General features: G+C 44.2%; 1 protein-coding gene across 1 annotated transcript; it reads right to left on the bottom strand.

Moving 5' to 3' along the window:
* Nucleotides 1–37,368: 37,368 nt before the first annotated feature.
* Nucleotides 37,369–60,566, bottom strand: UTP25 (UTP25 small subunit processome component). The gene is made up of 12 exons (XM_045787826.2): nt 60,360–60,566; nt 59,582–59,621; nt 57,964–58,213; nt 56,025–56,195; nt 54,027–54,115; nt 51,911–52,321; nt 49,887–50,106; nt 48,051–48,253; nt 46,683–46,865; nt 46,434–46,546; nt 45,404–45,649; nt 37,369–38,425 (listed from the first exon to the last, which is right to left on the bottom strand). The coding sequence occupies exons 1-12, from the start codon at nt 60,464–60,466 to the stop codon at nt 38,182–38,184; spliced, it is 2,277 nt and encodes a 758-aa protein (XP_045643782.2). The 5' UTR covers nt 60,467–60,566; the 3' UTR covers nt 37,369–38,181.
* Between the last annotated feature and the right edge of the window lie 3,251 nt (nt 60,567–63,817).

Genomic DNA, 63,817 nt, shown 5'->3' with positions numbered 1-63,817 from the left:
TATCTGTTCTGTTTGGGGTGAAAAAAGGTCTATGGGAAAGTATTAAGCTATTGTGCTAAAAGCAAAAGAAATTAATGAGGATCCATAAGCCATATCTACTCTCATTTGTGTAAAATATTTAGTATCGTCTTTATCACACGTTATGAAGATAAGTGATAATATGGTCAAACTCCTGGTGTTAAATACCCCAAGGACTAACAAACTTATGAAGGAAATGAATAATTTGTTAATGCTTTGGAAATGAGGGCTTTAGGCAAGCAGAGATGAGTTTCCTGTTCTTAATAAATGCAGATGGATGTGTTTCATGATAATTAAATATGCCTGAAATAAACTCCCACTTTGCATCTGGCAAGTTTCTCCCTTTTTATTTATTAGATTTTTCCTCTAGACTAACTCATTTCCCAAAATCTCTCAGAACCCATAACACACCTTGAAGACAACCCAGGCCCAAAAACTAACTTCTAACTATAAGTAGAACGTGGGAAAAGGAAGGATATCAGAAATGGTCTGGATCAGAACACCCACTATTCAGATGAGGATACTGAGGCCAAGAAGACTTTTTTCAAGTTGCAGGACTTTGGTGGTAGGGTTGGGGCTAAAACTTTATTTTTAAGATGGTAAGTAGAAATATAAGGAAAGGCGCCTAGACTGACTTTTGGCAGAATTAATTTGGTTAATGTGTAGGAGCTATTTCTGACAAAATTAGAATAAGCAGTTTTTAGTTTTGAATTCTGTGCCCTTAAGCAAATATTACCATCTCTTACTCTTTGTCAACTGTAAAATGAATAAGCTTTCAGTGACAGGCCATCTTTTGTAGGTTGTTCAACAGCATTTGTGTATGTGGCTTAAAATCAGAGTCCTGCAGGTTAGCTGATCTATGAAAATAAGGTTAGCTTTGATGTAGAACAAAGAAGCAGAAAGCAATGCAGAAAGCCCCTGACCTAGTAATGGAGCCAGTGGTTCTGCCCCTAAAATGACCCTCTTTCTCCTTCTGGATTCTGACCGTTAGATAATATATATATATATACATACATATAATGAACCACTAGGAAAAAGGGAACAAAAATATCAACCTTATTAGTGGCTTGGCAAGGGTACAGATCTATGGTACAACTTAGGAAAGAGAAATCTGCTGAGAACTGATGCCAAAGTGGGGGCCTCTCACTTCCGTGCTGGAATCTGTCCCTTGGATAAGCGGTCCCAGGGGGTGGGGGTGGGGTGCTTGGGTCTGAAGAGCACCCTCTCAATAAACTGCTACAGGGTTGAAAATTGTAGTTCACACACACCATCATGAGCAAGATAAACCCAGTTCTCTGTATCACGTGGACAAGGGAAATGCAATGCGCTCTCCTTCACCCGGAAGGGAGAAAGATGTGGAAGCCTACGCCAGATGACCTGCTGGGCCTATTCCTATTTTTGAGGCCAGTAACCCTGCTCCCTCTGAAAAGTCAGGAATTAATCCTTTTTTCCTCACTGGGGAGGAACTAGTAGAGAGTAAAGACTCAAACAGGGGGTGAACGGCACCTCTTGTAGGAGCAGGTGAGAATGTAGGGAGAGTAATATGAACTCTCCCTCCAACAGAAAAGGTTGTTTTCTCTTTGGACAGGATTTGAAACCGATGTTGTTTCAAAATTTCTGAGCACTCAGAGCCCAGAAGGAGTAATGATAGAATTTCTGGGAAGTTGATACTGCCAATCATGGGTCCTCACCCTGGCCTAGTATTTAGGACACCTCACCAGCAGAACCCTGAGCAGGAGGAAAGTGTGGTATTTGGAGGAGGACTCCACTCTTCACAGGCTGTGTCCCCCTTGGAAGCTACTACCCTCTTTGTTTCTTCACTCATAAAGTGCAAATCGGCGGTCTTCCTTAGAGAGTTGTTGGAAGAGTGATAACAAATATGGGCACCTAGGTGGCTCAGTTGGTTAAGCGCCTAACTCTTGATGTCAGCTCAGGTCTTGATCTCAGCGTTGTGAATTCAAGCCCCGTGTTGCATTCCAAGTTGGACGTGGAGCTTACTTAAAAAAAAAAAAAATGATAGCAAATAGTAGGCACTTGACAAATGGCATTACTAATGGCTCTTGAATTTTCTATAGGTATGGATACTAAGAGAATAAAGGGGAAAAACATATTCAAACTAACTGGGGAAGAAAAAATTCTGGCTAAAGAATGAAACTGTCCACCCCTCTGTCCAGATTTTAAAACAAAGATTCTTAGTTGGGACCTATAGATTTCTCCATCCATATGCACACATATGTGCAAGCCTGTAGCTGCTCTGGTATCCCTCTAATTGCTCTACTGCTGAATACCACACATACTGCAGTATTTAATGTGCCAGGCCCTCTGGTAAATAGAGTATGGATATTATTTTGTTTCTCCCAGGAACCTGGCACATAGGGAAGACTCAGTAAAATGCCCGTTGATGAAATGAAGAAATGATCCTCTTGATAACATTATAAGGTATGTTTTATCTCTATTTTGCAAGTAAGGAAGTGAAGTTAGATATGCAAAACAAGTTGTCCAAGGTCCCATAGCTGTCAAGTGTTAGAACCAGGGTTGGAAACACCAGTCCTGTATGATGTCAAAACCCTCCTGTGCACACATGCACGTGCACACACATGCCCGCGCCCACACACACGTGAAGCTATTCATATGACACACACTCCTGATTTACACGTGCTTCTTTTACGAATCTCTGTTGTCATAGAGACTCCCTCTGTGCTGCTATGGTATGCTAGGCTTTTTTTTTTTTTAACCACTGTCAAATTTAGTTTGATAAATAAATAGATAGAGGTCCTACAAAGGATAAATAAGTAGACAGTTAATGTCATTTATAGGGCCTCTCTATGCCAGAGAAATATTTATAGTACTAGGCCCCATGGAAGATACAAAGATAAATCCGTCTGCCCATATTGGGTCTTTAAGGACCAGTTTAGTGGGGGAAATAAATTAAGTACACAGATATTTATGATGCAAGGTGGAAAGATATAAATGCCATACACCGATGTAAATAAAGTGCTATAGGAGTTCAGGGGAGAGAGAGAGAGAGATTGAATACACATTAACCAAGAAGATGAGATTTGACTTCGTGAAGGAAGTAAGGTGAAACAGTTCTTGAAGGACGGGTAGAAATAGGATTTAGGAAGGGAATCCCGAGAAGAGGAAGAGCTGGAGCAAAGGGCAGAGATGGGAAAGCACAGGGGTTATACACGAAACTGCATTTCAGTTTGATAAGGGATAAGAAGCAAAATGTAGAGTGAAGATTAGGAAGATAGGCAGTGGGGGTGGGGTGGCTAGGTAGTGGGCAGGAGGGAGAGAGGCTGACATTTAGTGGTAGGCCAAGAAGTTTAGATTCTGTGGTGGGGAATGCTGAGGGATTTAAAAGTGACTTGATCCCTGTGTCGAGCGCTGTTTTAGGACAGGAATTTGACAGCGATGTGTACAATAAGGGGCCTGGGGAGAGCCTGGAGCCAGCTGGTCCAAGGAGAAGGCTCTCCCAGCATACTAGGTGGGCAGTGCTGAGTGCTGGCCAGGAATGGGGCAGTAGCAAGAGGGTCAGGGTGGTGGGGTCAAATGGACAGGAACACCGGATGCAGGTGAGGGACAGGACCATGATCCAGGAGGCGGTGTGGCGAAGGAGGAAGAGTGCTGAGTTCCCACCCAGTAACTGAGACATGAGACAAGGGGAACACAGGTGAAATCGGTCAGCTCTGTGCCAGCTCACAACCCTGTGAGGCCTGTGCTATTATCCCCATTTTACAATCAAGGAAACTAGACTCTGAGTAATCTGTCCAAGGTCACGCCCTTGACCACTTTGGGCCAGTTTCCTCATCCTTGAAATCAGAGTGGCGGCTGGTTCTGAGGTCTCTCTCGGTGCTCAGTGCTCACATCAGGTGAAGGGAATATGTGACTCCTTGACCCTGAGAGAGCTAACAGACATAGAATCAGCAAACCTGAGAACCAATCCAGTGTTGGGGAAGGGGGAGGGTTGGTAGGAGGCATCTTTTTAAGAGGACACACATTTCTAGACTGGGGTGATTGGGTGGCTGGTGAGGTCACTAACAGAAAGTAGAACAAGAAAGGCGGCACATGTTTGGGGGGAGACCTGCTGAGTTCAGATCTGAACATGCTGAGTTTGAGGAGCTGGCAGGACATGCAGATGTAGATGCCCTAGTGGGAGCCCCCCCACACACTCACACACACACACACACACACACACACACACACGTGCACACACACACAAACGCATACGCACAAACACATGCACACACAAACACACGTGCACACACACAAACACAATGCACAAACACACACGCACACATGCACACATGCGTACAAACACACACACACACACACATGTCCAGCCTTCCCTTCATTTTCTGAGCCCTGCCCTTTCTTCTTTTCCTTGTGCTCTGTGCTTTCCCTCCCTCCATCCCTTCCTTCCTTCCTTCCTTCTTTCCTTCCTTCCTTCCTCCCTCCCTCCCTCCCTTTCCTTCCTTCCTTCCTTCCTTCCTTCCTTCCTTCCTTCCTTCCTTCCTTCCTTCCTTCCTTCCTCTTTCTCTTTCTCTCTTCTCCTTTTCTAATCTTTTCATCTTTTTCTTTTTCACTGAGTTAAAAACATTTTAAACTGAAAAGCTATAAAAAATACGGGACTATTATGTTTTTTTAAAGATGTTATTTATTTGAGAGAAAGAGAGTACACACAGCAGGAAGAGGGACAGAGGGAGAGTCTCAAGGAGACTCCTCGCTGAGCACAGAGTCTGACTTGGGGCTCCATCCCACAACAGGGAGATCATGACCTGAGCCAAAATCAAGAGTCGGACCCTTAACCCACTGAGGAACCCAGGCGCCCCTATACAGGACTATTATTAATATTCTCTTTCCTTTGTACCAGTGGTTCTCAAATTGGGGCAATTTTTCCTCCCAGGGGACATTTGGCAATGGCTGAAGACATTTTTGGTTGTCGCAACTGGAAGGAGGTGACACGGGCATCTAGTGGCTAGAGGCCAGGAATGCTGCTAGCCTACAGCGCATACAACTGCCCCCACAAACGTCAGTAGCGCCACAGGAGAGAAACCCCGCTCTGTGCCTTAGGTTTGGCAGTGACCACCGCAGCACCGTCGGGTTCGACAGGAGCTCTGGTTTAAGGCAGGGATGACTGACTTGTTCAGTTCGAAGTCAGGCCGTTGTAGATTGAGGCATTCAGAGAGTCCAGAGTTTTTTCAGTGGGTTGTTTTTCAAAAGCAAAAATAATAGCTAACATTTACTGAGCACTTACTAGGTGCTAAGTATTTCTTTAAGTACTTTATATATATTAACATAGTTATTCTTCCCAACCATCCTTTTAGGTAGGAACTAAGAAGTTTACACAGCAAGTACGCAGGCAAGCCAGGAAACAAACAGAGGCAGCCTCGCTCCTAAGCCCACTCTTAAACACTCCACCGTATTGCTCAATATAGCACAGATGACCCTCCTACGATGTTTGGCCTATTTCCTGAACAGTTTTCCCAACAGAGGGCTAGATTATAAAATTCCATACTTTCTCATTAGGCCTGGCTTTTCTTAAGCTACTCATGATTTTTCCAGGACTAAATAGGCTATACTTCTACGGTCCTAAGATAGAGATGTTTCTGTTTGCAAAGCTAATTGGCTGCTAAAGGATCTCATTTGGCCTCATTAGTAAGACAACTGCTTTGTGCCTCAGTTTCCTTATCTGCAGAATGGAGGCATTAACTGCATCATAGGATTTTTATGAGTGCTAAATGAGGTAATACAACTCCTCAATATATGGTCTGTAGATGGATGCCAGGCTGTGAAGGTTTGTTATTGGCCCATGGGGAGACAAGTATAGCAATTAAGAATAAGCATTTAGAAACTTTTATAGCCATTTGCTAGAGTCATTTTAAATCTGTTAAATCTAACAGTAAAAACAAAACAAACCAAAAAAAAAAAAAAAAACCAAACACCTGACCTGGAATTTTGCATTTTTTAAAAATTTAACTTTTCTAGTAATTATTTTTTATTGACTTTTGCAAAAGCATTTGTCCATGACAGATAGGAAATCAAAAGACATACTGACTCGTCATCACAGACAGAAGGGAAGCATTGAGTTAACGTGTATAAAACACTTAAAATAGTACCTGGCACTTAGTAAATGCTTAATAAATGTTAGCTAATAGCAATAATAGCGCTATAGTCTAACAAAATGAGCTATCTATCCCAAAGATGTATGTTCCTGAGATTTATCTTCCATGTCATTTTAAAGTTCATCCTCAATTCTATTAATTCTTTCCTACAGTGTGAGCCATTAAGGGAAGTGCTGCTATACTCCTTACTCATTCATCATATATTGTCCAACACTAAATATTTTAACAGCCAGTGTCTGCCATTGGTCCCAACGGGAGTATAACCAGCAAAGTTCACGGCCATTTGATAGTGATTCTGCCACAAAAGGTGACATAGTCTTATATCAGGCCCCAGCTGCCGAGGGACCAGCCCCCCTGACTCATCATCAGGCATCGAAGAAAACCAGAGCTGAACAGTAGTTAAAGCGGTCCAGACTTCAGGATCTGGAGTTTATTCAGGATCGTTACAAAAAGGGAAAAAGAGACCTCAGCATAGAACCAGGCTCAATTCCAAATACAGCAGAGGCAAGTGGGAATTTCGGCGCAGGGTTGGGGTGGGTGGATGGAAAATTACTAACGGAAACATCAGGGGCCGGGGGATTCTGGCCAAATGACCTAACAGGATTCCTGCTGAAGAAAGGCCGTGGTGATCAGACATCACCTGGGGGTGCTGGAGGATGAGGAACCCGATCAGATATCAAGGGTCAGGGGTTCTTGCTAAAACTGAATGTTACCAGGAAGTGCACAGATGGGCCTAGGAAGAAGGTCCAGGAGCCTGACTAAAGTTTGATCAGAAAAGAATCTTTGTGAGAGGGAGACCCCTACTCACCCTTCCTTCACCATCCTTCTACGCGCCAGTGGCTCTTTCCTAAGGAACGGCGCTATTTAATAGTCCAGGCATCATTCCATCACTCCGTCTGTTCCTCGGTTTCCTTCAGGATCCGTGACCCCTCTCCCTGATATTCCTGACTGTCTGTAAGTTTGAATTTAGTGGATAAATGAAGTAAAAAGAAAGTGAGTAGTAAAACAGAAAAATCCGCTCCATGCCTGAGGTCCAGCGCACCTGAGCACATGGACTTCCCAGAATTGCACTTTTCCCTCCCTCTGCCCTACTCCGTGTACCCTCTTTTCTCTTTCCTCTCTTGAACCATGAGACTTAGAGCGCCTTCTCTTCTGAAACCCCCTTGGTTCTACAAGGTCCGACTCTAGCCCGCCTCATTGTTCCTCCAAATGAACCCTCTATTCCCTCTGACTTAAGAAGCTCTGGAGAACGTCGTGATGCCCTTGAGGATAACCAAAGGCACAGTGAAGTACTGGAATCACAACACACAGGCCTAGAACGATTTTCCTAAAAAGACTCGCTTGGCTCACCAGGCCAGGGACCAAACTGAAACTTCCTGTGGAACAGAATGTCACGTGGGTCCTTTTCTCCAAGAGCTTTTCATCTGAATGGGAGTCGGAGCCCTTGGAGAGCCAGGACACAGGGCTCGCACATTCCCTCTTTCCCGAAGCTCCGAGGGAGGGCCCCTCCCCGGCTTCATCATTCACATCATAATAAAATCTCTTTGCCCCAGAGGAACACGGCTAGATTTCTTTTGTTAAAATCTCATTAAAGACTGCCTCAGCCGATAATAATTTGTTAATAGACGGCAGCACTGTTGGGGCAGCACTGATGGCTGCTGTTGGGTTTTCATTCATTTCTTCTCCGGTCTCCTCATTGTTGCCTGATCTCCAAGGCCTTCGGTGGTCACTGAAGTGTGAAAGACGCTGTGGAGCCACAGCAGACTTGGGGAGCAGCCCACGTTATCCATGAGCAAAGAGAGGTCTCATTAGTCCCCTTCCTTTCTTTTTCTACTTTTTACGATTGTTTCCACTCAGCTGAAAACTATGGCTCTTCTTATAAAGCCAGGCCAGATTCCCAGGTACAGTTCCTGTCACTGGTTTGAGTTAAGCGTCTCTGCCCATGGTCTCTCCCTCCAGTTGCGTCTACCCAAAATCACCAAAGCAATTATTTTCAGTTAAAAAAAGCTGTTTAGGGGCGCCTGGGTGGCTTAGTCATTGGGCGTCTGCCTTTGGCCCAGGGCGTGATCCCAGCGTTCTGGGATCGAGTCCCACATCGGGCTCCTCTGCTGGGAGCCTGCTTCTTCCTCTCCCACTCCCCCTGCTTATGTTCCCTCTCTTGCTCGCTGTCTCTCTCTGTCAAATTAATAAATAAAATCTTAAAAAAAAAAAAAGCTGTTTAATGAGTGTCCATCCAAATGGCAACTAAATGCCTTTCCAGAGGTGTGCGACAGAGTCTGTCTCTGGGTGGGGATGGGTCACTGTGAGAAGCACATGAGATCGTGGAGGTGGGAGTGCTTTAGAAACTGTAGCCCCCAGGGGCGCCTGGGTGGCTCAGTCGGTTGAGCGTCCAACTCTTGGTTTTGGCTCAAGTCGTGATCTCAGGGTGATGAGATCGAGCCCCTTCTTGGGCTCCGTGCTCAGTGCAGTCTGTTTGAGGTCCTTTCTCCCTCTGCCCGCCCCCCCCCAATAAATAAATAAATCTTAGAAAAACAAAAAAAGAAAGAAAGAAACTGTAGCCCACAGGGATGGAGGGCCATGGAGTGATTGGCAGTACCATGGACTCTGGCTGAATTGTGGAAGGCTCTGGTGGCTTAAGCCTAAACAGAGGCAGGAAGCGCTTTTACCCAGTATCAGATTCACCAGGCCATGATTTCCCTTTACCAAATACAGAGCAGGGTGGGGTGAGGAGGAATACGTTGTGTGTTTTCATTGGCACTGTGGTACCTGTCAGTCAGTTTCTGCCACCAATTGGAAAGCAAACATAACTGCTGAGTCACAGACTCTTCCCACACTCTTTCCAACGGTGATGGCGGTAAAATCCTTCTGATACTTCGATAAGGAAAATGGAATTCTCTAAGTATTACTGCTGCTACTGCTAGTAACATCAACAGCTAAGATTTAGCAAACACTTTCTCTCTGCCAGGGGCTGTTCTAAGATCTAAGATCTTTCTTTGTATTAACTTCTTCACTCTTACAACAACCTTCTGAGGTAAGTATTATTACTTTTCCCGTGTTAAAGACGAGGAAACTAGGGGTTAAGGGATGAACATTAGAACCCAAGCATTCTGACTCCAGAGATTGCTTCCTTATCTACTTAAGCTCTTCATATCAGCTAAGTTACAGTAGATTACTACTTATACCAGAAATGCAGAGTCAGTCCACCTTCGTGATGTCAAGCCACCAGAATGGACCTTAGATGGAGAAGGTAGTTGAATCGCCCTGAGTTACTGGCCAGCTACATCACAATTATTGTTCTGCCCTAAGTGACTTAGTAACATTGAGGTCAATAACTGGCAGAGAGCCCACCATGAATAAGGCACAGAATCATGAAGAAGTGTGGTTGGCCTGGAACATGGCAAGGGGGAAGCAGGATGAGGCAAGGAGGGGTCTTTAGCAGAGATAAAGTTGGCGTGTTAAGCAGAGACACTTCGTGGGCTACCTCACAGGCCATGCTAAGAAGCCTGAATTGTGGGCAGAGGATTTTATTTTTACTTTTTAAGTTTGTTTGTTTGTTCATTCATTTATTTATTTAAGTAATCTCTACACCCACCGTGGGGCTTGAACTCAGGACTCCAAGATCAAGAGTTGCATGCTCTTCCAACTGAGCCAGCCAGGCACCCCTGTATGCTGAGGATTTTAATTAGGAGGATAACATGATCATATCTGCCTCCTGGGAACCATTCTGAGGTAACATTGGCCCCAAAAAATGGACCAAGGACAACCCTTACTATAGGAGCGATGCAAGAGAAAAATGATGAGGACCTAACTGGGGTGGGAATGGGGAGCAATAGTAGAGAAGAAGGGAGGAGTCAGGAACAGAGATGGTAAGAAGGTATAAGATTTTCTGGGTAGATATGGGGGCACAGCGAAGAAGGAGAAGAAGTTTCCCAGGTTTGTTGTTTACGTGATGGGGTGGCTGCTGAAGCCAATACAAAATAGTTGAGCCTCTTGGGGAAGTCTTAATGAATTCTGTTTGGGACATGCTGAGTGGGACCCGGATGGACAACACTGAAGTGAGTTGGATGTGGGGATTTCATGCTCAGAGAAAGAGTTGATTCCAGAGACGGAGATTTGGGAGGTCCAGCTAAAGATGGCTGATGAAGTGGCATCATGTGGTTGTCCAGATCTAAGAAGAAAAGAGGGCCAAGGACTGAGCAGTAGAGGGAGGATAAGCTGGGGCCTGAGATGTGGGACAGTGACCTTCTAGAAGCATGGAGTAAAATTCTGGGGAATTCGTATTCACCCCGTGTTCGTAACATCTTTGTATCCTGGATGTTTCTTCCTAGCGGCAACTGGTTAAAAAAAACAAAAGGCCTCTGAGAGCAGCAAAGGAGAGGGAAACTGATGAGCTACTAACCTACTCAGAACTTAGTCTTGAGGGGAAAAGAGGTATGAGAAGTTGAATAGGCACAAGGGACATCGGTGAAGGCGGAGGAGGGCAAACTGGTCCCTGAAGGAGCATCTGGGAAATGACAGAAGGGGAACCAGTGCTACTGGAGCTGGGCCGAGGGAAGTGCTTGCCTGGCAGTAGACTCCTGTGTTTTCTGAGCTCATGAGAACACACAAAACTGACTGCTACACATGCCCAGTTGCTGCGAAGGGGGCTTCCTCCTATGGTAGATATGGCTTGATAGGCTCATGGAGGAACAGGGAATCATTTAATATCCCCTCCCCCAGGACTGCCTCAGGACCTCTGTGTTGGGAAAGAAGAAGCGGGTTTGTCTCACCTGAGAATCTTCCCTTCATTTCTCCTTTTTCCTTCCCAACTGGAGAAAAATATACCATGAAGACACTTTGAAACCTATCACATTGGCTCTGTGGAGATCTGATGTCTAGGCTACATGAGATGTACTTTACAAAGTGTCCTAGACTTGTAAGCTCCCTAATGAGAGGGACTGGGACTTCTACTTACTAAATTTTCCTTTCCAAGGCTACAAAATAGGCAAAACTTGTCTTCACATCTACATTTTTTTTTTTAACCTTTCTGGAACTACTACTTATCCTCTCTTTACCTTGCCTATAATCTCTTTCCTCTCCACCAGGTCCACCCAAAGCCTTCCAGTTTTGCACTGTACAATTCCAAGAGGCCTAACGAGTGGCATTTCCTAGTGATATCTTTGACTGGGCAAGGGCAAAGCTCAAGCCAAGGAATGAAGCTGAAGCGGCAGGATTTTAGTCATCAGTGAAGCGAAAGAGAGACGTCTGAGGAGGACTGAAGGAACCTTGCCCCGGTCCCTGCAATCCAGTAGGCAGCTACTTCTCCCAATGGCCGAGATGACTCTTCTTGCTCCCAGTGTAACCTTACAGGCAATTAAAGTCGACCCTAGGTCACCGTTAAAAAAAGCCAATTGGCATTATGTTGAAAGACAGCATGTCAGCCATCTGCCCTGGGTTGCCCTCTCCACAGACCTACAGCTTTTCCCCTCGACTAAGGTTAACTTTCCCATAGAGACTTTTATATAAGACAGAGTCATTTGTGCTCATCGTGCTTGTGGGATTTTTCTACTTCTCAAGGAAATACTTTTGGTGAAATAGGTCCAGCTCTTTGGAATACAAATCCTTAGCTCGAGGTTGCTTGAGTGGAAATTTTTAACAAGCAGCTCCCTCAGCTACAGAGCCATGCAAAATGTGATTTCCTTAATGCGTGTGTTCCCACAGAAGCTAATAAATGGACATTACTCTGGTATGGACACATCCTATTACTCAGCTTGATCCTAATATCACTGGCAAAAAACCCATTTGCTGCTCTAGCAAACAGCTGAATTCATTATGTCCAGCTACATGAATAATCCCCAGACAAATTCTTGTTGACACAGACAGAACGCCGGTCTCTGCGGGACGACACGGCTGCCAGGCAGAGCAGCCAGTGTTGCCATGGTCCCTCCTGCTGCTCCTGTAGTATCCCACTAATCAGAAGTCACCACTCGCTACTGATAGGTTGATGTATGGCAGACTCATGACATCTCGTTATTTCCGAGACAAAGAAAAAGAAAGGACACCGGGATGGAAGGAATAATCTCCAGGTTTAGCTGGGGGTGGAGGGGACGGAGATAGACAGCAGAAGACGAAAGACTGCTGCATTAACCACACCTGCCATCGCTCAGGGAGCTGAAAAATAGGTCGTCATTATGCAGCCACTTGCCCTTGATAATCTAGGATTCTCAGGCTAAATGGGCTCCCTGAAGGACATTTGGCCTCCTCCCTGCCTTGGGGCTGAATCATCCCCACTCACACCCATGCCCTCCTGGGTTGGGAAGACTTTCCTGAAAGAAGAATTGCATGGTCACCCTGTCCCTCATTCTGGGTAGGCACAACCCCATAGAACAAATTTAGGGAGGCTTCCTGGGTTCAAGGAATGACAACCTTTCAGAAAGATAGTACCTGTCATCCTCAGTGAGAGTTCCAGCGACCAATGGAGACTTCGGTGAGTGGCTTTGTCCTGTGGAGCATGATGGGACCTACCAGTCTGGCGCCCTGGCAATCTTTTCTTGCCCTGAAGCTACCTCCATTTTCCTGACAATTCCCAGACTGGTCAGAAAGTAGGTAAAATCATCCTACCAACCCACGTATGCACCCGTCTGATTGTACTTTCCACTGTGTTCAAGAAAGGGTTAATTGTGAGAGTGTTCATTCTTACAAAGTGTTATTGTTCCAGCTGGTTACGTTCCCTATGGTTCTCAGCAAAGTTCTTCCCCCCCCAGTTCTCCTTGAGGTCCAGGCAAACAGTCCACTAACTCTTTGTTGAAACCTTCTCTATGAAGCTCTTTCTAAACCAAATCTTTCAACCTAATGTAATTTTCTCCTCCTTTGTACCCCTATAGCATTGGTATCCTACTGCCACTCCACTCATTCATTCATTCATTCATTCATTCAAGAAGTATCTATTGAGCACCTACTATTTGTAGACTAGGCATTGTTTTGGGCAGTGAGGACAGTTAGGGACAAGACAGGTAATGTCCTAATCTCGTGGAACTTACAATCTAGCAGGAGAAGCCAACCAGTAAACAAGTTCCACTATCATTGCTCAGAGTAGGCTCAAAGATTTTTACAGCAGAAGAAATAAAAGTTATAATCCCTCCAACTTCTCTGATTCGGCCTTTGCTTAAACTATAACTATGGGTCACAGAGACGTCTGACAAACCTTGGGTGAAAAGAATCTCCATCTTGATGGACAGCATCCTTACACTTTTCAAAGTGCTTTCCTGAAGCTGCCCACCTCCAAAATTGTTTTATGATCCCAAATTCCCTACTTCTACTTTTCCAACCAGAATCTTTATTCTTACAGGGCAGCTGCTCAACAGCTGCTTAATGTAGGAGAAAGAAAGCAATTCTATTGAGTTAATTCATACTAAGTGTGAGCGATTAGTCCACACACAATCCTCATGGTATTTTTGACTTCTTGTAAGAGAATATTTACTAACCCTAAATAATATTTAGATTTTTCAGTCCTCGATATAAATTGGAAAAAAGACAATACAGGAAGTTTCTACTAGTTTGTGAGCTGTAGGTTCCTTGAGGGCAGAGACCATCTTTCTCGGGTACTCAGTTACCTAGCCCAATCAGTTGGGTACCTAAACAACATATATTTAATTGAGAAGAATTCAACACAGAGAGAGAGGATAGGAGGAGGGTGGACAGGTGGAGGAAGGCTCGGAGGTGGGAGGTTGGAGGGAGAAGATAGGAGAGCAAGGGAAGTGAAGACTAGAGAAAAGATAAGAGGGAAAGAAGGAGGAAAGGGAGGAGGCAAGAAGAGAGCAAGGAAAGTGGAATGAGAGAGAAAGAGAACTAAACACAGCCCAAACTGTGGTACAGTTTCTGATTTCTCTTGCAGCCAAGGCCCTCAGAGAAACAGTGGCAAGGAGGAATTTACTCCAGTAGAAAGGGGGAAAATGCTACTGCTTCCGAGTGCCAAAAAGAGAACGGAGCCAGGAGATGCTGAGCCCTAAGGAAAGATATTGATCAAAGCCATAAATTTCTATTTTCCAGCACGATAGAAATGACTCATGACAGATGACTGGCCTCCATCAATTAGCCTCCCTGAGGGACCCCTGGGCCCAGAGGAATGGGGCCATGATCATCTAACAATCACAGGAACTCAGGGACTAACCCTGTTAGAGTTATAAAAATTGATCTCTGTAGAATCAATATAATTAACAAGGCTGCATTCATCCATAGAAGGCTGCAGTGGAATTTTCCACTGAAACCAAACTAAAATGGAAACTTGAGAGAGAAATGGAGGTCAGAAGGCAGGGAGCCAGGACCACCAATTTTCTTTTGGGTCTCAGGAAATAAGAGAAGCTAAAGCAGCAGAGGCTGGTTACAGGAAACCCAAGAGACCAAATGTTCCGGAATTCAGAGAGAAAGGGACTCAGGCACTCTGAGCAATGGAATCCTTGAGCAAGATCGGCCCAAGAACCAAAGGAAATTGGATCATTTTTACCAAGATACACCTTAGAGAGTATAATCTGTATACTCTGTGATTGGCCTGCCCTAGACAAGTATACCAGAAATGGTTCTGCTCAGTCCACAGCCATTAAAATTGTATGCATTCATTTTTTTAAAAAAGATTTTACTTATTTATTTGACACACACAGAGAGAGAGCACAAGCAGGGGGAGCAGCAGGCAGAGGGAGAGGGAGAAGCAGGGTCCCTGCTGAGCAGAGAGCCTGACATGGGGCTCAATCTCAGGACCCTGGGATCATGACCTGAGCTGAAGACAGACACTTAACTGACTGAGCCACCCAGGAGCCCCTGCATTTATTTTTTTTTTAAAGATTTATTTATATATTTGAGAAAGAGAGAGCACGCGTGGGAGCAGGGGGAGGGGCGGAGGGGGACGGAGAGCGAGAATCTCTGCTGAGTGCAGAGCCTGAAATGAGGCTTGACCCCAAGACCCTGAGACCATGACCCAAGCTGAAATCAAGGGTCGGACGCTTAACCGACTGAGCCACCTAGGTGCCCCCAAATTGTATGCATTTAAATGCATGCTTCCATCTGTTCCAACAATGGAACTGTGTTGCTGGATTTAGGGTCAAACAGAATCCTGACCTTACCATTCACTGGTTTGATGACCTTGGTCAGGCTACTTAATCTCTCCAATCCTCCGTTTCCTCATCTGTCAAGTAGAAAACACTTTCTCTCTACTGTTACATGAGTGTTTTCTATAGCCAGACACGATGCACTCTACACATATGATCTTCTTTACTCTTCACCAGCACCCCAAGAGGTAGGTATTATTATTGTCTTTTGACAGGTGAGAAAAATGAGGCTTGGACATATTGCCACAGTTTGTCCAAGGTCACTCAGCTGGGAAGTGTTAGAGCTGGAACGGACACTTGGTCTACCTTCAGAGCCCACAGTCTCAAATTGGGCACCATTGCCCCTCCCACTGTCCTAAACCATGGAGCTGAATGAAGGTGGAGAACTTCCATGCTTCTGTCCAAATAGGTTGGAAGGAGCACCCTCCTTCCCCATCACAGCCCGATCTGCAAAGAGGAAGCCCTCTCCTGCTTATTTTTCAGTTGCCAAATGGCAAAGGAGCTTTTTCTGCTTTTTGTTTTTGTTTTGTCTTGGTGGCACCGAATGATCCTAAACCTACAGACTGGGAAACACAAATCTCAGCCCCCAGGTCTCCAGTGAGCAGCCTTCTCACAAGGAACTGTCATTTATCAGTTTGCTTCGGTACCCTCCCCAGGGTAAGGGCATTGCCAAAACATGGTCCCTGTTTCTTTGGACTATCAGTGGCTGCACCCTTGGAATTCAACCTCTCTGGCTTATTAGAACAACAAATTACCCAACATGAGAACTGCGGAGTGCATTCAGATGGAAAACGGTCTCTTTTTTTTGAAGTGATTTAATTAGGAGCCATTTTCCCATCAGCTTAGTTGTCAGAGCATGGCTGGGGCAGCCACTGAGAAGAGCATTTGGCCTCTGCCTTCCTGGCTCCCTTCTTTCTGCGGCTGCCTCTTGGACAAGGAGGAAACTGAAACCGCACTAGGAAAGAGCAGTTGAAGCGGGGAAAAGAGATAGATCAGGCCCGAAGGCCATTTTTTACGGTCTTCTGTGAGTCCACCCACGATCTCAGGCTGTGATTCTTCAATTTGTAGCCTGAGTCTCCAGTACAAGGATTTTAAAAACCTTTTGCTTCTTGTGCTTCTCCCTTCTGCTCCTTGCCCCTAGCCATGACCTCCTGCAGCCCCAGCGGCTGAGAAAACAAAATGAATTTCAAAGGTATCCCTGCTGGGAGTGTAGGATTCTGAAGGATGCTTGCAGTGGGGGGCTAGCGGGAGGTTGAATCCAGCTGGGGCTGTGCTGTTTAGAGGCTGAAAAGTTTCTAAAATCGCACTGGAAATCCAATTACGTATATTTTTTAAAAGCCTGGGTCCCATTCTGAAGCAGCTTGATTTTGACGTTTTTGTTGCATTCCTATTTTTAGCACTCAGACAGAATTTTGATCTGTATGGATGACATGTCATTCTGCACCATACTGATGAGTTTCCATCCCCACTCCTAGATTTGGGACTAACACGGCAAGAGTCCCCCAGGCACCAATGGGAATTTTTTTCCAATTTTCCTAGAAGGAAAGGGGTAGAGATGAGGTTTAGGATTAAGTGACAGAATATATTGCAAAAACGCATATCAGCATTGAGAGGATCAGAGCTCAATGAGTTGAGACTGGAAAGAATTCATGGAGAAAGTGGGTTTTGAACATGGTTTGAAAATATTTGACAGATCTGTGATTCCCTTTATGCATCTTAAAAAAAATTTTTTTTTGCCCAAGAAAACCAAATAAATAGCTACAAATTCTTTCTACTCACTTATGAAAAGTGGCACAGAAATGTAATCTTTCAAAGGGAAATATTTGTTCACGCTGTTGTAAGAAACATTCCTTTCGATTTGGTGTATGGTTATGATGGCAGATGAGTAACGCTGTCCCCTAAAGCAGGGTTTATCGCAAACTGAGCTGAGCTGAAATCTTTTTGTGGGTTGTGAAGCCAACTGAGTGGGCCATGACCAGCGCTCTTGAAAAGGATGTAATTGACTAGAAGAGCGAAGAACAGAAACCGCCAGTTTATACTTGCAGGTGCGCTCTCAGGGCTCTACACACACTGAGTCAGGGCATAAAATGTAGTCCTGGGTTCTAATTTGGATTCTCCCATGAACTATGTGATCGTAAGGAGTTCTTAATGTCCCATCTCTAAACTTTCCTTTCACAGCCTCTGTGAAACGAAGAAGTCTGGTAAAATTCTAAGCTTCCGTGATTCCCCAAAACATGAAAAATATAAATTTACTCTTGCAAAAGTGGACTACGTTCCAAAGTCAACTAGAAATGGGTTGCGAGTGTTTCAAATTAGCTGCACTGTTGCTCCCATCCACGTAGCTACTCTAGATTTGACTGAGATAAGCCTCTCGATCAATCTAGCCACATTGTCAAAGGAACTTCGCGTTTACCGCGGGTTTGTCGGAAAGGATATATCAAGTCATGATGACATTTTAGAAATAAGTATGTCAAAGACCAGAATCCAGGCACAATGACTTGCTGGTGGTCAGAGCATCTCCTCTACCCATCTCCTCATCTTCCGGAAAAAAGAAATATAACAAGAAATACAAAGCTTTGTGGAGCTGGGGGTCATGCCATGTGAACGTTACAACACGGCTCTCCCTCATGTTTCCCGTTCACATGGAATGTCCCGTGCCACGTTCCAGAACCAATATTCTCTTCACCGGGTCTGCTCCATAAGCTACTCCTCACTTCTTTGCACTGGAACGAAGGTTTGACTTTTAGCACAGAGAGCCACCCCTCTGTCCTCAAGTGCGCTCCGTCGCGGCATCGCTCTGCGGGCCAGTGCCGGTCTGAGTCAGAACTTCTCTGAGAGGTCACGGCCATCACTCCTCACAGAAATGCACTTTCAGATGGCTCACCCAGTGTATATCCTGCACAGGCTACCCTGCAATGTCCTTGACCCTGGTGCTCTCCTGCACCTGGAATGGGGACGTAATGGAACTTAAGTCTCGATAATGGATTAGCACGATTATAGCAGTTACTGTAATGTTTTGGTATTATTATATTGTTATATAATTTTGTAGTATATATTGTTATATAATCACTTGCATGCCTCTTTCATTACACTGTGAATAAATTGAGATGTATGATTTAGTCATGTGTATTGTTAGATTCCCCAACAGTATGGGCACCACCTGGCACATTCCAGGCTCTCAATAGATGCTGAAATTAAATGTATCCCTGGAGAAGAGAGAAGGAAAGGTGTTATCTAAAATAATGACTAAACTATCAGTGTTATTATATTTGGGATTTTATATTTAAATGTACTGTATGTGTGCTATCAAAGAAATTCCCTTCAAACCTAAGGGAATTATTGAGACTTTATGGGACTTTGGAGATCACCTAGACCTGGGGTTCACAAACTTCGGTTTGTGGGTCAAATCCAGGATACCACCTGTTTTTATAAATCAAGCTTTATTAGAACACAGCAACGTATTTTCCATGGCTGCTTGCATGCTACAACTGTGGAGCTGACTAGTTGTAACACAGACCATATGAACCACAGAGCCTGAAATATTTACACTCTGGCCCTTGACAGAACAGGTTTGCTGACCCCTGGTCTGGACAGAGTACCACTCTGATTTTATATGTAAGGAAAGTGAGGCCAGGAAGAGGAAGTGACTTGCCCAGACTCATTAATGATATAGCTGAGATGTATGCTACGTCTCCATGGTCCTTCTTCTCTTTTTGAATATCCCATTCTTTCTTCGCCTGAATAACAAAAGCTCAGTCTGAAGATCTGATTCAGAAGAGCCAGGAAACTGTCCCCTGTGACCCTCTGCTTTGCCAAGTCCATATTCGTGAGCTTCCTGTCAGAGCTGATGAGTATGTCCTGTTTTTCCGTGCATGTCCCTTTGAAGGAGTGACAGCGTCTCGGTCCAGACCTAAGCTTTGTTCCCCTTGCATTCAGGCATCCTTGGGCAAGTTTGGAGAATCATGGCATGGGCCTAAGGGGTCCTAAGGGGTCTTTCCTGTGAGCCTCCAGGAAAGAGTTCACTTAAGGAGCAAAGGGTAGAGTGGCACAGATCTGGGGTCATGGGAGAGGAGCAGAGAAATGCAGGGGGTCCTCCCTCCAGGCAGGAAGTGCCTGAGTCCTGGAGAGGAAGGGCTGCCATCAGGAAAGAGTGAAGAATCAGTGAGTTCTGGCAGGGACATGGAGGGTACAAGACAGCACAGCGGACTTGGGGCCCTGGTGCTGGTGGCTTTGGCACAATGCATGACAGTCTGTGGCTGTTCCAGGGGGCCGTACAGGCACATGGGACCTTTCTAATAGCCCAGCAAGCTGAGGCAGGACTGGAGATAAATGACAGAAGCTAGTGATAAGCCAGAAGACTACTCTACATACCCATGTGAAATGCTCGTTGGGGTCCCCTGGAACCAGCTTAGGGGACTCTGAGGGGGCTGGAGGGCTCATAGTAGCAAATAGAGCTCAACAATAGAAATGCCGTTTTTGTTTTGCTTTGCTTTGTTTACCCCCGGCTGGTATAGCAGGTAGCAATGACACTTACAAGTGCTAATCCTCTCCTCGCCTCTGCCAGTTTGAGAGTGCCATCGAGGTGAGTCTGGGCTCGTCCCCAGCCATACCCTCAGAGGTGGACGGATAAGCCTCCAAAGCTCTATTGCTGAGTTTATTAGCCCTGGTTCAATAGGGCAGGGATGTGCTCCAAGTCATTCAACAAGCAATTCCCTCCCCGTCAGACACCGCTGGCCTATAAATACAGCCGCCGTAGTGGATGGCTTTGGCACGGCCAACCTGAACTTGAGTGGGGTCCAGAGAAATGGCTTTTGGTCTGTGAGGGACAACACAAAAAGAAAACAAACACTTGCTTAACAACTGCAATTCACATTTGTACTAGGAAATACTGGCTTATAAATCTAGGGCTTAAAATAAGTCAGACAGAGAGAGGTAAGTCTATTCACTCCATGTAGGTGGTTATTGCCACGCAACTCAAGTACATGGAGGAAGGTTTAAAATGGCGAAAGAGTGCAGGGAGGAAAAGTAAGTGGGGCGTGCGATTTGGATGAGATAACCTCTTCTGACAACCGTTTGCTGGGCTTACACGTGATCCTGCAAGGCGACTTATTTACTGGCAAATGGTGTCTCACAAAGAGTGAAGCTGCGTCTTAAGAAAAATCATCCAAGGGGTACCTGGGTGGCTCAGTCGGTTGGGCATCTGCCTTCTGCTCAGGTCATGATCCTGGAGTCCCAGGATCAAGCCCCACATCGGGGGGTCCCTGCTCAGCAGGGAGTCTGCTTCTCCCTCTCCCTCTCCCTGCTGCTCCCCCTGCTTGTGCTGTCAAATAAATAAATGAAATCTTAAAAAAAAAAAAAAATCATACAAAACTTGGAAATAAGACCAAAATTATTGCGTGTGCCATCTGATGTCGTGCCATTCCATTGTCTCATGAGCCTACCTGAGAATCACCCAATGCTCCAGGGGAAGCAACTGGGATTTACTAATTACTAATGCTGAGCGCCTGGGCTCTGGGAACTTAGATGTTAACTTGAGAACACCCAAAGTTGCAGATGATGTTTATTCAGTAGAGATGGAAATGAATTCCATCCAATAGCAAGCATGATCCCCCAAGGGTCTGATCTTATCGCTGCTGAGGATGTTAACCAGTTTTATCTAACTTCCAGAACCTCCTTTTACATCCATTCTTTCAGCGATCATGTGAAATAGTCTCTTGTATTCTCCCTTGATTTGGCTTCGGCATCCTGCTGGTTCCCTCACTAATGAATTGAATAAATCTTTGACTATACATCCCTGTGAGAATCATGTTTCTCACAATTTACAGAAACCCCTCTTCTAAAATTCGCTGTGGGCTTCCCTGTCTGCAGTTAGCCATCGTATTTTCCATGCACCATACAAACTGGACTCATCTGGCTTTCATTTCTCGGCTGACAGATTAGACAAAGTCTCGGTTTTAAAAAATGAAAGTTCCTTTCATTTCTACTTCAAAGCCAATTCACTTGAGCAAGCTGCTTGGTGACCTTTTGGGCCCAGCGTTGTACTGGTTAGTCTATGAATGACAGAAGAAAGGCCACGGCCCCTGTCCTAACACGTCTTCCAGGCCCCCTGGGAGATGAATCCCATGCATTTTTTAATAATAGTCATCTGTGTTGAGACATTGCTATGGTATGCTCAGACTGGTTAGCTTACCTGATTTTATTCTAGGATCTAGAAGAAAAGGTAGCAAGAAAGATGACTGTGGCTGTAACAAGTTTCTGCCTCTCTTGGCGCTCACCCAAACTAATCGGCCTGGGAGATTGATTTCCCCTCCAGCCAGCATCTTGTTCAGCATTTCTGCTCCTCATGCTTCTGGCATTGCTTCCTCAGAGGACTGTCCATCATTCCTAAACTCTCGCTGCTCCTCTTGATAAATTAGCAGACAGATGTTGGGGATGCAGAATGGAAATTCAGAAAATATACCTGATGGCACAGACTCATTCCTTCCTTCTTGTTACCTTGTTCTCTCACATCCGGGAGAAGCGTCAGGCAGTATGGCTGTGAACCAAGGAGTGTGTAGGGGGGTAGGTGGGTGCGCGCATGCACGTGTGTATGTGTGTGCATGTGTGGGTGGGGGGAGCACCCAGAATAAAAGGAAGAAGATTCCTGGAATGAGTTTGAGGGGAGAAAGCTCCAAAACAGGCCCATCTTTGAGGAATATTTAGAATGATACTGATTTTACAGCCTCTTCAAGGTCACAGTAAAAGGCCAGGGGATATAGTGTTAATAGAAGGGGAGAAGGGGGAACGGCAGGGCTTTGGCACCATGTGTTTGTTTGGATAAGAGGCTAAGAACTGAGTGGGGTAGAGCGGAGAAGTCAGGCAGACGAGTCTAGCACATTTCTGTGAAACTACTTCCCAGATGAAACCCAGCTGGGGACTCTCAGTCCCTTCAGATCCAGATACGGTTTGTTTGAACTGTCTGGATTATTCAAAAGCTAGATCTCTCTTCCAGATTTCTGTGAATTATTAGGGGATCAACATGATCTTGTTCCACTCAGGCACCAACATTCTGCCCCTGCTGAGTTCTTGTTCTCTGCCCTATATCTTATGGCTGTTCCTTTCTTTTCACCCTGGCTTTAACCCAAGCGTGGAAGAAATTGATCCCCTTTCCACAAAATAACCGTTCAAACACGGAGATGAAGGAGATTTACATGTAGCAATATAAACAATTTAAAACTGAATAGCAGAAATGGTGTTGGGAAAACTGGACAGCTACATGCAAAAGATGAAACTGGATCATTGTCTTATACCACACACAAAAATAAACTCAAAATGGATTAAAGACCTAAATGGGAGACCTACAATCATAAAACTCCTAGAGGAGAGCACAGGCAGTAACTTCTGTCACATCAGCCATAGCAACTTCTTTCTAGATAGGGTCTCCTGAGGCAAGGGAAACAAAAGCAAAAATAAACAATTGGGACTACATCAAAATAAACAGCTTTTGCACAGCGAAGGAAACAACCAACAAAACTAAAAGACAACCTACAGAATGGGAGAAGATATTTCCAAATGACATATTCAATAAAGGGTTAGTATCCAAAATATATAAAGAACTTTTAAAACTCAACACCCAAAAAACAAATAGTCCAATCAAAAAATAGGCAGAAAACACGAACAGACATTTCTCCAAAGAAGACATACGGAGGACACATGAAAAGATGCTCATCATCACTTATCATCAGGGAAAAGCAAATCAAAACATTGTACAATGAGACATCACGTCACACCTGTCAGAATGGCTAAAATCAAAAACACAAGAAACACCAGGTGTTGATGAGGATGTGGAGAAAAAGGAACCTTCGTGCCCTGTTGGTAGGAATGCAAGCTGGCGCAGCCAGTGTGGAAAACAGTATGGAGTTCTTCAAAAGGCTAAAAATAGAACTACCTTATGATCTAGCAATTGCATGACTGGCTATTTGACCAAAGAATACAAGAATTCTAATTCGAAGAGATACATGCACCCTGATGTTTATAGCAGCATTATTTACAATTGCCAAGATACGGAAGCAGCCCAAGTGTCCATCAACTGATGAATGGATAAAGAAGATGTGGTAAAAATATACACAATGGACTATTACTCAGCCATAAAAAAGAATGAATTCTTGCCATTTGCTACAACATGGATGTACCTGGAGGGCATAAAGCTAAGCGGAATAAGTCAGTCAAAGACAAATACCACATGCTTTTACTCATATGTGGAATTTAAGAAATAAACAAGCAAAGGGAAAAAAATAAAAGAGAGAGAGAGACAAACTGAAAAACAGACCCTTAACTACAGAGAACGCACTGATGGTTCCCAGAACGGAGGTGGGTGGGGGGATGGGTGAAATAGGTGAGGGGATTAAGGAGCACACTTGCTATGATGAGCACAGGGTGATGTATGGAAGTGAGTCACTATATTGTACACCTGAAACTAATGTGACACTGTATGTTGACTAACTGAAATTAAAATAAAAACCTAAAATTTTAAAAATAATAAAATAAAAGCGAGTAGAAGATATTCCTTCTCTTGAAAGTCTTTTGACCACTCTGCCTCACTGCTCTGCTAGCCCCCAAATGCTCTTGCTGTTTTCTGCAAAGGCAGGTGGTACGGCATTTAGGAGCATGGAAACCAACCCTAGAGTTCATGTTCTCACCTAACCCTCCTCGGCTATAAACGTTAGGTAATCCACTTCACCTCTCTGTGTCTTATTCTTCTCATCTGTAAAATGGAGGTAATAACCCACCTAAGTCCCAAAGTAGCTGTGAGCATAAAAGAAGATATACAAGCCAAGAGGCGCATTGAAAGATGTCTGCCACCATTAGTCATCAAGGAAATGCAAATTATAACCCTGATGAGATACCCCTTCACACCCGCTAGGATGGCTAGCATAAAAAATTCAGATAATAACAAGTGTTGGTGAGGATGTAAAGAAATCAGAACCCTCCAATTATGTTACAGCAGAAATGCAAAATGGTGCAGCTGTTTTGGAAAACAGTCTGGCAGTTCCTCAAATGGCTAAATATAGCTTCCCTATGACTCAGCAGTTCCACTCCAGGAGAAAGGAAAACATAGATCCACACAAAAACTTGTACCTACATATTCACAGCAGTACTATTCCTAACAGCCAAAAGGTAGAATGGATCAACTGACGAATGGATAAGAAAAACTCTGAATGCCCATGCCCTAGAATATTGTTCAGCCACAAAAAGGAATGAAGTATTCATAATTGCTATAATGTGGACGAATCTTGTAAACATTATGCTACATGAAAGAAGCCAGTTCCAAAAGACCACATGCTACACGAATTTGTCCATGTGAAATGTCCAGAATAAGGCAATCAGTAGAAAATACATTAGTGGATAGGGGTGAGGGGCAGGGCAGGGGTAGGGCGTTGATAGCCAAAGGAAATGGGGTTTCCTTTTGAAGTGATGAAAATGTTCTAAATTTGACTGCGGTGACATTTGCATATAGCTGTGAATATTCTAAAAACAATTGAGTTGGGGCACCTGGGTGGCTCAGTCAATTAAGCAATTGCCTTCGGCTAGGGTCATGATCCTAGGGTCCTGGGATCAAGCACCACACCCGGGCTCCCTGCTCAGTGAGGAGTGTACTTCTCCCTCTCCCTCTGCCGCTCCCCCTGCTTGTGCTCACTCTCTCTCTGTCAAATAAATAAATACAATCTTAAAAAAAACACAACAATTGAATTGTATACTTTAAATGAGTGAATTGTATGATAGATACATTATATCTTAGTAAAGTTGTGTTTTTTTAAGAAAACAGATTTATAACAATGCCTAACACGTAGGAAAGTTCAGGGTCCTGAGAGGAACAGATGGCACATTTAAATGAGTTGTTAAGGAGAGATTAATTAAAGGTGTCTACTCACAAAGGTGTAGGCAGAGTTAGTGGAAACTAGCAGGGTGGAATGCCCCATGGGCAAGGGAAGAGAATCCAGAGAGTGGGGTGCAGTAGGAGAGGGTGCACGAGAGAATGCAGCCACTGTCCACCCGCACCGAGCAGGGAGAAACCAGGAGAATGAATGCCTCCTGGCGATCACTCCTCATCTACTGGGACGCCCCATCATCAGAGCCCACGGGAGCCTGTGCTGCCCTCTGCGGGACGTAGACGTGGTCCATACATAGATGTAGTTAGCCCCTGGGCAGACACAATTATTATTATGTGGACCAGCATCCCCACCCTATGGCCAACCTTCTAGGGCCAGCTTTTCCTACTAAATGGTCTAACGAGGTAGTTTCTTGAAGATTATTTGCTTACTAAGAGATTTGGGTGTTTTTATGTTGCAAAATATTTGCAGCCTTTGGCAAAGTTGCCCCACAAACATTTAGGAAAACTAAAGCATCAGAATGTTTTTCCCAGCCCTCCGGAGACAGTGGGAATGGGCGGGTGGAGACAAGCAGGGCTGCCTTATGAGGTGGCACCCTTGTCTTATGGCCCAGTGCGAGGAGTAACAACAGTGAATGTTGAAAAAAGATGGATTCTCAATCTCCTTTCTAGTAACCGTACCTGCAGCGGCCTGTTTTTATTCCTCCAGAAGTCAGTTCCTCCCGGAGGTGTGGCTCCCTCCTGATACACTGGTGAATCCATATTTGGATTAAGGTCTGAGCAAAAAGGGTGTATGGCTACCTGCTATGGGCTGAATTGTGGCTGCAATCCATATGGTGAAGTCCTAACCCCCAGTACTTCAGAATGTAGCTCATTTGGAGATAGGGCCTTTGAAGAAGTAATTAAAGCAAAATGAGGTCACTAGGGCGGGCCCTAACCGATTATGATTTATGTCTTTGTGAGAAGCGATGAGGACACAGACAGACATAGAGGAAAGACCACATGAAGACACAGAGGGAAGGCGGCCATCTGCAAGCCAAGGAGAGAGGCCTCAGAAGAAACCAACTCTGCTGACACCTTCATCTTGGACTTTTAGCTTCCAGAATTGAAAATAAATTTCTGGTCAAGTGACCTAGTCTATGATGCTTTGTTACGGCAACCCTAGCAAACTAATACACTCCTCATTCTAGAATGTGGTCCCGCTTTTTCCTCCAACTCATGCCTCCTTCCTTTTAGAAAGTTGAGAATAAAGCTACTCGAGTCCTGCTTGGGGTTTTGCTTCCCAGTTCTGCCCTATTGTTTATTCCTAGGACGAGTGTGTGGGGTGAGTGTATGGGATGTGTGGGGTGCTGTACCAATATTCTGATTCCGATACACATCCTGTTCCATAAAATTTAGGAGCATAAGCAACATATTTCATTTTATTTCTCTACAACAGATTTAATCTGCTCTGAACCTCATCCTTCCTCAGTTGAGTAGAAATCTCAGTCACAGGTAGGGCTCCCTTTCCAGATTTGTGCAAAGATCCTGGGGGTCTTATAGAGTCCACAAGGTTTAGGGAAAGGCCTTCTGATCTGGTCTTTGGCTACTCTGGTCTGTTGACCTGCTCATTTCCCAGACTCATGTGAATTCTTAAAGGGGCAGTTGCATTGCTCTCATACTTTGCTTGGCAAGGGGGTGGTTGCGGGGCCAGGGGGGCGGGTAGGGAGTGGGGGGGGGGGATCTTGGCAATACCCTTCCCAGTCTGGGAGAAACAAGCCCTCAGAATTCTTCCCCTTTGGCCGCCTCTGCCTCTTCTCCTCAACCCTGGCCTCAAAAATCCTCCACCTCCAGGAAAAGTCATCAAAGTTCTCTTCCTGGAAAAGGTTGCTTCACCCTCCCCCAAAAGCTCCCCAAGGAAGGAGAACACATAGGACGGGTTAATTTGGTGGGAATTTGCAGGAACATCTATGGCCATAAAAACAGAGCATAAATTAGCATCACCCGGCTTTGTTTTGATGAGCATAAGGAAACTACCACACTCCCTTCACTCCCAGAGCCTTATTTTTATCAGGGTACAGCTGGAATTCTGTCATGGAAGGAGCTAGGACAGGACTCGGCTGGCATTTCCTCTAAGTTCAAATTCCTGTGGGGGACAAAGGCAGCTATGAATGATGGCTGCTGGGTGACACTGCCTTCCACACCCAAGAGCCTCAAGCGGCTTTTCCCACCAGGGGAGCTGAATCAGCACAACTAGATTTAGTCTTTGCCTCAGGTTTCATAACAGATAGAACAAAACTGAGAACTCTCCCCGCCCACCCATAGTGGCTGGGAAGAACCCCCTGACGGCTTCTACACATCCATCCCCCTCCTGCCGACACCTCTGCACCCGTGTGGAGATGGATGGGAAAAGTCAGAAACTCCAGTTCCAGGGTGCGGAGTGGTTACTTTCTGGGAAATGAGTAGGACTCCAGGAAGAAGCTGCATTCAGACTCTGAGTATCTAACAAAAAAGCACGAACCTGCCATCGGGGTGCCGGAGCAGTGAGTGATGCAGGTGGCAGTGGGGCTCCCCAGGAGCAGGGAGGGCCGGCAGACTCGCTCAGCCACCGTGTGCCTCTGACGGACAATGCCTTCATTCCAGAGGCTCCTAGAAATCCAGCCTCCTGCAGGAAGCCTTCTTGGGCCTGCTAGAAAATGTAGGTTTTCCCCTCCTACCTGCCTTCATTGCTGGGATTAAAGCGTAGGCATCAGGTTAGAAGTCTGGACTCTACCAGGAAAAGGGTAATAAGGCCTGAATGAAGTAAAACTGTGGGAAAGGAATAGAGGGGAGAGCCGGTGCTCAGGAGGCAATGCACTGACAAACCTGACCAGACCTGGCCAGACGGAAATGGAGGGATCCCTGTGCAGATTCCTCTCCAGCCCAGCGGCTGGCCCTGACCTCTCTCCTGCCTGGAGCCAGTCACACGGGGATGACAGAAACAACACGTTGGCTTTGGCTGTTTCACTGCTGTTTAACTTTGGGAGAACTACCTAAATTCTCTGAGCATCTCTTCCCCCACCCCAAAGTGGTGATAGATACTAGCTTTAAGGTTGTATGAGATGGTGTGGATAAGGCACCCAGGTCAGTTCCTGGCCCATTGTAGGTGTTCAGTCAATAGTAATTCACTTAGCTTTTCCCATGGCCTCCTGATGTCATTTGACGTGGCAATACTGTTCCCGAGAAGACCAAAGAAGGAGGAGGAAGTGTTAAGACGACATCTGTTCTGGCGCAGGTGCCGTAATGGCCAGTGCCAGGAAGGAAGTGAGGGACAGGCTAAGCCTGGGAGAGGTGGCTGAACAACAGGCTCGGGAAGTACGCAGCAGGGAAAACTTCCCTCTCTGGGAGGCACACTCTGGCCCCTCTAAGATGAGGGTTCAGACAAGCACCCAGAATTCTAAGTCTGTGGCCAGTCTCTTCACTGCTGAAAAGGTGTTGCCAGAGTGTGGTAAAGGGGAGCCAGGGTCTTGGGATCGAGCCCCGCGTCAGACTCCCTGCTCAGCGGGGAGCCTGCTTCTCCCTCTCCCTCTGCCTGCTGCTCTGCCTACTTGTGCTACTTTCTCTATCTCTTTGTCAAATAAATAAATAAAATCTTTTAAAAAGAGAGAGAAAAAGACGGACAGACAGACCTGGGTCTCTGGGTCTCTGCAGCTCACAGCACAGGACAGCAGCCACCTAGAGGCAGCCAGAGGGAGGAGGAAGGGCCTGCTACTGCACTTGTTTACAGCGCCACCTGGTGTTCATCACTCCTAAACATTCAAGCTGCTTTATCCTTAAGATCTGAAAATTAGAGTGAAATGTCCACAGCTATCTTCTGAAGCATTCTCTCTCTCAAAATCTCTTCTTCCTTTACTTGAAAAGTATGATTCTTATAAGCAAGGATAATCTAAAATAACAGCTGATGCCCCATGATTTTCCTTTGTTTTTGTTTAGCTTTGTAATGTGGAAGGGAAGGTCTGTAATACAAGACTGAGCACCATGTGCCAGGCAGTGTTCTAAGTGCCCAGCATGAATTAAGTAGCTTAGTTATTATAACAACTAGAGAAAGGTATTACTATTATCATGCCCATTTTACAGATTGGCAACTGAGGCACAAGAATTTAAAGAATTTGCCAAAAATCACACAGCTATAAAGTAGCAAAGCATCAGCCATCTTCAAAAAGAACGATTTCTCAACATTTGCTGCAACATGGACGGGACTGGAGGAGATTATGCTAAGTGAAATAAGTCAAGCAGAGAAAGACAATTATCATATGGTTTCACTCATTTATGGAACATAAGAAATAGCAGGAAGATCGGTAGGAGAAGAAAGGGAAGAAGAAGGGGGGGTAAACAGAAGGGGGAATCAAGCATGAGAGACTATGGACTCTGGGAAACAAACTTAGGGCTTCAGAGGGGAGAAGGGTGGGGAATGGGATAGACTGGTGGTGGGTATTAAGGAGGGCACGTATTGCACGGTGCACTGGGTGTTATGTGCAAGTAATGAATCATGGAACTTTACATCAAAAACTAGGGATGTACTCTATGGTGACTAACATAATATAATTAAAAAATTATTTTAAAATAATATAATAAAAATATTATTAAAAAAATAAAAATAAAGTAGCAAAGCAGGGGCACCTGGGTGGCTCAGTCAGTTAAGCGTACACCTCTTGATCTCAGCACAGGTCTTGATCTCAGGGTTGTGAGTTCAAGCCCCACACTGGGCTCCATGTCCACTGTGGAGCCTACTTAAAAAAAAAAAAAAGTAAAGTAGCAAAGCAAAGATTTAAACCCAGGCAGCTTTGCTGCTGTGCCCATGATTTTAACCACTGCTATGCTGCTTTTCCATATAGGTGTGTGTTTCAAGAAAATATATCTTAATTTTTATTTGAGTTAATATTAAAAATTTAATTTCTCTGTGTAAAGCTCAGTGGACCAAAAAAACAGAGCAGCTAAGAAGTTAAAAATATGCCTTCAGTAATCCTCTGCTATATGAGACATTAAGCTATCCAGAAGCATAGATTCCCTTTTAGAATGTCATGTGATCCAGAAGGATGGCATACAAAATAACTTAGTGTTTGTCTATGGTAACCTCCCCCCAAGAAAATATTATATTCCCCTCAGTCTTTTTAAGAACTCAACAATTCACGAGATCGCTCCTTTAAGAAGAGTAATAGTAATTATAGCTACTGTTTACTGAGTGCTTGTTTTTCACTTTAGAGAAGCAATTATCTACAGACAGTCCCTGACCTACAATGGTCTGACTCATGATTTTTCAAATTTACTATGGGTGTGAAAGCCATACACGTTCAGTAAAAACCGGATTTTGAATTTCCATCTTTTCCTGAGCTACTGATCTATGGTATACCTGGTCGTGACGCTGGGCTGTGGCCAGCCAGCCACATGATCATGACGGTAAAAAACCACTACGCTTAGGACGATTCTGTACCCACACCACCACGCTGCTCTTCAGTATTCAGTTACATGAGACATCCAACACTTCATTAGAAAATCGGCCTTCTGGGGCGCCTGGGTGGCACAGCGGTTAAGCGTCTGCCTTCGGCTCAGGGCGTGATCCCGGAGTTCTGGGATCGAGCCCCACATCAGGCTCCTCCGCAGGGAGCCTGCTTCTTCCTCTCCCACTCCCCCTGCTTGTGTTCCCTCTCTCGCTGGCTGTCTCTACCTCTGTCAAATAAATAAATAAAATCTTTAAGAAAAAAAAGAAAACCGGCCTTCTGTTAGGTGATTTTGCCCAACTGTAGGCTAATATAAGTGTTCTGAGCACATTTAAGGGAGGCGGGGCTAAGCTGTGATATCTGGTAGGTTAGGTGTATTAAACACATTTTCAATTTATGGTATTTACAACTTATGATGGGTTCACTAGGACATAACCCCATTCTAAGTCAGGGAAGATCTGTAGTGAAAAACAACGTAAGTTTTGGGTTCAAATCCTAGCTGCGTTACTAAGCAAGTCACTTCACATCTCCAAACTCCAAATTCCTTTACAGAATAATAGGGAAGGGCGCCTGGGTGGCTCAGCCGGTTAAGCATCTGCCTTCGGCTCAGGTCATGATCCCAGGGTTCTGGGATTGAGCCCCACGTCGGGCTCTCTGCTCAGTGGGAACATGCCTCTCCCTCTCCCTGCCACTCCCCCTGCTTATACTCTTTCTCTCTCTCTCTCTCACTGTCAAATAAAAAAATAAACTCTTAAAAAAAAAAACAGGGAAAATGATGATGCCTACAATTCAAACAGGTGTATGAGAATTAACTGATTTAATACACAAAAAGAGCTTAGAAGAGTTTTGGCACATAATAAGTGCCCCAAAAAATGTCACCTTGTAGTATAATGTGCCAGGCACTGTTCTAAGCAGATTACAAATAAAACCCCTTTCAGTGCAAGGATCCCTCTATAGAAACTGCTGGCTATGATTATTCATGCAGAAAACAATCTAGGAGGAAACATACCAAGATATTGTCACCAAGTAGGTATAGTTGTTTTTTTTTTAAAGATTTTTTTTTTATTTATTTATTCGACAGAGATAGAGACAGCCAGCGAGAGAGGGAACACAAGCAGGGGGAGTGGGAGAGGAAGAAGCAGGTTCATAGCAGAGGAGCCTGATGTGGGGCTCGATCCCATAACGCCGGGATCACGCCCTGAGCCGAAGGCAGACGCTTAACTGCTGTGCTACCCAGGCGCCCCCAAGTAGGTATAGTTTTGATTTTGTATTGTTTTTCACTGTCTTACCTACTTTTGCTGAATGAACATGTCTTTTAGTAAGACCAAAAGTACTACACTTTTCAGAAGACAAAAAAAAGAAAAACCATTGAAGGAATGAAGAATGATTTGGAACTAGGAAGCCTCGGAGAGGACATGGTAGATGTCTTCTAACAGAGGATTAACAAGTGGAAGAAAGGCTTGTACTGTGTAACCACAGAACCTGAACTAGGACAGACAGATGGAAGCTTCACAGACTCTTCTGTTTTTTCACTGGAGCTGATTAGAAAAGCCACAGTGAGCAGTACCTCTTCCTTGAAAGCATTCACACAGAGGCTGCTGACCGCATCTCGGAGAAGATCGACAGACGACACACGGGTCAAGTGGCAGACTGGATCACAAGACCTCTGAGTTCCCACTGAACCGGGGATCCGGATTCATTACCTAATTGGCCTTGAAACACAGAACAGATAAAAGGCAGGTGGTCCCCAGCTTTCAGGGAGCTGAAGTCTGTTTTCTCGCCAATTATTTTTCTGCTGCTCTCGGTTTCCACTCAATGCTATGAGAAGACCCTTGTCCTCCCTCATTCTTATGGATCCAGTCCTGGACTGCAGGCGACGGCAGTGATAGCACACAGAAGCACCTCAGCGCTCACTCCCCACTGTCACCAATGGCCAGGCATCGACCCTGAAGCACAGTCACGATGTTGGACCCTGCAGGGAACAGAAGAAAGAAGGGGCAAAGTCTCTGGACTTCAGCACTCTGTGACCCCATTTTTGTCCTCTGTATCGGTTAGGAATTGCTAATAATTGAGGCCTGGCCTCAGAGGCTTAAACAAATGAGGGATTTAGGTTTCCACCTAAAAGTGCAAAGGGAGCCCATGTAGGACTGGTATGGCACCTTCAGAATACGATCAGAGCACTGGGCCGCTCTCTATCTGCTCCAGCATCTTCTGTGCAAAACGCCACCCTCGAGAGCTTCAGCCATCACCTCTGTGTTCCAGGTGGCAAAAGGGAAGAACAGGAGGCAAAGGGGTGTTCCTCTCACTCTTAAAGAGCTCTCCTCATGGGCACCTGCGTGGCTCAGTTGGTTAAGCGTCTGCCTTTGGCTCAGGTCATGATCCTGTGGCGGGCTTCCCTGCTCAGCGGGGAGCCCGCTTCTCCCTCCCCCTGCTCATGCTGTCCTCATGCTCTAACAAATAAGTAAAAATCTTAAAAAAAAAAAAAAAGGAGCTCTCCTCAAATGCGCAATGGTTAGTGCTCATCTCCCTGGCCACACCTGCAAGGGGGACTGGGAAATGTAGTTTCAGCTGGCCACTCTGTCACCCCAGTAAAATTCAGAGTCCTGTTACTAGGAAGCAGGAGGTGACTACAGGGCAAAGAGCAGCCTCTTCCACTTCCTCTCTTGCCCCTCTGTCAGGACAGTGGGATTCTTCCCTAGTTTTTATAAAGAGAAGGCGGCTGAAAAGGGGCAGAGGGACCCATGCAGAGTCCCAGTAGGTCAGTGGTGATGTCAGTCTCAGCACCCCGCTCAGGGCTGGCTTTGAAAAATGATGGAGAATGCAAAAAGCAGAAACCCACGCACATCTGTGGGCAAACACCAGCTGTGGGCCCAGGGCCATCTCTCTGCAGGGAGTCCCACTGGCAATAGGAGATGGGCTGCAGAGGGCAGGCAGGATAAGGGCTGCAGGACACTGGTCTACTGTCATTCCCTGGGTTGGCAAGAGGTAGACAGCTTTGGCCCTGGCTCAGTTGGGGGAACAGATGGGCAGGAATTCAGTGCAGCTTCCAAATCAGCCAAGCGGCAAGACTGCCTTCCTTCCCTGTCAGCCACAGCTAGGTCCCACCTGGTCACAGCCAGCTGCAGAGGCCCAAGACTGAAGACATGCTCGCATGGCCAGGAGTAGCCTGGGAATGCGTCATTCCTCGCCTGTGCGAGGGGCTGTCATGAGGACAAGCAAGTGCAGCTGTTTGTTCCAGCAGCGAGGGTGACACCTGGGGAGAGCTGCCCACCAGCAGTGGGGGCTAAGAAGCCCTGACTCCTTTGTGGAGCACAGGACCCTCACTCTTGAGAGGGCCAGCCTGGAGCTCTGTTCTTTCTCGTGTCCTCACCTCCCACAAAAATAATGGTGATGTGGCCAGAGGTAAAGGGAACCCAGGATTTACACTGAAATACATGTAAGGCGAGCAGAGGCGACTCCTTCTCACACCTGAAGAAAGCACAGTCCTCACAGAACGGAAACAGAAACAAAGCAAACTGGTTGAGGGCACAGAACCACGTGTTCAGTTTCAGAAACAGGACAGAAAATGCTGAGAATTTTATTGCAACTCTGATTAGAGCATATGGTATAGGAGCGAGAACTGTAAGTTTTTAGAAAGAAACACACTTTCCTCTGTCAGCCGAACATGGTGGGGTTCACCAGAGAGGGAGGGGACAGGCCCAGAGGAAAGGAGAGAGCTCTCCTCTCTTTCATCTTCCAAAGACTACATCAACTTCAGATTATCTGTGTACATACTCCCAACTCACTGACTTTAACTAAAAGCTGACTGAAATTTGTTTAGAATTCTATTTAGCTAGGCTTCCAGAAAAGCTTTTTTAAACGAGAAGTCTGGAGTAGAAAACTGATAATAAAGATCACTACCATAAGTCTTTACAGACAGAGAAATTGGGGAAGAGACTGGAAGGACAGGGGGTGGGAGGAGGGGCAGGCTAGCTGTGAAGGCTGCGGCCTTGGAGATGCCCCCTGAAAGGTGAAGTCGATGCATTTCCATTCCTCTCCTCCTTGGCAAGCTGCTGGCACCTCACAGCCACCTGCAGTTTCCACAATGAAGCTCTTCAGATGATTATAAAGAACTTCCAACTCCTGTTCTCTCACCCCGGGCCTTTTCTCATCTTGAGGCCCTCGACTCATCAAATCTAAACTCTGCAGCCCAGATCTGCTCATGCGGCCTTGGGAAGGCTGGGCAGAAGGCGGCCAGCAGGCTCCCACAGCACCTGCCTTCCCCCTCCACCCGCAGCAGCCTGGCTCCTTGTTCCCACGAGGGCGCAATCAGGGCCAAGAGCCTTCCTGAGCCCCCTCTGGCCCTCTGGGGTGCAAGGAGTCAGCAGGGACACACTCCCTATCCCGCCGGGGCCATCTGCACCAATTATAAGCCCTTTGGAAGCCAGTGGAGGGCTGTTTAGCTGCTGGTTCTCTATGATTAGCTAGTTCTTGTTTTTTGAATATTGCACATGGTGCAGCCAGCTGTACGAAGCATTCGTGATTCAAAGCTTTTTTTCCCCTCAAAAAAAAAAAAGTGCTAAGCTAGTTGTTATTACTATGGTGAAGGAAAACTTTTAAATCTTATTTTCGGGGTAAGTTCCTTTCCCTATCTTACAATTCCACCTCTTCTCAGGATTAAGACCATTCTTTTATCAATTTTCTATAGGTACCAGATAGGCACGTGCTTACTGCAAATGAGTCTTGCTAAGAAATACCAAGATAGGGACGCCTGGGTGGCTCAGTCGGTTAAGCGTCTGCCTTCAGCTCAGATCATGATCCCAGGGTCCTCGGATCGAGTCCCACATCAGGCTCCTTGCTCAGCAGGGAGTCTGCTTCTCCCTCTGCCTGCTGCTCCCCCTGCTTGTGCTTGCTTGCTCTCTCTGACAAATAAATAAAATCTTAAAAAAAAAAAAGGAATATCAAGATAGTAATAATGCCAGCTCAGGCATTATTATTCATAGTCCAATAGACTCTCTTCTTTCCCTTATTTTGTGTATATGAGAGGCCAGATGTTAAGGCATCCTTGTAATGAAACCATTCCAGAGAATCAACTTTTTGCAATCAACTCAGGAGCCAGGGCCAACTGCTGAGGCTTACCTTCTTTTTCGGGTGCTGAGCCAGGAACAAAAGCAGTACTTTGTTCACACTTGAAATCCTCAGCGTTCTTACAGGTGAGAAGCATTTGGCTGGCTACATGCCAGCACTAAAATCACTAGGGATGCTAAATACAATAGATTCCTGAGGCCACATCATAGACTTGAAATCCAGGTTCACATGTGTGTAGAGATCCAGAGGAGTTAGAAATCTGAGAGTCTTGTGAACAGTGATCATGAAAGCCATGAAATCAGCTACAATGCACAGGGTAATGAACATGGAAACAGAAGAGGGGGTCCCCTTCTTCCTCCTATCTTTGAACTAGGCAAGTGAACTCATTTTTCTCATTACATACAGGCTCTATGGTAAACAAGAGCACATGTGGCCGATAACCACGGGATACTCGATGAATATAAAAAGTCATTTGTAGCATGGGTTCGGCCAGCTTGACTGTCACCTCAATTTTCAGAACTTTAGGAACCCAGCTGTATATGGAATGAATAGTTCCATGTTGAGTAAAGAGAGAAATGAAAATACCTATTTAAATATTCAGCAGGAAGGGGCGCCTGGGTAGCGCAGTCGTTAAGTGTCTGCCTTCGGCTCAGGGCGTGATCCCGGCGTTCTGGGATCGAGCCCCACATCAGGCTCCTCTGCTAGGAGCCTGCTTCTTCCTCTCCCACTCCCCCTGCTTGTGTTCCCTCTCTCTCTGGCTGTCTCTAACTCTTCAAAAAAATTAAAAAATAAAAAATAAAAAAAAAATATTCAGCAGGAAGACTACCCCAAAAATGATTTTACTTTTTTGATAAGCAATTTTAAGTGTGTCCAAGTAAAAGAACATCTGTACCAATTATGGGTCGTTCCACTGAGGATAATGGGAGCCACATGTCTCGTTACAACTACAAAGAGGGAGAAAACTAGAAGGCATCCTGTGGTGTCAGACTGGAATCAGAGGTGTGGTGTGAATTCATGGTTTCAGTACATGGATACAGAAATAAAATTTAGATGGTATGTGTGTATACATGTCCACACTGACAGTAATGCCTTATAACCCACTAAACAGAAGGTGAAACTACAAGTCCATACTGACATAAATTAATAAAGAGGAAAAGAGGAACTCCATACTGGAAAAGCCTGGCAAACACTGTACGTTTAACAAGTGGCTGGCTCAGTCACTAGAGCACGCACCTCTTGATATGGGGGTTGTGAGTTCGAGCCCCACACTGGATGTAGAGATTACTTAAAAATAAAATCTTCAAAAAAAATTAAACAAAAACAAAAGAAAAACCAGTGGTCACTGAGCATCATCAGTGATGGGGCAAGTGGACAGTGTGTGCCCCCTGAGGAGATGCAGTGAGGACACAGTGGTGCCTCAGTGTTCCCGCCAACGACGCATAAACTAAACCTAATCAAAGGGAAACATTATCTAAAATAAACAGCCTGTTACCTTCAAAAGTGTCAAAGTTAAGAAAGCTGGCAAAAAGCTGGAGCACTCTTCCAGAATAAAGAATGCTACAAAGATGTGACAATTCAAGGCAGTATGTAATTCTGAATTGTATCCTTCTGCTATAGAAGACATTATTGGGACATTTGGAAAAAGGGGTCCGAGGATTAGATGGCAATAGATATTAACTGCAATGTTCGGATTTCCTATTTGGTTACACAGAAAAAGGTCCTTATCTATAGGCAATACACACTAAATTCAGGGGTAATCTTTCCGAGTGATAAGGCCCATCAAGTCAGCAATTTATTTTCAAATGGTTCAGGTTCGGTATTTTTAATTTTTCTGGGAATATTTCAAGATAAAAATGTTTTTAAAAGTGAAACTCCCCTGTCATTTTAGCTGTTACGTGACTTACAAAATTGACTAGAGTAATAAATGAAGACAATGATATTACGATGGCTATTACAACACAAAGGTTCACAAAACTCTTGAAACAGAGCAGAGATTAATGTTATTTTAAATAATGTGATTTTAAGTATGTACTCTTCTAGCTTGAATTAAAATAGAATGTTTAAGGTTTAAAAAAAGTTTGGCTGGAGAAAAATAATAGTTTTGCAAAACCTGCGTGATCCAATATTAAGATGATATTCAGCAGCAAGAAGTATTCCAATTTCTCATAACCAGTTCTCATGCAATGACACGTACGCCTTACTTTAAGAAAGCGTCACACGGAAATAGGTAAATCTGAAAGAATTTACCAAATGCAATAAATGAGAGAATAAAATAACAATAGAAGAATTTATGGCTTACAAAGAGTTTCAGGTAAAAGTTTTTCCTTGTATCAACCTCTTGGAATTCTAACAGCTCCCTCCTGATCTCTGAAAGATGTGACCAAAATTTGGTTTACATTTAACTTTTCAGGGACACACGACCTGAAAAGAATTATCCAGTATGCTGCTGCCTGGTGCTCCTTCCTTGTAGCAGTCCTTCTCTCGTACAAGTGATCAGAACTGGGTCCAAGTGGCACAGAAGAGAGCATAATGCATCCTGCCAACACCATGTCCTGTCCAACAAATTTTCATCTCTCTCCGGTGATAAAGAGGTGGACGTTCTTCTTGGACTGTAGCATCTGTGCAGCCCGTTCCACACCAACCACGGCAGCCAGCCTCTGGGCGTCATACTTGGAGTAGAGGACAGTGCAAGTCCACGTGGCTTCCTCTCCTCTGCTGGTGGCTTTCAGCATGTTACAGACTTCACTGTAGAAGTGGGGATACGTTGGCAGTTCATAGAAAATCAGGTTCCTGATCCCTTTAATGGTATACCTATTGGAAGGGGAAAGAGAGGCTATATCTACTTGAGAAAATGTATGGAAAAGCTACCTAAGAGTTGGACAGGGGCAGAAGCTCACTCTTGCTGCTCCATGCTCAAGGAAGACGATAGCGGCACACACAACCAACGGACCAAAGGTTATTTTAATTTGAGTTGGAAGGACTTATTTTGTGACAACACACGTGAATTCCTAAAGTTTGGCTTAAGATCATGATAAAATAAATTGTATCATTTCTTGAGCCTACTCTGGGTAGACTGAGGTAGACTAGGACTGAAGATCTGTTACAGAAAACTTAAAAAGCAAACACTTAACAACTTAACATGACCCTTAATATAATCAGGCAAAACAGAATGTTCTATACTGGAAAGGAGGTCAGACCCAGTATGCAAAATAAACTGCATAAACTGTAAATGCGCTCCCATCAGTCTTTTCCTGTCACTCTGCAGACATGTTAACTCCACGGCAGATGTCCCAAGTTCATCCATTTACAAAATCCTGCCTGAGGACCCATGAGGCATTATGGAAAAGCAATTAGTTTCAACAGCTTATGCACTTCTTTCCCTGCTGCAGTGCTGCACAGTGGTGGTGGGGGGTGGAGACCCTAGGGACTCGCCGTATGGTTCGGGTCGAGGTCAATTATTCCCTCTGGGGCCCCATAACAAAAGACGTTATAGTTGACAAGGCTCTGATTTTCCCTGTTAAAGCTCTCTCCTATACTGCTGATGTTAGACTCCCTCAGGAATTTGATTTCATTCACAGGGGATGAGCTTTCCTTGTCTTCTTATCTCTTGGATCACCCTGACTTCTGACGAACCTCGTCTTCCAAACTATAATTGCAATCCACCACTTGGTTCACCTTTAATATTATCATAAAGAAGAAATTCTAATGGCTAATGACTTGAATAAACTGTTCTATCTCACTAGTTAACAAAAATAAACATACAGTTCTACTTCTGCTTAGTATACAGTAAACTCAAAAGCATATTGCTTCCACACTAACAAGAAAAAGCCAGATAACCTACAAAAGCATTGCTTTTCTTGAGTCCAGACAGCTGATGTCACAAGGCAACCAAGAGAATTGATTCAAGGGCGCACCAGTTTATGTTTAATAACTGGTTCTCAGTGGGGAAGAGAGGGTGCTGATTTGAAGCGACTGCCCATTTCTGTGGTGTAAATACTCCCACCGTGGCCAATTTCAAGCTACCAATATCATGTTGCTGAGCTCAGGAGCGTGGAAGAGACGTGTAACCAGATCTCAAGAGCCAGCCTACCACTCACTGAACTCCGAAGAGTAACAAAGCCCTCTGCAGACAGACAGGGCACACGAACGACTTCACTCGTGAAGGAGCACAGGAGGAAGAGGGCAGCTGCCAAGAAAGTGGGTAGCAGGAAAACCGCTACACTTCTAACAAATTCTTAAAGGGCAAGTGTGGGCCTACGTGACAGTTCAGAATCCCTGGGATTTGTGGACACTCCTTTAGCTCACACTCACTCATGGGTTCTTTTCCACAAGCCTCCACTGAGAGTCCTGGAGAAAGATGGGAGGCAAGGCAGAAGACCTGAGAGAGACCGGTCTGCTTTGGTGAAACCTCTCACTTCCCAGATCCATATCTATACGAAGCAAAACCCTGAATTGATGAGAGAGGGGCAAAGGTCAACTGTTGGGGGGGGGGAGTTGTAGAGCCATCTGGGGCAGTAAAGCCCCACCCCATCCTTCCCCATCGTAAGACTCACACCCAGTAGAAAGCAACAGCAGACTGTTCCTGGGGAAAGAGCACAAAATCCACCCAGTCCAAGACCTTGCTCAGACATAAGCAGAGGTTAGCCACTACCGTGGGAGAAGCAGGAAACTCCTGCCAAGACCCCTTACAGATACAAGGTAGGGTTCGGCTGCCATGGCATGTGCTATAGGAATGCTGAGAAGGCCCCACCTCCACAGCCCAGAACGAACAGGGCCTGCCTAAAAGCAAGCTGCATCAGGAGAACCCCAACCCCACCTCAAGCCTCACATGGAGTAACGATCAAGAGCAGCCTACTGCTGGGGGAGGAGCTAGTATGGGGAGAGACCCCTCCTCTGGCACAGGGGTACAGGGCTGGTGAAAGCTGAGAAAAGATGAGGACACTAACAAAAGACCCTCTGGCACCCCAGACCCCACTCTAAACCACTGTGTGCTAGAGGAATTGGAAGTCCGTGAAGCATGGAAAGTTAGCCACAGTAATAACAAATCCTACCTAGATTCATAACTCCTACACTAGTGGCCTGACAGAGTAAGAGGTGTGCTTGGGTGTAAGCACTACTTATCTCAGCCTCCACATTCAACAGACGATCATAAAAAAAACACGAAAACACAAGAAAAAGACATTAAAACACTGAGGTATCATTTTGGCTATCAAGTCACTGGCAACAAGTGGGATTTTGCACAAATAGGCCAGTGGAGTACAAATTATCATGTGTGTGTATTTTGGGGAGAGGGGGACAAGATATGGAGAAGTTGGTAGGGAGCAAATAAGCAGCAATGGATAATGAATTTTTCATTGTATACAGATTTTGAGCTAACAGGTTTTCTTCTCCACACTTACCCTAATGAAATAACTCGGCACCTATGCCATCAACTATGCATATGGATGTTCTTGGCATTATTGTATATAATAGCAGAAAAATTTTATCTATATACCCATTAAAATGAAACTGCGCTAATTATATGTCCATACAACATAATACTATGTAGCCATTAAAAAGAATGCAATACATACCTCATAGATTACTTATTAATTAAATAGAAAAGGTACCTTAACAATGGAAAGACCTAGTAGACCCACCTTGACCAAGTGATTACATTTAGCAACACCAAATATGATATAAACCAACATTATGTGCCAAGATGCAGTGGAAAGTATACAATATCCTCTATGTAGAGTTCTTACCAAAGATATTTAATCTAAGTCAGTGATTCCCAACTTTGCTATACTCTAAATTACCTGTTTGTGTGTATGAAGTATCCATGCTTCGTCCCCACCCCCACACACAGGAATTTAATTGGCATTGGGATATGACCTGGGTATTTGGATCTTTAAAAGCTCCCCAAGGGGATTCTAATGTACAGCAAAGTTTGGGAACCACTGATCTAAAAAAAAAAACCCAAAAAACAAAAAACAATTAGACAGCCCAGACTCTGGGACATTCTAGAGGAAACTGGATTGGACTCTTAAAAAAAATGTCAAAGAAAAAAAAAAAGCAAGAAAATTATTCTAGGTCAAGGTTTCTTAACCTCGGCACTACTGACATATTGAGCCAGATAATTCTCTGTTGTGGGGCTATCCTGTGTGCTCCAGGATATCTAGAAGCATGCTCACCTCAACCCACAAGAACCACTAGACCACTAGAATAACCCTCAGTTTTGACAACCAAAAATGTCTCCAGGAAAACTATCCCCAGCTGAGAACTATTAAGATAGACTACAGAAACATTAACCAAATGTAATGTCTGACCCTTAACTGAATCCTGCACTAGGGGATGAAACAGCTATAATGGTCAATGTAGGGACAACTAGGAAAATCTGAATACAGACTATATATATCAGATGATATTACTATAGTAATAACAAGCAATATGATAATAATATTGTGGTTAAAAGTTAGGAACTACATGCTGAAAGATTTAGGGGTTCATTGGCATGAAGCCTCCTGCAGTTTATTTACAAATGGTTCACAGGAAGGAAAAATAAGATGGACAGAGAGAAGGAAAGAAAGAGAACAGGGGTGCGTGCAAATGTGGCAAAGTGCTAACAGCTGGTGAAGTCCAAGTGAAAGGAGTTACAGATGTTCAGTATCAGTCTTAAAATTTCCTTCGAAATGAAATCTTCCAACTAAAGAGCTGGGGAAGGGAGGATGTGACAGAGCTATACAGATCAACTTAAAAATGGACCCATGATATACAACTATATATGCCAAAGTGTTAACATATTAAAATTGTTTTTCAGTAAGCACTTAAAACATGTAAAAGAAAAAAATCCCAGTAAGTATAGTGTGGTCCCAATTCAGTACCTTTAAAAAAAGCCCGTGTGTGTGCACGCACGTATGTACATGTGCACATATTTTTCACATTAAAAAGGGAAAGAAATACACTGAAACGGGTATTAATATCAGAGCAATGAAATTCCATTTTCTTTTTTTTAACCTAGATTTTCCAAGTTCTCTACAATAATTGTACAATACTCTTAGAATCAGAGTACTTATAAAACAAAACAACAAAACCAATTCCAGTAAGTGTTATATTTAAAAACCAAGAAAATCTGTCTCAATTCTTCCACAACAGAGACGAGGTATCTCCTAGTAACAGTGAACGTGGTGAAGGCTTCTTTGGAGGGGCAGTTAGTGCTGATTCTCCAGTCGTCAGCATCCCTTCCTCTACCTTCTTCCTCCCTTGGTATAGCCTTTGGGTCTTCAGTGACCCCTACAAATATGACCGAGGGGCGCCTGGGTGGCTCAGTTGGCTGAGTGTCTGACTCTAGCTTTCAGCTCAGGTCATGATCTCCAGGGTGCTGGGATCAAGCCCCCTGTCGGACTCCATGCACAGCACAGTCTGCTTGTCCCTCTCCCTCTGCTCCTCTCCTCGCTCGCACTCTCTCTCTCTCAAAAAATAAAATCTTAAAAAAAAGAAACCCAAAATACAAATATGACCAAACAGCTGGATGTCCTTAAACTAAGGACAAAGGACTTGCCAAACACCTACCTCACCCGCCAACTGTGAAAGATAAGTGAGGCACCCACAACTGACTTGAAAGGCTAGCTCCTCCACATTGTCTATAAAGATGGTCTGCTACCTTCAGAATTGGAATACTTCTGTAGGGCCGGGGGTACTCAGGAACACGCCAGCAGCCTGTCCCAACCCCATAAATCCCACCTCCAAAGTTTCTGACTTGCGCCCTGGTTGAGAACCCTCCCTGCTGTGGCAACCCAGTGACAATGCTCAGGGAAAGGGCTGTGAAGCATCCCATCCTCAGGCAGGCCATCATGACCAAAGGCCTGTCCTATCCTAATTCTACTGGTTTCATCCCCCGATGCCACAAAAAACGACTAATCTTCAGTTGAAAATGTTTTGCTAGCTCACAAATGAGCCGTGATATTTCTAACACTGCCCACTTCCACAGAGAATATAACGAATTTCAGAGCTGGATACTAAAGTTTAACATACATGTACCTTTCCCAAGGTAAAATCAAATCACAAAGGCATTTCAGATAAAAGCACCGATCGTCACCTTGGTGACCTCTCAAGCAAAAAAATCCAAGTTGGAAACCCTGAGATAATTAGCAGTCGCCGAACACTGAAGCACATTATTTCTATTCATCTTAAACACAGAATATACCAATTAACCTGGCCCAGGGTATAAAGCAAGCGGTACATGTAGGTTTGTCTTTATAGTGATTTGGAGGCACAACAGTTCAGTACACAACAGTGGTGTAAGACAGGGGACTGTCCTGCCTACTTGAGACACCATGCCCCCTCACTGAAGAGCTGCTCTTTGAGAGCAGTCTTCATCCCAGCCTAATTCATACTTGCTATAAACAATCACACTGGGAAGTTTTCCAATCCAACCACTTCACTTAAAAGGCTTGCTTTCATGTGTCAAGCTGATAGAAAACGAAGGGCTCTTAAGACCTGCTGAGTGCAAACTCCCCCAAAATATCACTTTTCAACATGAATGAAAACAACTTACTGGAACAAAGCAAATAATGACGCCAACAAGCAGGCCTTCATTAACACTCTTCGGCCAAACAGCCCCGTGTAGGTGGCCAAGAACGGAGCCCAGGGAACACAAGTGCAGCCATCTCTCATCTCTCCACTCACAGATCACCCAGTCAGCAGAACACTCAAAGAGGTCATGTCATGGCAGCCTCCTCTGCCCTGGCAGGCTGCTGGACTCCTCCCTTCCCATCTTGGTAAACAAGAGCATGTCTGGAGAGCACATCCTAACATCAGCATAAACTAAAAGGCAAAGCAATGCCAACATGCATCATCGAATACGCGCCAAAGCCTCAAAGATTTCCGGCTACTGTGTTTGGGGCTCTCTGAGAAAACATGCCCCTCAGTAGTATATAGACTGAGAGTTAAACAGTAAAGGAAAACATCAATTCACTGAACATTATTGCACATCTGGAAGGAAAAGATAATAGGATGCAATTTCCATCTCTCTATAGACAAGGGCTTAAAAAAGGCTTTTTCATTTGGCAGCAGAGACAGACTTGGCAAAATAATAAAATACCTGACTTCTGGAAGCACAAGTGGCTGCAAACAGTAACAGAAGGCTCAAGTTTACTAACGCTCTAATTAGAATTTTTTTCTAAAAAGCAAATCCAATTTGTTTTGTCAAATCACGTAATGGGGAAGCTAAGCAAACACTGAAATCATTAAATATTCAACTCTAAGCCCCTCACCTTCTGCCTCCCGCACACAAGGGGCCCCTCAGTCGCGGTCTCCTCGAGCGGAAGCGTGTGTGCACCTGCTCCAGGCACACCGTAACTCTGAACACGGACCGGGTGCTCAGCCTCCAGCTCCACAGACCATGAGGCCCCTGCTATCTTGTCTGTGCTTCCAGGACGGTTCCCTCTCCCTCCTAGCTTCACTTCGGCTGTGCCTCCCCTGGAGCGTTCAACCTAGGAACATCTTTCTTGAGGTGTACAACCACAGCTCCAGGAGGTATCCCAAGTGTGGGGGCGCTCCAGATCTACACACAGGTGACACCACACACACTCACTTGTCTCTACCTTTTCCAACAATACCCATTCTGGGGAGAGACCACTCAACCAAGAAGAGTCTATCCAGTTCCAAAACCCGCCGGCTTCTCCACAGAAAGGAGAGTAAAGAGGACCTTATCGCACCGCAAAGACTGCCATGCGCTCAGAAGCAGGCCGTGAATCGCACTGCGTTCTCACCTGCAGAGAGGACACTCCAAACCCAGTGCTACTTTACCTTTTGTAGAAATGGAAGCGCTCTGTGAGAAGTAAGAACTGCTTCTCTCCTTGAAGGAAGAAGTGTCTGGCCCTGGAGATACCAGACTTCTGGGTGTACTCGCAGATGTGGGTGAAATTCAGCTCCTCCTTCTTGAAGTAATTCCGGAGACGCACAAAGTCGAAGTAGGAAGGGACATAGATGAGTGTGTGAGACATGACGGCGTCACGATACTGAGGCAAAATCTTGTTCACAAAAAAATTAAACCTGATGTGGAAAAGCAAAGGGCAAAGTCAACGATTTAGAAATTAGCTCACAATGTCACCACTAACTAGATTACCCTGGGCAAGTCACAATCTCCTTCTACCTCCCCCAAAGGGGCCAACCTGGCTTATGCCATCAAAGAGATTACGTAATTCACTGCAAAAAAAAAATAGATGTGATGTCAGTGTATCCCAGAGAATTATTCTAGATGTAGATAAGCACACCATTCATTCATTCATTCATTCATTCCATGGTCGATCAATCAACAAATAATTACTGAACACCTCCCATACGCAAAGCATCTTTCTCCTACCATGGGTCCCCCAACAAAACACAAAGAGACAGGGAAAATACAGAAAGAATTAGAAATACTGGAATCTTGGTGTTTGCGGGAGGCAAAAGGTGAAGAGCTTACAGTTGAATATTTAAAGGTTTCAGTGTTTGCTGCTGGGCATTAGTTCTTGCCCTGAAGGGCTTACAATTAAGTTGTTGACATGGAACACTTAGCAGCATTAAGTAGTGTAATGTAATTAAGAAATGCCACGATCCTGTGGAAAGAACCCGATTTACAGTACTAATGCTGCCACTAACAAACTAGGACCTCTCTAGGTTGGTTTCCTCTTCTGTCAGTGATGATTAGGTTCAATGATCTCATATCATTTGGTAAATAGTAGTAAAATCAACATGGAATCCAATTCTAAATTTGTATGCCGAAGCTAAATCCCACGAAGCTAAATCCCTCTCCGTGACCCCCAGGTGTCCAATGGGACTAGGGAGGGATAGGTACCTGGCATCAATCACGGAAGCTAGGTTTTCAGCTTCCATCCTCTGGAAGACATGCGGAAGCTGCACTAGGACATGGCTGATGGAGCCTGTCATTGGGACGTTCCTTACAGCCACCTGCCAGGAGTCAATGAGAGCATTAGGAAGCGAGCCGCCCCCACCGCTGATCAAATGCCATCCTCGCCTTATGCCTCATGACCCAAACAGTACACAATGCTTCACGGAGATCCAGAGAAACAAGGAGAGAGCGCACCTGGCCTTGAAGATTGACGCAGTACTTGCTGAACACAGAGTTGATCTGGGCATCCTGCAGGGCCCCAAAAAGCAGTGTCTGGCGATAGTACTTAGACCAATTATTGAGGCTCCACATCCTCACTCGAGAGAAGTCCACCCCGTGTGAATCCAAGGGCAGTAGGTTCATGTGGTTCATCAAATGCTTTGAGCAGAAACAGCACTACCGTTAATTTTTACTGACGATATACCCGTTGGGCACTGCCAAGCATTTTACTAGTCTGTCATCTTATTACCCCCATGGAGTATGTACAGCCAAATTCCGAATCACACCAGAAAATCAAGACTCAGATGGGGGTGAATTGCCCAGTTAGGTGAACACCCCCAACAGAAAGGTAAACTAAAATTGGCTACCTCTTGGACCTTTCAAAAAGGATCAAGATGGTACCTACATTGAAAGGAACTTCTGAAATGCCACCCTAGTCACTCTATGGGTTCCTCAGTCTCAGACTTGGACAAGAAGGGAAATGACATGGAAAACAGAGCTGTTGTTCTTCAGTGACCTGGTTCCCAAAACATTTGGCTAGCCCCAGACCCACTACACATGCCTTTCCCTCAAATTACAGAACGTGACTCAACCATCAACATGGCTTTTCTAATTATATTTTCACTTTGAAATATATATTAAAGGATAACAAGTATTATAAATTTATTCCACACTTTATAAATTAAAATACCCCCTTTATTTGCCCCAACCTTCCTGGGTCCCTATAAGCCCTGGAACTGTAGAAGTGAGTTCTCAAATGCCTTAAAAAAACTAAACCTATGGTTCTGTGATAAGGATTGTTCCAAAGCACAGTTGTTCAATCCTAAAATGGACAACACTGCAGAGTATGTGGGGAAGGAGGAAAAAATTACAGCACAAGATACAGTAGGAGGGTAAGGACATCCTACATTTCTCTGTAAGACAAGATCACACATTAAGAAATCTTGAGCGGTTTTCCCATTTCCACTGAAGGCCAAACAAAGGAAAATAAGCATAAACTATGGGAGGAATTATACTAGGTAAAGACATTCCTGGTCAGGAGGAACCAATCTACCAACCAGCTACACTAAAGTGGTCTATTAGGAGAGGTGACCTTAAAGGGGAAGAAATCTTTTCTGGAGATTTGAAAATATTGGTAAGAATTTTTACTTCTCTGCATGATTATTGCCAAACTGTGGGTTAGAAGAGGGGATAAAAGGCTTTTTCAAACTGGAAGATTTGAAATATTTCCATTTCCAAACTGAGTACTCATTTGGACTTAAATAACCCTTTTAAGACTTAAATTACTGAGCTGCTTCTCTAAACGTGAATGTTGTCATTCTAAATGGGAATGGCCACCATTACCAGGACATGCTCCCAGTTCTGCATCAGGTAAATGTCAGCTTGATCAATGATGAGAAGCTCGATAGAAGACAAAAAGTCAAAATCTCTCTTCTTTTCTCCTTCTGCACCAATGATGGTCCTCAAGCCCAGCGGGGAGGCAATGAGGATGTCGGAGGAGTAAAAGGGGGCATAGAGTCGGACGCTCCTCTGAAGTACTGCCACTCCTACACAAAACAGCCAAGTACACATCCGTTCATTAGTTCCCACCCAGGCATTAGCTTCCACCCGCTCACCATGCATGTTGTACCATCACATCTGTCCCCTTAGCACATGACTGTGCTCCAGTTGTTTTCTCTCCTAAAATAATCATCTCCCCCCTTGCCTCTATGGTCCTGTCTAGCTCTCATTCTCTTCCTTTTGGCTCAAACTTCTCCAGAGAGTGGTCTCTGCTTAGAAATCTCCCATTCATTCCTCAGTGCATCGCAATCTGGCCTGATTCTCAGGACTCCACTGAAAGGACTCTTGCCAAGGTCACCAATTCAAGGACACTCACAAATGCATAAAGCAATATATTGAACACATCCTCCTCAAAATGTTCTTTTCCTCACTGGTGGTTTCCATTTCTTTAACACTCACTTCTGTTTCTATCCCTGACCTGGCCCATATCTATCTTCTCAGAGCCAAACAGCTCTTCCACAAGTCCCTGATTCAGCTCTAAGTTCTACTCACACCCTATGTAAGTTTATGGGTAATAAATAGGTAAATTTATTCACTAACCACGGCTGTAAAACCACCTCCACAAAGATCTGTGTTTCTAGCCCACATCTCTTTCCTGAGCCCAAAACTGACATATCAGCAGCTTGCAGGACACCTGCACGTTTAAAACTAAACATCTAATCTCGTCCCCTCGCACCTGACACTCCAGGCATGCCAGAGCCTATATAGATCTTAGGTCACGCTCAGCTTATTCACCCTGATGCCTCTGCATGTGCAGTTTCCTGTCTGAACCCTTTTCCTCTACTCTGACCACCCCTCTTTGTAACACACTAAATCCTAATCAGGTCTCAACTTTCTATAAATGGCACCTCCACCAGGACGCCTTCCCCAACTATCCTATGCCCGTTTTGAGTACAGAAATTGCTTTAAACGCTCCCAGAACATCCACTGCATCCTCTGCTCAGCACTTAGCATTCTGTACTATTTTCCCATTAGGCTGGATTTCCTTAACAGAAGGAAGCATAACTTTTATTTCTATATCCTCAGCTTCTTAGCAGTACCTGGCACACAGTAGATGCTTAATAACTGTTTTTCAAATGAGCTTATGTGACTAAAAGACATTTTCCCAAGAACTTTACTCTATCAATAATCACCCAACCAAGTATACGGGAGGTGAATGAGAGATAAGCAAAGATGTACCAAGTTGGGTAGCAGTCGGTAAGTCGTGAGTGGAAACAATTCGGGGGGCAGGCACTCTACGTGGCCGGTAGGAGGGAAGTCCATTACTCATAGACGCTCGGTTTATTCAGCCTCCCCAGAGTGGCCCACTCAGCCTATCACTTCCAACTCCCCCTGTAGAATCAACTCCTAGCTATGGGTGTGCCGAGACATTTCTGCTGTAAATGTGCATGTCTCTACACACCGCTTCAGAGGCACTCCACCCTGAGCCAAGTGTCCACCCCGTTAGCCAAAGAAGACTCTTGCCCCTGGCAGACAAGATCTCACAAATGCACCCCAGTCCTGGTAGGAGGACATCTCACCCCACTGAGAGAATGCCTAACTCCAGGCTTCTAGCCTCTGGCCACGCGAACCTCACACCGTAGGTCCCTCAGGGTTTGAGTTCTGACGAGAAGGAATTACCGATCCGAAAGTGGTCATCGATGTTGCCGATAAACACGGCTTCGTAATCCTCAGGCCTCTTCAGGTTGGGTGGTCTCTCCTCAGGATCTGAGCCATACTCTCCCTTAAACCTCTTTTTGTTGCTCACAATTATTTTCTTCTTGCTGTCACTCTCGAGGAGGCTGATGAAGAGCTGAACCACTCGCAGAGCAGCTTCCCGGAAGGGCACCACTATCAGCACCTGTGGAGGAAGCCACGGCAGCCTTGGTGGGACCAGGGCAAGGACCGGCAGTTGCAGGTCAGCCTGAGAACGTGGAGCTAAAGAACCCTCTGTAGAGTGGCAGGCCCTGGAAGGGCTCACATCTCGGTCACCCGCTTTACACAGGACCTGGCTCAGTACTAGAACCTGAGTACCTCTCATACCTACAGCACCGTGTCCTATGGACTTTAATCTCATGGCCCCACGGGAGGCAACCCTCAACCAGAATGTGGACATTATCTTTCAAGATTAGGTCAATGCCTTTAACAGGTGTCCACTAGCACAAATCCAATACAGATATACAACTGGCAAAGAATGTTACTCATTTCTGTCTCCCACAGAACTTAGTATTTCTATGCATAAGCCCCAAGGGATAAAAATATGCTGAATAAATAAATGAATTAGGAAAAAAAATTTTTTAAATAAAACAAAAAATTAAAAAAAGGAATTGGGTGTAATAAATAGAAAACAAATAAAGCCAGTAAGGAAAAGGATTAATGCATCACTACTTTTCTTGTATGTTCCCTAGTACATTTTTCAGAAATGATGAGAAAGCATTTCTGAAATAAAATAATACCTCAATGGGAAATGTAGGGCTCAGTTTTCCAAACAATTCCAAAAATGCTTAAAGTTACTGGTGAGAACGAAAACAGGATATGCTTAACAAATGATGAATTTCTACCTACCCTTCTGTAAATATGGACAATGTAAACAACCCCTGCCAGATTCCACAACTGATCAAATTCTAAATGTGCTTCATGGGTAATCGGACTCATGTTCTTCTACAACTCTAAATGGAAACAGATAAACTTACAATCCTTATATTCAAGACTCTGAGATAGTTTCCCAGAAACAGAACCAGTACAGCCGGAGAGGTGCAGTGAGTGAGCCTGGTAGAGTGCAGCACTGAGGGCCCAAGACTGAAGAAGGCCAAGTTACTGTCCCAGCTACAACACGAAGTATCTAGGCTTCAGCTTCCCCAGCTATCATACAGGGGGCTGGACCAAGAAATGTCTAAGAGGCACATCAGTACTAAACCCTAGGATCCTATGAAACTCAGTAAAACAACCTAAAAAGATGAGACTTCTTCAATATGGAGGGATACAGGCTAAGGGGGTGCGGGGAATGGACAACACAAGATGTAGCCACGTAACATGAATAATGTGGACACAATTAAAAAATACATTTTCTACCAAAGCTCCAAACCCACTGGAACTTAGGCTTATAAACCCAAATAAATGTAATCATCACTTTAAGCAGTAGTAACTGTACAATGGAAAAACAGGAATTTCTGTTTTCCAAGGTTTACTTATGTGTGTGGCTCAGGAAAGAGATTCCTTGGTTCTAATCCCATCTCTGCTCCTCCTTCGCTGGGGCTCTTTAGCAAGGTCCTCTACAGATCTGGATCTCTGTCCATAGCTACAATATTTAGGGATTGGATAAAAGGCTTGCTAAAGTTCCATCCATTTCTGACAATCACAAAGAAGAGATTTGCAAGGGAGTGTCATTTATGTATGTTCAGAGTTATCTTTAAGGAGAATTATCACAGAGGTACCTCTGATTCACAAGTTTCCACTTAACTCCATGGTTAGAAACAGTCCGCTGAGCTGTCTGCTGCACTGCTCTGACCCTGCCTGGCCCATCTAAGGTGCTCACTCTTGGACCCATTCATTATTCCAGTATTTGTATCATTAAAATACCCGAGTACCTGCTAAGTGCCAGGCACCTATATGGCAGTGCCTTGCAGCCTCCTTCTGGAGGACAAAGCTCTCCTGCTGCCACTCACCTTGGGCCTTGTTAGCCCTTGGTCTCTGAAGTCATCATCGTCACCCACCCCAAGTTTCTGGCTGCGGCGTCTGCTATTGTTACCAAGCACCTGGGCATTGGCTTTGAGGACATGGTTTATTACATGTAAGCAGTACACATGGCGGATCTCCTCCCCATTCTTCAGGGCGGTCCTTTCTGGATAGAACAGGTCCCGGTAAGAATTCATAATTAAGAAGAGCTCTTTCTGGAGGGGTGTGAAGGGGCCACTTGATTTTGGGGGACCAGAGAGGAACTGGCTGTTGGTCTTGGTCCAGGTGGATTCCAGAGGCTTCTGGAGATGAAGTGACTTTAAATCAACGTCCTTTGAGGGTTTAAATGTTTCCAACTTTTGAAACTTGGATGAAAAGACAAGCTGGCCCAATACGGGCCACTAGAAAGAGACAGATCAAGATCTCAGTTAGAAATGCATTATCATACATTATGTTCACACAGTATTCTCTAATTTGCCAAGCTCCCTCTGATTTACCAGATCACCTCATTTAACCCTTAGCAACAACCCTGCAAGGTGGACACTATGCTTGTCTTACAGTTTAGGAAAGCAGAGGTTCAGAGAGATTATAGGATTCAGACAAACTTGACCCAGGAGAGAATAGAGCTGAGAGCTAGAGCCCAAGGTTTCTGACTTCCAACCCGAGCTCTTCACTAGGTCAGTGTGTCCCAAACTACTCTGTGGAATATGTTCTAGGAAATCAAAATTCATTCTAGAAAAAAAAAGGGCTCCACGGTCAATAACTTTGGTAAACATCACAAAAACTAATCCCCCTCAGGGAGAGTCACAATGTTTATTAGATACAAAAGGGTTTTTTTTGTTTTTTTTTTTTTAAAGATTTTATTTATTTATTCGACAGAGAGACAGCCAGCGAGAGAGGGAACACAAGCAGGGGGAGTGGGAGAGGAAGAAGCAGGCTCATAGCGGAGGAGCCCGATGTGGGGCTTGATCCCAGAACGCCGGGATCACGCCCTGAGCCGAAGGCAGACGCTTAACCGCTGTGCCACGAAGGCGCCCCTAGATACAAAAGGTTCTGATGAGTCCTATGACAAGAGCTCTATTCTACTGTATTTAACCTCAAGTTTTCCAAATTTACTTGGGCATGGAATAAATTTTTTTGAGCTACAGCTATTAAAATCATAAAGCATTACTTTTGTGAAATACCAGTTTGGGAATTTTTGCATTGTAACAAAATTGCTGATCTCAGGGGGGAAAAAAGGATGATCTCAGCAATAAAAATAAATGAATTACTGCTTTGCCCCAAGAACTGGGGGTGGATCTCCAAGGAATTATGACTTTGGTGGTGGATAAGGGGAACCTCCACCTGATACAACAGTACAGAACTAAACACACACACAAAAGAGTAGGAGCAAAACCGAGGAAAGCTGAATAAGACAGAAGGGTGTGTCAATGTCAGTTTCCTGGCCCTGATACTGCAGCATAGTTTTGCCAAGATGCTACCACTGGGGGGAAACTGGGCAAAGGGCATAAGGGATGTCTTTGTGTTACTTCTTAAAAAATGCAGCTATAATTATTATTTTAATAAAAATTTCAATTAAAAAAGGATGACCAACTCTTAAAAAAACAAAAAACACAAAGAAGCAAAAACTGCTCCACATCTGAGTAACTTAGCTGTGAATCTACCTCAGATATTTCACACAAACCAAGAGCAGCAGTAGCTACTGTTTTACTCAATACTTTCTATGTACCAGTCGGTAAACTAAATTACTTCATTCTGAGGTAAGCATTACTGGCCCCCTCTAACAGATGAGAACAGTGAATAGCAAAAAAGTAGATTAACTTGCCTGGGGTTATGTAACAGCGCCTCTCAGATGCTGGTCTAAGCCCTGGTGTACCTGTCTCCAAAGCCATTCTTCCCTGGCTCCCACACTCCAGCTTCCCAGAGCCTTTTCTAGCTACACCTGTGCCCCACTAGGCTCTTCTGGCCTTCCTATGCTACACTCCACTATCAGCTCCCCCGCCGCTGGGGTATATCATACACTCGAGGAGACTGCCAAAACCCAAGGCCACTGCTTTACTTGGAGCTTCCTTTCGTATGTAACGGGGATGACCAAGCAATACTTACTTTTAGCTGGTGAGTAGTTTTGGGATTTGTGGCAACAGCCTGAATTTCTTTTTCTTTCAGTTCTTTGTTCACATGTTGTAGAAATGGATCTAATTCAGAAATCAAGAATGCCAGATCACTTAGGAGGAAACAACAGATATTTTTTGGTCATCCCTCTAAATGACACACTCCTTTTCACAATATTAACTCATCCTTTCTCCCATCTACTTTCCGCGTCCTCTCTCCCAGCTCGAAAGTTTCTAACAGGTTCCTTTTCCTAAAGCTTTTCTCTTATCACATTACTTCTCAGCTCAAAACCCTTGAAGAAACTTCTCAGTTTGAAATTTGGGGTACGCTAGGGTGTACACGTCCAGTCTACCTCTCCAACGTAATTTTTTAATTATATGGCCCTCAAATTCTTCTGCTTCTGTGGGTTTCCTTCCTTCAATTAAAAATTCTACCCTTCCCTTCACCTCGTTTTTGTATGTCCAAATACTATCAATTTAATGTTATCTCCTGACTCACAATAAATATTTCCCTGGAGCTACTCTGCCAGGCACAGTGCTGGCTCTACTAAGAGGCCATCCTTGGGGCCCTCCACAGTCCCCCACCCACCCACTGCAACAGTGTAAGACCCCTGAGAGCAGGTTCCATGCCTGATTTCTCTTGTAGTGCAGGACACATAGAAATGCTCAATACTCAACTGGGGTGAACAAATGATCCAAATGGTAGTACCTACACTCAGGGTTATCTTCAGTCCTCCGAGCTGGCCACCCAACCCTCCCTTCCAGTCCCGCTCATTAAGAAGCAGTTAAAGTTAAATGACCCATGCAAGGATCCAAATGGTAACACTTCAATGCAGTGCACTTTATACTAACACCTGAGAGTGAACAATAGGACATAAGAATTCTAGGTGCTGACATACCTGTATAGGCAAAACCAGCAGAGAAATTTTAGGATAATCAAGCTCCCTAATGTCTCTTCCAAGGTTTTTATTTTTTATTTATTTATTTTTTAGAGAGGGAGGGAGAGAGGGAGAGTGAGTGAGCAAGCATGAGGGGTATGGCGGGGCAGAGGAAGAGGGAGAGAATCTTAAGCAGGCTCCATGCACAGGAGCACAGCCTGACACGGGGCTTGATCTCACAACCCTGAGATCATGACCTGAGCAGAAATCAAGAGTCAGATACTTAACCCTGAGCCACCCAAGCACCCCTCCTCCAAGGTTATTAAAGTTTTGATGGTTTGCAATGGGGTGGTGCCCAAATCCTACCTGCTACTTCTCCTTCTCCAGCACAATAGCCAAAAGAACCAACTGAGCCAGATAAGGATTAAAATTTCAGCTTCATTAACGGTAGAGCTGGGTTGAAGAAGGGCAACGGGGCCAAAAATGGTAGTCAGAATACAGAATGAGCCCAACCTGACTTGGCCTCCAGGCACAGGCTGAGAAAGTGGACCTGAGAGAGGGAGCAGAGACCTGCCTACGCCTACAAGTCACTGCCCCTAGGAGAGAGGCATGACCAAGAGGCAGAGAGAGACTAGAGAGACAGAACAGAGCTTTTTGGCTTCAAGGGTGCTCCCTGGTAATGAGGACCAAGGAGATTAGTCAGTCCTGAGTCTTACAAATCTGGAAAAATTCCTGCTCCAATAACAAAGAGCAAGTGAAGGATAGAAAGAAAAGCACAAAGTATTTTTCTCCTTTCTCTTCCTTTGCTGCTTGGAGAAAAAACCAGTAGTCTTCCCCTGACCGCAACTGTGAAAATATGAAGTCTGGGGAACTGGCCTTCCGTACTATCACTCTTCGGCCGTTTGTCCTACTAAATAGCCTCCTGACTCCCAGCATAGCCTAATCCCTGAAAAACCACAAAATACCTTTGAGAAATATGTCTTCCCAGCTCTAGATATAGCTGCTAAACTGTTTCGATTGCTGTTCATTCCAGGAATAGGAGATTTAACACGTATTAGCACACAAGCCCCCACACCAAGCATCTGGTGAATTCCAACACCACACACTGCTCTGACCTTGTGATACTTTCAGAGAACATGTGCCTCCACTGTCCTCTTCAAGAAAATTGGTTTCCAGGCTGAAGAGTGACTCGTGTTTTGCATCTGTAAACTCCTCGAGGGATTCCTGTGATGTGCTAACTGGCCCATCCCCACCTTTTCCTTCAGGGTCAGCAGGTAAAACCGTACCTGTGATTTGGAGAAACATTTTGTAAAATTATTTATGCATAAATGTAATTACACTTCTATGGACAAGTAGAATTTAATTCCTTAGCCTAAACCAACACTGATGTTCATTGCTATTATTTATTTTTAAGCAAATTCAGGTGGAAGACTTAAGTTTCAACATTAAGCCTGATGGCTGACCCAGTTCCACTTCTACAAACTTATTTTAAGATGATAACTAGACAAAGTACACTAAGAGGTACATGTAAAGATGTTCAAAGCAGCACTGATTATGACAAGAAATAACTGGAAAAATTGATTTCATCCTTTTCTATCAATGGATTACTAACTAAATTACCACATATCATTTACAATGAAATACCGTATAATTAAGAAGATGAATCCATGATTACTCACATGGAAAAGATCTGTGGTATACTACCAAAAAAAGTAAGTTACAGAAGTGTATGAGATCATTATGCACACACACATACATAAATATACGTACATACTTGTACTCACACACGTATCCATAAGAAAGTAATGGGGGGTTATACGAAATGTTAAAGATGTTCATCGCAAGGTGGTGGAGATACAGGTTAACTATACTACCCTATTAAATCGTTATAGTAAGTGTATATCACTTTTATAATTAAAGAAAAAAACCCAAACTTTTCATTTCTAAAAATCCAAAACAGGAAATAAAAATAAAAAACAAAAAAAACCCCTAAGTCTGAGGCAATGAACTCTTAGACCAGTAAAACTGATGAATTAAAATACTAAGAATGATGTATGACACCTTAAAGTATAGAGAAAAAACACAGCTGCAAGGAAAACAGGCATTACAATAGTGAGTCATAAAAAGTTACTTAGACACACTGAAAATGAAATATGACTCCAGCAATACAAAGTCACAAATTACTAATATATGAACAACATGGATTAGTCATAAAAAACAGGAGGAGCCAAAGAAGCCAGATGCAAAAGGGTACATACTGTATGCTTCCATTTATATGAATTTCTAGACTAGGCAAAACTCATCTTTAGTGAAAGAAAGCAGGTCAGTGGTTGCCTCATGCCAGAGGGGGGAAACTCACTATAAAAGGACAAAAAGACACCTTCTGGAAGTATTGGAAATGTTCTGAATTTTTATTTTGGTGATAGTAACAAAGACGTATGTGTCAAACTCATTGAATTGTATACTTAAAACGGGTAGACTTTATTGCCTGTAAATCATACCTCCATAACGTTAGTTTCAAAGTTAAAAGAAAAAAGTCACCTAGAAGTCCGAGTGAGATATAATTCCTTTAAGCTTTCAATCTTAGAGGTTCCCTGAAGCCCTCCCTCATTTACTCTGACAGCGTGCAATCACTTAGCATCTCTTCAATGCCTTATAACTAGCTATTCCGTACAAATCTGCTGCTTTAAAATTTTTGTATATTTTGTCTGTATTCCATTAAACCTGGGTTTCTCTAAGGAAAGGACGATGATCTCTTTAATTAAGACTGTATAACGCAAAAACAGCATTATGTTCCCTTTCCTCTGAATCAAGGGATCTTTACCTAGGATTGATGAAGTCCTGGAAATCATAAGCAAAAATATTACTTCTGCATTTTTCTGGCCATAGGGTCCTGTGTTTTCATCAGATTCTCAAGGATATCATTGAACCAGCAAGGTTAAGAGCTCTGCTTTGGATCCATGTGCTTCCATCCAACTCACACAGTATAGGGCACCGTGCTCATGGGGCAATCTGCCCTGACAAAGGTGATGAGCCCACACCAAAGACACTTACTCTCCTGCACTTTGGTAGACTCTCCTGTTGTCTCTTTCTCCACACTGACGTCACTATCGCTATCTTCACCGTTCATTTCCACTTCATCTACAGCACTGTCTTCTTCCTCTTCCTCTTCCTCTTCCTCCTCCTCCTCCTCATCTTCTTCTGAAGCATTCTTTAATGTGGCAAGTAGCTTGTGGTACCCAGAAAATTGTTCTGGTTCACTCTCTGCTTCACTTTCAGAACTTGAAGTATCTGAACTCTCTGACTAAAAGGAAAATGGGGAATTTTATTTCTTTTTAAAGATTTTATTTATTTATTTGAGAGAGAGAGAGAAAGAGAGAGCATGAGTGGGAGGAGTGGTAGAGGGAGAGGGAGAAGCAGACTCCCCACTGAGCAGGGAGCCCTACATGGGGCTTGATTCCAGGACCTGAATTCCAGATCCTGACCTGAGCCGAAGACAGATGCTAAACCGACTGAGCCACCAGGCGCCCTGGAAAATTTTAAAACAGAAACATACTATTCTTGTTTCTACCTTATGATTTTCATTAGGCCAAAAATATAACTGGTTCATGGGGCACATGGGTGGCTCAGTCGTTAAGCGTCTGCCTTCGGCTCAGGGCGTGATCCCAGGGTCCTGGGATCAAGCCCAGCATCGGGCTCCCTGCTCTGCTGGGAGCCTGCTTCTTCCTCTCCCACTCCCCCAGCTTGTGTTCCCTCTCTCACTGGCTGTCTCTCTCTCTGTAAATAAATAAATAAATAAAATCTTTTAAAAAAACAAAAATATAACTGGTTCAGACTTTCATAAATAAAAATTAGCTTTTCTGTAAATATGCAGTCTTATCTATTCAATGATGCCCAGCAACAAAGTTATTTTAAAAAACTAGTCTAATAGGGATGCTTGAGTGGCTCAGTCAGTTAAGTGTCTGACTCTTGATTTTGACTCAGGTCATGATCTCAGGGTTGTGGGATCCAGCCCCAGGTTGGGCTCTGTGCTGGGTGTGAAGCCTGCTTAAAATTCTCTCTCCCCCTCCCCACCCCACACGTGCATGTACACTCTCTCTCTCTCTCAAGAAAACAAACAAACAAAAAAGCTAGTTTAGCTGATTCTAGAATCTTTTCATCTTCTTTGAACTGCTAATGTTCTATATGGGAAGAAAATGGACCAAAAATAGACCTTTAGGTTATAAGGAGATCTAATCTATTGTCAGATATTTGGCATGCTGAAAGAAGCAGCAGGAAAATTACAATACAACAAAAGAATGTAGGGTTTATTTTAGTTTGTTGTAATGAGTTAGGAATTTGTTCAGTGTGCACTGTTTGTGGCTCCTTTTATGTTAAGTAAACAAGATACTCCTTAGGATTTACCAAGAGCCCTCTGGTAAGCCTCCTTGACAGGTTCTAATAGGCTAATCTCTCAGGAAAGTTTCAAACTCTGGTTACTATATTAGTTATCACAATGGCATTATAACACACATCTGCATTCAACACTAAGCAATACTACTAAAATAACAGCTTACATCTAAAATCGAAAGGAGTGGGAATGTAGCCAGGCTTTATTATCATTATATATAGTCTTAAAATCAACAACCAAGAACCAATTATTATTAAAAAAAAAAAAGATATAAAGCATTACCAGTTGATAAATCTGTGGTTTTGCCTCCTTTCCAGAAACCCTGAGAAGAAACAGGTAATGTTAAACTCTAACTACCAGCATGGAGCAGTTAGTAAAAAGTCTAATGATAACTTTACATGAAAAACGCAGAGTATACCACTATAAATACATTATAGCTATAGTCATGTAAAAGCCACATATGCACTGGGACGGGGATTTTAAGAATATAACAAACCGATAATAACTGATGAATGGCAAGTTTAACGAGGTCACTTGACAAACAGAGTTAACTGGCTCTCCTCGGAAGAAGTATCAATTTAACAAATAAAAGACCTTTTCTAGCACATTTCTTCATTATAATGCCCCAAAGTGGAGTGGCAGGTGAGCACGACGACCATAACTGAGAGTCTGGACACTTAGAGAGGAACTCACAGTTACCGATACACCGGTTTCCTCATTGTAACTGGAAAGAACAGCGATGTTTAGGGGGCCCAGACAATTCTTTAAAAACACACAAAAAACCCAAAAACAATCTTAGAAAACCTCTAACGGTACAAAAACCAGCACCCCACCCCCACAGGAGGCGTGCGGTCTAGCTTTTTAAAGCTAAGGGCTCAACAAAAGCAGAGGACCCACGAAGAACCCCATCACCGGCGGGATGCCACCGGCACCCTCCCAAGCCGAGCGCGCTGGGAAAGCGCGGGAAGAATGGGGAGCAGTCCTGTCCAGATCCCCAGGGAGACCGGCGGGCCCAACTCGGGAAAAACCACGGGCACCGCTGGTCCCGGCCCCTCCATACTTGTCATAGAAGGGATGCTCCTCGCCGAAATCCCGAAGATGCTTCTTTTGCTTCTTAGTCAGGGTGGTGAGCAGCTGGCTCTGGCTCCGGCTCCCGCGTTTGCCCATAGCAAAAACGTCACTGTCGTCCACCTTCAAAACACGCGTTTCCCACCAGGAAGTTGTCTCGTTAACTCACACACGCGGGATCGGAAGCAGGTTGCCAGAAAGCAGAGCCGTTTTACGTCGTACCTGTACGACAGGCGTTAGAACTTCCTGGTCTCGATTCTGCCCTCTAGTGAAGCACTTTGGAAGCGCATGCACGCGTGCCTATTGGTTTTCTGAGGTCTAGAACGTCGGCGGGCAGGGGGCTGCCGGGCTGCGTAGATGGGTGGACGTACTTTGTGCTTCCGTTTGGGTCTTGGGTATCCTCCCAAGTAAACGTGTGGTAGCGGAGATGGTTGAATGCTTGGCTTTCTGTTGTGCTATAATAAAAATACCAACCAATTTGTAAGGGTACCGGCACATCTCACTTCATTGTCATAGCAGTGTACACACAAAGAGGTCCTGTTCATAAGCCCAATACCCAATAATGCAGAGGAGGAAACTGACGATGCTTAGAAAACATTGCACACTAAAAAGAGAAGAAGAAGAAGAAGAAGAAGAAGAAGAAGAAGAAGAAGAAGAAGAAGAAGAAGAAGAAGAAAAGAAAAGCAGGAAGAAAAGAAGGAAGGAAGGAAGGAAGGAAGGAAGGAAGAGAAAGAAAGAAAGAAAGAAAGAAAGAAAGAAAGAAAGAAAGAAAGAAAGAAAGAAAGAAAGAAAGAAAGAAAGAAAGAAAGAAAAAAGAAAGAAAGAAAGGAGGGGCGCCTGGGTGGCACAGCGGTTAAGTGCCTGCCTTCGGCTCAGGGCGTGATCCCAGCGTTATGGGATCGAGCCCCACATCAGGCTCCTCCGCTATGAGCCTGCTTCTTCCTCTCCCGCTCCCCCTGCTTGTGTTCCCTCTCTCGCTGGCTGTCTCTATCTCTGTCAAATAAATAAATAAAATCTTTAAAAAAAAAAAAAAAAGAAAAAGAAAGAAAGAAAGGAAATGTTACACACTAGCAAGAGAGGATGGGGAAATTTGATGCGACCACAGGCTTTTACCCACTAGGGTTGGCCACCTGCGTGTGCTGTATCAAGAACTAGGACACAAGGTTAAGATAACCGCCCTCCACCCCCGACCCCATTTACTGAAAGTAATGGAAGAGCCCCTAGAAACAAATCTACTCCTACATTCATCGTGTTACAGGAGCAGAAACTCAACCAAAGAAGGAAAGTGACTTTCCCCAAATCACCCAGAGTCAATGTTAGAGAATGCCATAAAATGAAATTAAGTATTTCAAAACTGCACTTGGGCAAAGGGGGATGGAAAAACTTTTTAAAGTGATGTGGCCGCTCTAGGTTTTGATGGTGGCAGTTAATTATCAAAATTAAACTGTACATTTAAAATTGGTGAATTTTAATGTCCAGAAATAATAATCTCAACATATAAAGAGGAGAAAGCACAAAACAAAACCAGACTCAGTACTTCAGAGACGTGCACAGGTGTGCGAGGCTGCTTGAATCCATGGGATAAACACAGCAACTTTTTTTCCCCTAATAATAACGTAATTTCGTGTTCTGTAAAAACAAAGTGCTAAATCATAGACTGCAGAATTCATCTGAACGTTTAAGGTAAAACAGAAGCCTTCAAAGAGAGTGTTCCCTTGGTTCTGCTATTAGGGGTGCTTCTGTGGGAAGATTTGAGCTTTGACCAGTGCCATGTCACCCATGGAGAAGTTACACTAGAACTACTAGAATCCTGTTCTTGTTGGTTCTAGTGACCATCTAGTGCTCCTAATTAGATTCTGGGAGCTTGGGGTGGGGTAGGGAATGCAGGGGAAGGACTATCAAGAAAACATGCAAATAGCCGGTGGTGTCAGCACCTGGCCCAGCCAAGGAAACCATACACAAACACACATCTGTCTTCCGTCTAATTTCAAGATAAAAGGTACACTTATGTCAACAGAAGGCTGTTTGCAAAATGCCATCATATATTTTAAGGCACTAACCACAGTATAATCTGGCTGTAACAATAAAGTCATACTTTTTTTTCCCTCCCACCCTGTCCCAAGTGCTCCAGCTTCTCTCCCCAGAGGCAACCAGTTTCTTGGTATTCTTCCAGAGATCTTCTATAAAAAGCTATACTCTTGAGCACTTGAGATGACTCCTTACTCTCTCCTGGTTTCCACATCCTTGTAGTCTTGTGGACAGGTCTAGACAGTTCTCAGGCTCAGGCAAAACCGTGTCTAGCCCCACCCCAGCAGTCTCACCATTGGCTCACTAGACAATGAAAAAGGAGTCCTTCTTCTCCTAAGAAATACTTATATTAGCCCTTAACAACACAAAAGGGAACTCTGTAAAATTTTGACCTGAGAATCCAGAATTTAAACATTTTTTTCATGCCTCCCCTGAAAGTTCTCTTAGTAAAACCCACACAAAGAAGATGCATGAACCAACTAGTGAAGGTCCTGGGAAAATCATAATTAAGGCCAAATTTGTTCTTCCTTTCTTCTTCTCACACCCAGCCCTTACTTTTCCCTCCTCCAAGGTTTTCTTCTACTTTTATCCTCAGGCACTCAGTATTTTCAGGAGTAAAGATGGCCCAGGAAATAATCTTGTAACTAGTGTGCAGAGATATTAATGAATTAATGTAACTTTCCCCAGGATAGTTGCAATTCCCTGGAGATTCCCTAGGATAATGATCTCAAAAGATGGGAGAGAAATGGCTATCCCTTAGGACAAGAGTATCAGAATAATAAGGAAGTGTTAATAATTTAAAAGAGAAAAAGTTTTTCTTTAGAAAATGTCAAGGAATACAGAAGTAGACAAGATAGTATAATGCACTCCCATGTACCCATTACTCAGCTTCAGCAATTGCCAGCACAAGGCCATCTTGTTTCATGAATACACCCTCCCATTGCCCCTGACCTCCACCAGCCCTGCATTATTTCCGAAGCAAATCCCAGACATCATATGATTTCATCTGTACATATTTTAGTGAGCATTTCAACAAGATAAGTATTCTTTCTTGGAAATAGCCACGGTGGCATTATTTCACCCAAAAAATCATGTTATTTAATAACATCATGTATCTAATTGGTGTTCAAATTTCTCATTGTTTCATAAATGTCGTCTTTGTTTTCTTTACACTTTGATGGTGTAATGTCTTCTGCTCTTTTCTATATCTCTTATGAATAGGCTGCTGGATCTAGAACTTTGAACAGATTTCATCATAATAGGTATTTTGTACTTCCTACAGGAGGCGTATAATGTCTGATTGTCTTTTATTTGTGATGCTACCAGCCACTGGTGCTTAATGTCTAAATTCATTAATTCACTAAAGGTTGCATTCTAATTGTGTCGCATGGGGTGATCTCCTATTTCTATCATTTCTTCTTC

Source organism: Ursus americanus, chromosome 2, assembly GCF_024610735.1.
Source record: "Ursus americanus isolate L20-20 chromosome 2, mUrsAme1.1.p, whole genome shotgun sequence".
NCBI classification, from domain to species: Eukaryota; Metazoa; Chordata; class Mammalia; order Carnivora; family Ursidae; genus Ursus; species Ursus americanus.
Note: the sequence above shows the minus strand (reverse complement) of the source record. Positions and strands in the feature narration are given on the sequence as shown.

What these genes read in the sequence shown, in the direction of transcription:
- UTP25 (XM_045787826.2), bottom strand. Translation starts at nt 60,466, where the DNA reads ATGGGCAAACGCGGGAGCCGGAGCCAGAGCCAGCTGCTCACCACCCTG. An exon ending in TTCTCTGAAAGTATCACAAG is followed by an intron (nt 54,116 to 56,024) that starts GTCAGAGCAGTG and finishes TTTCTGAATTAG; the next exon opens with ATCCATTTCTACAACATGTG. An exon ending in CGATGACCACTTTCGGATCG is followed by an intron (nt 48,254 to 49,886) that starts GTAATTCCTTCT and finishes TGTTTTGTGTAG; the next exon opens with GAGTGGCAGTACTTCAGAGG.